The sequence below is a fragment of the Saccopteryx leptura genome, chromosome 6 (genome assembly GCF_036850995.1).
Source record: "Saccopteryx leptura isolate mSacLep1 chromosome 6, mSacLep1_pri_phased_curated, whole genome shotgun sequence".
NCBI lineage: Eukaryota > Metazoa > Chordata > Mammalia > Chiroptera > Emballonuridae > Saccopteryx > Saccopteryx leptura.
This window is the reverse complement of record NC_089508.1, coordinates 157677687-157748414: the sequence shown is the minus strand read 5'-3', so window position 1 is coordinate 157748414 and position 70728 is coordinate 157677687. Positions and strand designations below refer to the sequence as shown.

General features: G+C 48.1%; 2 protein-coding genes across 4 annotated transcripts; one reads left to right on the top strand and one right to left on the bottom strand.

The window, feature by feature from the left end:
- Window positions 1-1043: 1043 nt before the first annotated feature.
- On the top strand, window positions 1044-4332 carry IL9 (interleukin 9). The gene is made up of 5 exons (XM_066343693.1): window positions 1044-1157; window positions 1274-1309; window positions 1394-1426; window positions 2588-2719; window positions 4222-4332. The coding sequence occupies exons 1-5, from the start codon at window positions 1044-1046 to the stop codon at window positions 4330-4332; spliced, it is 426 nt and encodes a 141-aa protein (XP_066199790.1).
- Window positions 4333-15530: 11198 nt separating this feature from the next.
- SLC25A48 (solute carrier family 25 member 48) lies at window positions 15531-55666 on the bottom strand. 3 transcript variants are annotated; one of them, XM_066341860.1, is made up of 8 exons: window positions 55467-55666; window positions 50140-50183; window positions 45552-45623; window positions 42930-43182; window positions 30778-31035; window positions 28227-28360; window positions 20576-20705; window positions 15531-16189 (listed from the first exon to the last, which is right to left on the bottom strand). In XM_066341860.1, the coding sequence occupies exons 1-7, from the start codon at window positions 55543-55545 to the stop codon at window positions 20583-20585; spliced, it is 963 nt and encodes a 320-aa protein (XP_066197957.1). In that variant the 5' UTR covers window positions 55546-55666; the 3' UTR covers window positions 15531-16189; window positions 20576-20582. The 3 variants fall into 3 exon arrangements, with proteins under 3 accessions (XP_066197957.1, XP_066197956.1, XP_066197958.1); XM_066341859.1 differs by lacking the exon at window positions 55467-55666 and adding an exon at window positions 55151-55460; XM_066341861.1 differs by lacking the exons at window positions 30778-31035; window positions 55467-55666 and adding an exon at window positions 55151-55460.
- Between the last annotated feature and the right edge of the window lie 15062 nt (window positions 55667-70728).

The following is a 70728-nucleotide window of genomic DNA, read 5'->3' as shown; positions in this document are numbered from 1 at the left end:
ACAGCCCCATCAAAGGTCTGGGAAGCTAAGATAGAGACAGTGTTTTAAAAGGTAAAACAGGGGAATGACAAATTAGCACCCACCTCATTTGGGGCTGTACATATACCATGGCTTCATTCCCATACAGTGCTTAGAAGTGTGACTAGAATGTAGTAAGTGCTCAGTAATGTCAGCTACTATGCCATTTCAAGTACCGAGTTTTTACTTAGTTGCACAGCACTCTGTAAGTTCCCTGAAGGTACTAAAGAATCCTCAAGGCCAATGTTAACAGGCAGGTTAACTGCATTCTTGCACTTACAGTTGAAGAGTTTCCTCTTGAGATCCTCATTCAAAGAAATACTTGCACAAAGATGCACTTGTATGAGGTACAGGATCTGGCCTCAGGCATGAAAAGACATTGTTAAGATTTGTGAATAAATATAGTAAGACTGAGGTGGCAATGACTAGACTGAGGTTGCAAAAACCCTGACAGACAGAGCAGCTCAGGAAACGGTACTATCTCTCATCCTCCTGCCCCCAACCCGCCACGCTCTTCCCCACCCCTCCCCACCTCCTTCGTTAGAACAGCTGCGGCTGGCTATTGTATCAGCATTTCCAATGAAGTGGAAAAGGGAAAATACAGCCCTGGGCTTTCATGGAAAGTGTAAATTTCACAACCACAACCTCTGCCTTAAAATGATATATCTATTATATGTTACACACACACACACACACACACACACACACACACACACACACACACACACTCATAAATATATGTTTTAAGGTCTTTGACTTTTCCTATAGCATCTTAGTATCCAATCTTTTCAAAAGTATCTTTTCTAATGAAAGATTCCCTGAGACTATATCATATAGTCTTTGCCAAGTGACTCAGTTTTATATAATGCCTATCTTTTTTTTCAATGTCAAGTGGCCCGAACTTACAGAGAAAAAGTGGGCACTTGGTATCAGTTTGATGTCAGGGTTTTTCCACGTTTGCAAGGGAACTTAAATACGACTCGACGTGAAGGTGTGTACAGGCCGAGCTCCAGCCCTGTGTCAAGATGCTCCTGACTGTAGTCCTTGCCTCTGCCTTGCTCCTGTGCTCCGTGGCTGGCCAAGCATGTCAGACCCTGGTAGCGATTCAAAATGTCAAGAACCTCATTGACAAACTGCGGGTAAGCTGCAGAGGGGCGCATCAGTGTGAAAGGCAGCTATTGAAAATTTAAGTGAATTTTTTTAGGAGGATGAAAAACACGCCACCCTTATGGATTCTTGTCTCTGTCTACTTTAGGGAGATCCACTGTCAAAATGCAGCTGTAGCAGCAATGTGAGTAAACACTCTGTTAAGGGCTTTCCAAACTAATTTAATTTTCGCATCTGGGATCTTCACTTTGAACTTACTCTTTTGCAGGTGACCGATTGTTTGTGCCTGCCCATTCCTTCTGTAAGTATAGTAAAGGAAGATAATCTTGATCTTGTTCTTTGTGTTTAAGCAAAAGTAATTGCTTTCCTTGATGTTCTAGATAAGCAAGTGTTACTTAATTACACTTGTTACAGATTAGTATTTCCTTTTCAAAGCAGGCTTGTCTTGGCAGTCTATATTATATAATTTCTTTATAGTTGGTCAGCTCTATGTCCCTTGATCACTTTTCAATATTTAAAATAGAATCCTGATCCTCTTTTTAGGTTAGTCGCGCCATGGGCAAAATGAAGTCAAACTCGAAGGGAGATTATAACGAGTGATATAGCCCATATCACACCACTTTCTAATCCAGTCAATGATAACTCTAAGGTTGCAAAGCAATGCCAAGAGAATGACAACTCTTCCTCTTTTTTCTGGCACTATGTGTGTGCTGGACCTTTTCCCTCCCTCCTCTCTCCCTTCCTGTCTATGTAGCTGATTTAGAGTGGTCTCTGGGAGGGTCGAGTGGCTGAGGGGAAGTGGGAAGGGATTCTGGAAGTTCATTGCCACTTGGGTTGAGAGGACACATGGCAGGAAATTTCTGGCTAAGATGAGGAGGAAAAACTCATGCAGGGAGCCTGCTTGGCTCTCTCTGGATCAAGGTCTGGGAGAATCTGAGCTCCTCATCCAGCTGAGGTCAGACCTCCCACTCCCTGTGGCCCAGCCATTACATGAAAACAGGGAAGCGCAGCAGCATGCAATTATACCCTATCCCATCCCCGTGGGCTGCAGTCCCTGATTTTGGCTACTGCAGAAACACTGGCTGCATTCAGCTGGCACATCCCAGCAGGCTGAGGTGAAAAGCCTTTTTCTTCCCTGTACTTTCGAACTTGCTATTTCAAGACTTGGAACAGGGGAGCATTGTTTGAAAGGAGACTCAGAGCTCGTTATTTCTAGGGCCCGTAGGCCTCATGTTGCTTGGATGGAACATACTGAAACTCTTCAGGGACTGTCACTGTGGACAAAGGGCCTCACCTTGAAATTCTGATCATTTTCTAGACTGGCAAGGGATCTGTCAAAAAATAATGTCAGTTTAGGTTACACTGGTTAAATTAAAATAGTCTCCAAAACTACTCATTTTCTTATTTCTTCTTAAAGTGGTCCTCTGTGTGCTTCTCTTCATAAATCCTTATTAATCCCCAGGACAGCTGCACCACCCCGTGCTTCCAGGAGGGTCTGGTCCGGATGACCAACACCACAGTGAGCACAAGCTCCCCCCTGATTTTCAATCGGGTGAAGAAAACAGTCGGAAATCTGAAGCACAACAAGTGTCCAGTGAGTTTGTCTTTATCTGCGTTATCTTCCGCTTAGTTGTTTCTATGTGAATGCGATGCCAAGTCTATCTGATTGAGAACAGATGATAGTGTTGGAATTGGTAGTTCAAGGTCAGTTAGAGACATCTCAGAAAGTTAATCAGAACAATAGAATTAAAGTGGGATTTGCCTTGGATATCCCAGTGTTCCCTAGCTTTAAAAAATGCTCACACTGCCTGACCAGGTGGTGGCGCAGTGGATAGAGCATCGGATTGAGATGCGGAGGACCCAAGTTCGAGACCTCGAGGTCGCCAGCTGGAGCGCAGGCTCATCTGGTTTGAGCAAAAAGCTCACCAGCTTGGACCCAAGGTCGCTGGCTCGAGCAAGGGGTTACTTGGTCTGCTGAAGGCCTGCGGTCAAGGCACATATGAGAAAGCAATTAGTGAACAACTAAGGTGTCACAATGAAAAACTGATGATTGATGCTTCTCATCTCTCTCTGTTCCTGCCTGTCTGTCCCTATCTATTCCTCTCTCTGACTCTCTCTCTGTCCCTGTAAAAAAAAAAAAAAAAAAAAAGCTCACACCTATGTTGATACTGACTTCTCTGTACTGACTGAATACTGAATGAATTCACCTGATTGTAATCCCTGGGCACTAAATTATCCTAGAGATTCTATTTGTTAACTAAGTGGACATTGTGGCCTGCAAGTTAAAGATTTTTTTTTTTTTGGATTGGCTAAGGAGGTATTTATTTATTTATTTATTGTATTTTTCTGAAGTTGGAAACAGGGAAACAGTCAGACACTCCCACATGCTCACGACCAGAATCCACCCGGCATGCCCACCAGGGCGCAATGCTCTGCCCATCTGGGGTGTTGCTCTGTTGCAACCAGAGCCATTCTAGCGCCTGAGGCAGAGGCCACAGAGCCATCCTCAGTGCCCGGGCCAACTTTGCTCCAATGGAGCCTTGGCTGCAGGAGGGGAAGAGAGAAACAGAGAGAAAGGAGAGGGGGAGGGGTGGAGAAGCAGGTGGGCGTTCCTGTGTGCCAACCGGAAATCGAACCCAGGACTTCCACACCCGGGCCTACACTCTACCACTGAACCAACTGGCCAGACCAGGCTAAATATTTCATAAGTGGCAAAGCTTAGATTTGAATTCTGGTCTGTGTGACCCCAATCCCTGTTCTTCGCCATTGTGCTATAAAATGGCCCCGAAAGGACAGCCAGAAAGGACTTTTGGCCTCAGAAAGCCTCAAGGAAAGGTTTCCTCTAATGAGGAGATTTAGGACCATTTGATAAGTGTGCGTGTATGTGTGTGTCCCCTGCAATTCTGACACGAAGTCAGCCACTCACGTGTCTTCACAAAATGCGCCATGAGCTGGCCCATCGATTTGCTCTATGGTTTGAGCCTCCTGCTGCCTGCACCCTGCCCTCCCCCTAGCAGGCTCTTGGCAGGCGGCCCCTGGGCTGTGAGGCCCCACACTGTGTCAGTCACTCTGTCTCTGTTAACTTCACCCCCGCAGTATTTTTCCTGTGAACCGCCATGTAACCAAACCACCGCAGGCAACACACTGACATTTCTGAAGACCCTCCTGGGAGCCTTCCAGAAAACAAGGATGGCAGGCAGAGAATGAAGATGACATAGTATTTATTCTATTTATTGAATTTTAAAAGCCTCGTCCTTAAGTTGTTACAATTTAAAAATGAAGTAAGCCATGCTAAGTCAAAATCATTTGCAATATTTGTTTAAGATTTTAAGAATATGTATTTGTTTAAAATTGTATGTCTTTATTTTGGAATAAATACATGTGGAAAAAAGGAACCAACTTGGTCTCTTGGGGCTTATTCCCACCTTGCTGCTCAGAACAGAACACTATGAACCCAGCCGAGGGCTGAATGGATGGAGGGGATGCAGTTCTGAGGGTGTGGGGAGAAGCTGAGGGTTACAGCTAGGGGAAACTAGGCCTGCCTGAGGTGCCCTACCTGTGGGTGCTGGAGGGAGGCTCAGGCCACCGCCAAGAAGTTCCAGGTCCTGAGAAACTAACCGTGTATGTGAAAGGGGAGAAGGAGCAGTTTGGTCAGCCCGGAAGGTGGGAGACTACTCTACAGTGGGGGTGTGTTCATACATAAGAAAATGCTGGAAGCTGAGTCAGGATCAGGTCCTTGAGCAGACCCTCTCTGGGTCAAAGCACCAAGCAGAGAAGCCCTGGGATCCATACAGTCATCTGTTCACCAGGAAGACCTTCGACTAGTACCCGCCACAGGTCACGTGCAGTACCAGGTGGGGTGCAGAGGCTGAGGGGGGATATACCTGAGGGAACTTTGAACTCAGCTGTCTGTCTGGCATGGTGTCACTGTATCTATCTGTGATGGTTAATTGTATGTGTCAGCTTGACCAGATCACAGGGTGCCCAGATAGTTAGTTAAACATTATTTCTGGGTGTGCCTGTGAGGCTGTTTCTGGCTGAGCCAACTGAGTAAAGCAGGTGTTCTCTTAGTACGGGTGGGCCTCATCCAATCCCTGAGGGTCCTCAGGGAACAAAAAGGCAGAGGAAGAATAATTGGCTCTGCCTGACAACTTGAGCTGGGACATCGGTTTCTCCTGCACTAGAACCGGGACTTACACCATTGGTTCCCTGGCTATTGAGCTTTTGGACTGAACTAAAACTATACCGCTGGCTTTCCTGGGCCTGCTGCTTGCAGATTGCAGGTGGTAGGACTCTCAGCCTCCATGACCATGTGAGCCAACTTCTATAATCAATCTCCTTGTCTGTCTCTCTATCTGTCTATCTATCCATCCATTTGTGCTATTGGTTCTATTTCTCTGGAGAACCCTGACTAATAGATTATCCACCACACCTACCCACCAGCCCAGTTCTCCTGGTCCTGGCTTCTGGTCCACAGTACTTACCACCTTCAAAGATGCTCTCTCATTTACTAATTGACCATGTTTGTTGTTTACTGCCTGTCCTTTCTGGCTCACATGCCAGCAACCTGAGGACAAAGAACTTTGTCCTGTTACATCCCAAATACCTATCCTGAGCCTCTAGTACTGTTATTTCGGAGTAGATACTCTATAAATATTGACCAAATGGATGAAAGCCCATTGAGATGCAAAAGCAAAGTTTAAGCTGGTGTGTAGGTCAGGAGAAGGGATGGTACCTAGAACACACTACACGTGTTCAGAAAGGTGAGGTTCCTAACAACATCCCCAGGCAGGCCCCAAGTTCAGATCTGGCCGTGTGGGAGTGGGCAGCCTGTGTAGCTTGGGCTTCCTGGCTCTGTGTCATGGGTGGGACGGATGGGCAGGATAGGGTGAGGGTTAACATCTTATAGTTGGGTGGACAGACAATCAGACTGACCTGCTCCCCTGCTACCTGAAGGCTCAAAGCCTTGAGAAGAGCATAGAGGAACTGATTATGGGAACCATTTTTCTAGGCACTGTCAAAAATAGAATTGTACCCTTCTATGGGGCTAGACCATCCTTGTACATTTACTTACTTACTTACTTTATTTATTTATTAATTATTTTTATTGAATTTATTGGTGTGACATTGATTTCAGGTGTACAATTATAATAAATCATCTGTATATTGTATTATGCATTCTCTACCCCAAGTCAAGGGCCCTTCTATTCTTGCATGCTTTTGCTCACAATAATATGGAAAGTTCAGAGCATCAAGAGACAGAATTCCTCAAAGGGCTTTGCTTGGCTTTTACTTTCAATCAATTACAACATCCAGCAATAGCTCATGTGACCTGCACTGCAAATAGCCCTTGTCCAAAGGTGAGGTTTTCTGATGATCTAAGTAACCTCATCCTTGGAGTTATAAAGTTACTTTAGCAAGGGGGCTGGTACAAGTTTGCCCCCCTCACCTGCAGCCAAGCATCTCCCATGTAGGAGGGACAGAGAAGGAGTTTTAGCAAAGGAGGCCCATATCAGAGGAGTGTTTTACTAACCTTCTTGAGGTGCAGAAATTGTGGGTCCATGGTGATATTCAATCATAATTTTTTTTTTTTTTGCATTTTTCCGAAGCTGGAAACGGGGAGGCAGTCAGACAGACTCCCGCATGCACCGGACCGGGATCCACCCGGCACGCCCACCAGGGGGCGATGCTCTGCCCATCCGGGGCGTCGCTCTGTCGCGACCAGAGCCACTCTAGCGCCTGGGGCAGAGGCCAAGGAGCCATCCCCAGCGCCTGGGCCATCTTTTTGCTTCAATGGAGCCTCGGCTGCGGGAGGGGAAGAGAGAGACAGAGAGGAAGGAGGGGGGGGGGTGGAGAAGCAGATAGGCGCTTCTCCTGTGTGCCCTGGCCGGGAATCGAACCTGGGACTTCCGCACGCCAGGCCGACGCTCTACCACTGAGCAAACCGGCCAGGGCCCAATCATAATTTTTTAAATCTCAGGACTGAAAGAAAAAAAAATTCTCAATGATTTATCCATGGGGCTTGTATGTCACAGGGTAGCAGGTCGGATTTTTAAGTTAAGAGGCTTTCAGGAGGGGACCACTGTTTTGCAGGGGACACAGACCTTAAGACAAATAGACAATAGTCACAGTTTGTTGACCAATTTGCTTCTCTCAAGAAGTGAAAAACTTTGTGTGGCAGTGGTGGGTGTGGAGGGGTGGGACACAAGTTCCTTCAAGATTTTCTGAAGATGTTCCATAACAGTGAGTACGAGAATTCGTGTCCGTTATAATCTCCCAGCATCTCCTATATGATTTCTTCCCTAAGACTCGAAGTCTGAGCATCAAGTGCCCTCAGTGCCTCCCCCTCTTCATGGACAGCTACCCCCACATGGGGCACGGAACACAGTACCCAGATGAGGCTGTCCAGCTTGTCTCCCTAGCTGGTCTGTGGATCCCACGGATAAAGCACTGAGGAAAAGATCTATCAAATAACACTTATTACTATTTGTTAACATGAAGCACATAATGATTAATCACTGACTCTGTGGGTACTAAGCATGTATCATCTCATTGAATCCCCTAATAACCACAGGGAGTGGGTATTATTATTTCTCTTTTACAGATAAGGAAATCAAGGCTCAGAAAGGTTAAACGACTCTCCCAAGGCATATGGCTGGTGAGGGTTAAAGCAGGGCTCCCACTGTAGCTGTCTCTGATTCCAAACTCTTTGATTTTTCCATTCTAATTCTGTGAATGTCAAGTGCATATGTTGTGTTTCCTGACTACAGTTTGAGAGTAAAACAGATTCATAATAATATCAGCCCACACTACCATATCCAAAAACATGGGCATAGACAGTGTTCAGCACTGAAAACTTAGCCTTTTAGGAAGGTAATACACAGTTCATGCACCATATATTACATAACACCCAAGCAGGGCCTGGGGCAGGATTCCAGAATTAAACACATTAATATTCTGCAGCAGAGCACATGAGCAGTCACATGAGATGATCAGGTCTGGCAGCTCAATGAGTCTCAATAAATCTCGGGCTCTTGGAGCTGTCTGGACGACAGAACTGTGATGAGGGACAGAGGGGCTTTTCTCCAGCTCTCGCCCCAGGGCTGGGCTAGGAGTCTCTGGAGGAACCCAGGCTTCTGTAGCAACCTGGATGGCCCGCCCTGTGGGGTTCCAGGTCATGGCTGCAGGGCCTTCTCTTCTCCTGTCCTCCATCTGGGTTTTCTGAATGACTGTCTCCAGGCCCAACTGCATCGCATCACACAATGTGGTTTACAGGCTGCAGCCTCAGCACTGCCACCTCAGCCAAGCTTACCCCGCAGGGGGATCACGGCAAGGACAGATGCTAGTGATTGGTTTCAAAACACACACGGGGAACACAATTGCTGCCAGAGAAGATGGGCAGAGAGATGAACTGCAACCCAACGCCACAGATTCATCGGCAGCACAGCTTGGTGGTTTCCCTCTGCTTTTCTGCAAAAGTCATAAACCCCACAGGATACACCCCCGCAGGCAGCACAGAGCAGGCTTCTCAGCGTCCGGGTGAGCGGGTGAGGTGTGCTGTAACGACTCTCCTCCCTGTGCTTGGAGACTTATCCAGAGGCACCCTTGGAGAAAGGAGACTCACAACCTAATTTGAGATTTTCATTTCCTGTAAAAGAAATACTGTATACATTAACAGCAATTCCCTATTTTCCCTTCCTCCAGCCCAATCAACTAATAATCTACTTTATGTCTGTATAACTGCCTCTTCTGGATTTTTCCTGTAAATGAAATAATACGATATGTGTTTTTCTGTGTGACCAGTTTTTTTCACTTAGCATGGTGCTTTGAGATTGCATTCATGTTGTAGCAGGTATCAATACTTCATTTCCTTTTATTGCCAAATAATATTATTTTATGGATATACTGCATTTTATTTATCTGTTTATCTGTTGATAGACACTTGGGTTGGTTACACTTTTTGGCCATTAGGAATAATGTTGCTATGAATATTCATGCAAAGGTTTTTGTGAGGACATACGTTTTCACTTCTCTTGGGTTTATATCTAGAAGTGAAGTTTCTGAGTCACATGGTAATTCTATCTTAACCTTTTGAGGAACTGCTGAACTGTTTTCCAAAGTGGCTGTACCATTTTATATTTCTACCAGCAATGTACGAGGTTTCCAATTTCTCCACATTCTTATCAACACTTGTTATTAACTGCTTTTCTGTGTTTTTTTTTTTTTTTTTTTTTATTTTTTGAAGCTGGAAACGGGGAGAGACAGTCAGACAGACTCCAGCATTCGCCCTACTGGGATCCACCCAGCACGCCCACCAGGGGGCGACGCTCTGCCCACCAGGGGGCGACGCTCTGCCCCTCCGGGGGGTCGCTCTGCCGCGACCAGAGCCACTCTAGCGCCTGGGGCAGAGGCCAAGGAGCCATCCCCAGCGCCCGGGCCATCTTTGCTCCAATGGAGCCTTGGCTGCGGGAGGGGAAGAGAGAGACAGAGAGGAAGGGGGGGGGTATGGAGAAGCAAATGGGCCCTTCTCCTGTGTGCCCTGGCCGGGAATCGAACCCGGGTCCCCTGCACACCAGGCCGACGCTCTACCGCTGAGCCAACCGGCCAGGGCCTAACTGCTTTTCTAATGTAGCCATCCCAGTGGGTGTTTGGTGGTATCTCCCTGTGTCTTTGATTTTTCATTTCCTTAATAACTAGTGATGCATCTCTTTCTGTGCTCATTAGCTACTTGGACTTCTTCCTTGGAGAAATGTCTGCTCAATTACTTTTACAATTTTTAAATTAGGTTAGTTGTGTTTTTATAGCTAAGTTGTAAGAGTTCTTTATATATTTGGAATATAAGTTTCTTATCTGATACAAGATTTACAAATATTTTCTAGGTTGTCTTTTAATTTTCTTGATGGTATTATTGTAGCATACAAGTTTCTAATGATACTCCAATTTGTATTTTATTTTGTCACTTATGCTTTTAGTATTTTGTCTAAGAAAAATTTTGCCAAACCCAAGATCACAAAGATTTATTTTGCATTTCCTTCTATGAGTTTTATAGTTTTACTTTTTACATCTAGGTCTGTGATCTATTTGAGTTAATGTTCATATATGGTGTGAAGTACAGTTTTAACCTCATTCTTTTGGCATGTAGACATCCAGTTGTCCCAACATTATTTGCTGAAAAGTCTATTTTTTCGCTATTGAGTTATTTTGACACCCTTGTTGAAAATTAATTGACTATAAATGTAAAAATATATTTCTGGACTCTCCATTTTATCCCATTGATCTACATGTCTATTCTTATACTAGCACCACACTGTCTTGATTGCTATAGTCTTGTAGGGAAATGTGAGTCTTCCAAATTTATTCTTCTTTATTAAAATAGTTTTGACTATTCTTCTTTATTAAGATCATTTTGGCTAACCTTTGTATTTCCATATGAATTTTAGGATTAGCTTGCCAATTTCTGCCCCCCCAATCCAGCTAATATTTGAGAAGAATTTAATTAAGTCATTAGATCAATTGTGGGGGAGAATCATTGCTATTTCAACAATATTTAGTCTTTTGATCCATGACATAAAATATATTCTCATTTTTTTAGATCTTTTTTTTTTACAGAGACAGAGAGAGAGTCAGAGAGAGGGATAGATAGGGACAGACAGGAAAGGAGAGAGATGAGAAGCATCAATCATCAGTTTTTCATTGTGACACCTTAGTTGTTCATTGATTGCTTTCTCATATGTGCCTTGACCGCGGGCCTTCAGCAGACCGAGTAACCCCTTGCTCAAGCCAGCAACCTTGGGTCCAAGCTGGTGAGCTTTGCTCAAACCAGATGAGCCTGCGCTCAAGCTGGCGACCTCTGGGTCTCAAACCTGGGTCCTCTGCATCCCAGTCCAATGCTCTATCCACTGCGCCACCACCTGGTCAGGCTGTTTAGATCTTTTAAATTTTCTTTCAACAAGGTTTTTTAATTTTGTTAAAATATGCCTAATTATTTCATTTTTAAAATATATTCTGAATGGAATGATTTTCTTAATTTTGTTTTTGGAATATTTGTTGCTAGAAAATAGAAATACTACTGATTTTTATATGTTGATCTTGTATCTGAAGCCATGCTGAACTTGTTTATTGGTTATAATAATAGTTAACAATAATATTTATAATAATAATATATAATAATATTCATAATAATAGTTATAATAATATATAATAGTTTTTAAATGGATTCCTTAGACTTTTCTATGTACAAGATATCATCTGCACACAAAAGTAGTTTGGTTCTCTTTTTCCAATTTGGATGTCTTCTATTTCATTTTCTTGCCTAATTACCTTGGGTAAAAACCTCCAGTACAATGTTGAATAGGATGTGAGATCTTGTTTCTAATATTAAAGGGAAAGCATCTGGCCTTTGAGCGTTGAGTATGATGTTGGCTGCAGAGTTCTAGATGCTCTTCATCAGGTTGAGGGAGGTCCCTTCAGTTCTGAGTTTGTTGAGTGCTTTTATCCTAAATGAATAGTGTATTTTGTCAAATGTTTTTTTCTGCACTGATTGAGATGATTATCTTTTGTTTATGAACATAGAAGTTAATTCTTGGCTTTTGAGTGTCTGAAGTAGAGCTCCTAGGTCCCGTCTTTGAACTGTGGGAGAGACGTCAGGGAGGAGAGGGTGAAAGCAGCCACTGTGAGCATCCGGACCCTGGCTGAGCCTTGAGACTGTGGGGGCAGAGTTCCCAGGGAGGGCTGAGAACGTGAGAATGGGGGGCCTCCCATCACTTGTGTGTCCTGGGAGATACCAGTCTGAAAAGAGAATGCCTCCACCACCTGACACGTGGCATGGTACAGGGAACCCTGGAAGAAGTTAAGGCTTTTCCCATAGGACAGAGAGGGGCATGGAGGTGTCATGGCACTGAAGAGGACCACAGAGGCCTCGGGTTGGCAGATATGACATGTACGGACCATGAAGTCAGATGAAATGGGAATGAAGATGCTTCCACCTATGCCATGAAGGAAAGATTATGCCCTAGGATGAGAGAGGAGAATGCTAGGTGGGGTGGGGTATCTCCCAAGAGACAGAAGCCTCTTCCTAGACCCCCCTACACCCCTCAAATCTAAAGTCAACCCCAGGGCAGGGAGGAGAAAGAGAAAATCCTGAACTGACTGCATTTAACTTCTAATTTCTGAATTTTACCCTGAGATGGCAAAATCCTTTATTTTGTTATCAGATAGAATGGATGCTTTATTAAAATACTAAATTTAGTTAAAGTAGAGAAATTTCATTTACTTTGTGTATACCTGAGAATGTGGTTGAATCATTAGCAAACACCATAAAGCGCAGAGTGAGTGCCAGGTGCTGAACTCAGTACAACAGTAACTTAGAGCAGCGTCTTTGGAGTCTGCAGGTGTGGAGGAGAGACCTGGTCAATGCTGCTGGGAGGCAAAGGGGCAAGGTGCTGGGGTGGGTCTTGTGACAGGCAGGGGAGATGGAGCCCAGAGAATTCTGGCCCCTCCCATCTCAGCCAGATGAGGGAAGCAGGGATTCTCTGGATGGTTTTTCAGATTCCCAGGAACTCATAGGCTGGACTTTGCTTTAAGGTTTCCTGGAGTCGCAGAGAGGGGCCAGAACCCTGAAAGGCTCAAGTCAGTGACTCATCAGATACCCTGGCCTCAGAAAGGCCACACCAGCATCTGCAGCCATCCCAACCCTAGTATGTGTATGAGGGCTTTACCTGCAGAGACAAGGCCTCGGGAACACCGCTGCAGCCATCCTGTGTTGCCCCCTGAAAAATGCAAACAACCCAGACTCACAGAGAAGAAGGCAGGATGCAACCGGATACAAAAAAAACCACAGTAACCCCCTGCCTTCCTCTAACCCCCATTTTGCACTTTATAGCTTACAAAACAACTTTTGCACTTGATTCTTAATGAAGTCCTAGAAGGTAAGTAAGGAGACCCAGTGTGGCCATTTTGCAGATGAGGAAACTGAGGCCCAGCAGAGGGAAAAGCTTGCCAGTGTCATACAGGTAGTTGATGACAGACTGAAACTGGAACCCAAGGCATAGGTCTTGCTAGCCTGAGGTTTGTTCCACCGCGGAGAAGTTAAAGGACAACAGTGAGAGACACAGGAGACCTAGAAAACAGGAAGAGTGGTGTTCCAGGGCCCAGATGCTCTCACCACTGAAGTAGCTCACAAGCCACCAGAAGCCGACACCTGTGGAGAATTAGTTGATCTCTGCTGCCACCAACTGGTGATTCTGCAGCTTATCAGCCAAGAAAACCTTTAGTAACGAATTTTTTTGTAGATCTGCCGTTTCAAAGGCGTCTCGGGTCAAAACTATTTTCATAAAACACTGCGATGGTATCTACCCTTTTCACTCTCATTTTCTCACGAATGTACAATGGAGTTTTCTAAAGGCTACATGGCAAGTGACATCCCAACGGATTGAAAACAGAGGTGATACAGGGCTCCACTTGTCCTCTGTTTACACCAGAAGTTCAGGAGATTTGCAAAAATGTAACAGTGCAACTTTCTCGTTATTATTATTATTATTGGAAAGAATAGATATTTTCAATAAAGTGTTATGTTAGCATGTAATGAGTTACTATACTTTAAATATTTTTTAAATTGTTTTAATTTTTGGTAAATGTTATCATCTACATAAACAAAGGTTCTTTGAGGCCTTCCGTAATTTTGAAGAATGAAAGAGATGGCTGTTGAGAATCCTTGTTATAGTATGTCAACTGACAGTCTTTGGCGCCAATTCAATACCAACAGGAATCTCCCTTTAGGGATGCGGTGAAGAAACTTTATTCAGTGCAAAAGGGCTCAACTGTGATATAGCAGGCTGTGAAAATAGCATGACCGTAGCACAGCTCTGGGGCCAGGGCCCTCTCTGTCTAGAGTCAGCTTTGCTCTGCTCTGCTCAATGATCTGTTCTGCTGCTCTGCTCTGGTTTGCTTTGCAATGCACTGGTCTGCTTCATCCTGATCTGGCAAGACATCTCCAGTGGGAAATACAGTTTCATTCTTCAGTGGAAAGGGAAAGTCACTCACTCCCTGAGCCACAGGGGAACTTTTATGGACAGAAGTTCCTGCCATTGGTCCCTGATTGGTCAGTCTTCATGCAAATTAGAGCTCCAAGTCCTTGCAGTTTGATTGGCCTGAAAAGCACTCTCCTGATTGGTCAGAGTAGAGCTGCTGTGATTGGTCAGAACTGTGCAGCTCTGATTGGATGGGGTAAAGTCTCAATCTTATTAGTTGAAGTAGGATTTCAGGAAATCTTTATAAGGGCTGGCTCAGATGGCAGAAACACAGTGGAGGCAGGTGGTTCATCTGTGGCTTCTCCATGAAGTGGCCTCTCCATGTGTGAGAGGCCCCTGTGCAAAATGGCTGCTAAGCTTCCTTTCCTTCTCTTCTTTCATTTGTATTTTTCTTTTTCTTTCTTTCTTTTTCTTTCTTTCTTTCTTTCTTTCTTTCTTTCTTTCTTTCTTTCTTTCTTTCACTTTCTTTATCTCTTTCCTTTCCTTCCTTCCTTCCTTCCTTCCTTCCTTCCTTCCTTCCTTCCTTCCTTCCTTCCTTCCTCTTTCTCTTTTAATTTGAGCTCCATTAGCCACCAGGAGCCCTTCTTAGTAGGTGTCTTTTTCCCCCCTTAGGGTTTACAAGAATATTGGTAGTTGTTGTTTTTTCCAAGATAATAGTAATGTTCCCTGTTCAGGGGGGTCAGGGTGTCCAGGCAAGAGAAAAGAAGAGGCAAGAAAGCCTGGAAAGTGATGGGCAGACAGGAGCTGGTCTCGTGGGTTTGTTGGGTCACTCAGTCACTCCATCAACAAACATTTAAATACCCATTATGTGCCTGGCATTGGGTGGGATGGAAAAATTGGTTGGAGTACAAGGAACCTGGGATAGAGCAATAAGAGATGAGTCTGGAAGAGCAGCTCTGATGGGAATTACCAAAGGCCTTCAGTGGCTGTTGGGGACTCTACATTATATGTCTCAACAACTTATTTTTTCCCCAATTTTGGAATGATGTTCCTTGGGCTAGACAGCAGGGGGCAATGTAGCCTCAAGAAGATTATCAAATGGAACTGGAAGTCCAAGCTCAGCAGGAGCTCAGGTACCTTGGAGCCTCCCTTTCTCCCTCTGTATACTCAGTCAGCAATGCTTCATTCTGCTTCCCTCCTCCTATCATAGAGTGGATCATAAGATGATGTGGCTGGCTGGTCATGGCTATTCAGGGGACTCTGAGAAAGATTCTGAAGTGGCATTCAGCTCAACAAGATAGGGCTCTACGCCTGATTAAAGGTACCTGTTGTAGGCACAAAAGTGGGTGACATCATGGACACATGACATATAACAGCAGAAAAGCAACGCCCCGTCCCATGTGATTCTAGTGAAAAATACAATTTAGAATCATGACATTATTCTGGAAACCAGACTGAACAAAGTAGTTTATTTTGCTTTGCTTTGTTCTTCATGTGAAAATAAGGCCCAGAGAATGCCCACCCGACCTGTGCTCGGTGCCATCGCCTCTGGAGCCCTTGATCAGCACGTGTAGCTGGCAGGGTGGGGCCAGCGCCTGCATGGCTTCTTCTCACTCCGCTGCCCTTTCCACCACTGCACCCTCCCTGCCCACCTTAGGCAGCTGGGGAAAGGGAAATGAGACTTTTCTTCTCACCTGTGTGGAGTGGCCTCTTCTCTGGGTGACATCTACAGGGGCCTAAACAGAAAAAAGAATGAGGGTGGCCGGTGTCTCTTGGAAGCCAGGCAGAAGCATCTGATACAGAAATGACCCGAGGAGGTTTTCAGTGTTTTTATTCGCAAATTTAGAGACAACTCCAGCTCCTCTGTGCATTCCCAGTGAGTATAGAGCAGGCGTGGGGAGCCAGGTGCCAGCGCAGATCTGAAACAGACGGCGATCGATCGGTGGGCCTTCCAAGGCAGCAGCACTGCGGCTGCAGCTGGGAGGGGAAGAACAGAGTGCTTGCATCGGGGAGGAAGTTGATTCGGAGGTGAGCAGGCTCTGGAGAGGCGCCCTGCAGCAGAATGAGGTCCTGGTCAGGTGACAGCAGCCCTGGTCCTGGGAAAAATGGAGGAAAGATAAGATGTTCAACTATCTGGACTTATCAGTCAGCAAGACGTGGCAGGCAAATAACCCACTTGGAGCTGCTGTGGTGTAGCAGCACTTGGCGAGTGCCCCATGAGGCCAGCTGGTGAACAGCTACGAAGCTGTCTAGTTTATTCACAAATGTTAAAAAAAAAAAATGTTATGGTTGCGGGAGATGTCTCTTTTTTCCTTGAAAATGAAATTGAAAGAAGGCTAATGAGGATTGGAGCATGAAAGTCAAGGCAGGGGGCAGTTCAGCATTATTCTGGGAAGGTTTTGGAGGCAGGGGATCCCAGTGGACAGGTAGGATGGTGTGCTGGATTCACGGGCCTCTGACAAGCCCAAGAACTGACCAGTGACTGACCAGAGGTTGGGACCCCCTTTCTATTACCAAAGGTCATCTTCCTGGTATTGTCTGGCTTTGGTTTCTCCATGCACACCGAAAAAACTGACCTCGTCACAACCACCTCGCGCTGTGTCCACTCGATTACACATGGTCCTTGGGTCACTCACATGTTGACGTGGAGGGGAATAACTGAGCAGATGAATGAGAGGGAAGTATTCCTTCCCAGGACCCGTGGGAGCCGGGAGAGCTCTGTGTCTGGTTGTTGGAAGGGGGCTGAAGGTGCTTGCAGCTGGTCTCTGTTTCCTGCAGGCACCTGAGAACAATTCCATGTCATTCCCATCGTCTTTACTGGGCACTTGTGAGATGGTCACCATGCTATCACTTCACTTCCTTCGTTCTCTAGTCACACATCTTACTGTCCACAGTTTAGACCATGGGTTCTCAAACTCTTTGAAGTCGGGGCGCATTTAAAATCCTACAAATAATTGTAGGCGCATTATATACAAATTTCTGAGAAATATGTTATAATAATTAAGTCAAATATTAAAGAAAAAAATATAAAGTCCAAGTGTGCTTGTATGGTAATTAAACAAAATAAATATGACAAAATTAAATTTATTCTGACATTAAAAAACATTTTTATGTTACATTTTTTGAGTTATGCTTTTTAGAATTTGTAAATAAAAGGGGTTAAAAAATGACAAAAAAAGTTATCTTTTTATATATATAGATACATTCTGAGTAAGATTTAGTAAATTCAGCAGGTCCTGGTGCAAATGTGTTAAGTTTTTTCATTCTTGTGTTTATGAGAAACATGAGCCTGATGTGTCCTAGCAATTTCTTCAATGTTTAGACATATATTTGAAAGGTAAACTCTCATTTCCTCATCAATACATTGAAGAATTCCTCTCTTTTTACTCTTAATTGTGTTGAGGGTAGAAAATCCTAATTCACATAATAGGATGATGAAAATTGTAGGAAAATGTTCAAAGCTTTTTTAGATATTGCCACATACTCTTATAGAAATCCAAAAGGCTTCAGGAGACAACTCCTTGTTTAATCATCAGTCCAAAACCCCTACCATACATATCATCTTAACTTTACACCAAACAAAGGATAGAAAAAGCTTGCCTCCAGTCTTTCTGGGGAACATGGGAGGTAATGTAAACAATCCAGCACCACAGCTTAACAGCCTTTTGCAACCTAATCAGGCAAGTGAGGTGGGGGGTTGGGTAGACTGTCAGCTGACAGTCAATTCTCCACACCTCTGCCCAAAAATCTAAACTCCAAAAATCCTGTTGGTGTTTTGGTCCCAAATAGGCACATATTTCTCTGAAATATTATAGAGTGCACCTGGAAATCTTCTAGGGTGCACACTTTGAGAACCACTGGTTTAGATGATGAGGGAGGCACTGGTGTCTATGTGGTCAAAGTGTGAATAGTGCCCTGTCCTGGACCATGGCCTTTCTGAGATTTCAGAGCTATGTGGTAAGTTCAAATCCAGAACTAGTTAGAGGGCCTTGGTGTTCTTGGGTTATAGCAGGAAATCGAGCTCCTTGGGTGAGGCTTGTTCAGATGAGGCTCCAGGAAAGTCAGTGGGAACCCCCCCCCTTCCAGCTGAGAGGCACCAGCCTCCTCCCCACCTGCAGAGGAAAGGTAGACAGACCTCTGTGCCTTTGTGTATTCAAAGCACTTTCAGAAAGAAAAGCTTCCAAATAAAGTGGTCACTCTTCTGAATGCCCAAATCTAAAACAATCAGGATTTCCCTTGCTAGAAACTTCTTCCTTCTTCCTGAAGTAGCCAATCACCATGGTAGTGACAAGTGGCAGAGTGTGACAGCTCAGGCAAGTGTCCAGCCACTTGGATCTGCCAGGTCTTGGCATTAAAACCATCTTGCTGCTGGAGACTTGAGGACACGGGGAACAGTCCTGGACTGTTAACCAGGAGAGCAGGTTATAAAGCACTGTGGGAAGTATACATAAAAACACTTGGGAGAATAATAGGAAGCTCTTAGTATTTTTTAGGGTTTTGTTGTTATTGTTCTTCTTTCAATTTATTTATTTTTCCAATTTTTCTACAATAAAAATGCATTAAATTTATTATAGCATTTTTTTTTTCATTTTTCCGAAGCTGGAAATGGGGAGGCAGTCAGACAGACTCCCGCATGTGCCCGACCGGGATCCACCCAGCATGCCCACCAGGGGGCGATGCTCTGCCCATCCGGGGCGTCGCTCTGTTGCATCCAGAGCCATTCTAGCGCCTGAGGCAGAGGCCACAGAGCCATCCCCAGCGCCCGGGCCATCTTTGGAGCCTCGACTGTGGGAGGGGAAGAGAGAAACAGAGAGGAAGGAGAGGGGGAGGGGTGGAGAAGCAAATGGGTGCTTCTCCTGTGTGCCCTGGCTGGGAATCGAACCCAGGACTACTGCACGCCAGGCCGATGCTCTACCGCTGAGCCAACCGGCCAGGGCCTATAGCATTTTTTTAAGCCACTTTCACCTGTTCAAAGCGGGGAGTGGCCAATATCTGAGCACAGCTCTCAAAACTAGACTTCTCTTCCCTGCCTTGGACATAACCCAAATATACTAACTTGTCACCTAAGATGCCTAACTATGCAAAGTGCTTTGCTACCCTTCTCCTTTTGCGAGAGAGCAAAACACCAGGAAAGCTGCAAATGTGGGTGCTTCAGTAAAGAGCTAAAAGCCTCTGATTGAAAGCCAGTGTTTAGGGCTTATCCTGGGCTTACTCTCATCAGCCCGACCTGTCCGTCTGTCCCCAGTTCTGGGGTCTGGCCATCCAGGCATCCTGGCGGGGCTCGGCTGCCTCAGGGGCGACAGCAGGGTGGTGTGCTAGACCTTCTGGACGAAGACCTTTCTCTCTGAGAGAATTTGCAGTCACCACGGCCCAAGTAAAATGGTTTCTAGGTAACTAAGAAATTCAGTGTCACTCCACTTTGTCATCTGAGCTCTGCAAGTGACCGGTTTAGGGCCAGAGGAGGAGCAATGAGAATGGAAAAGAGGAAGAAGAACTGAGACGATACTGGAGGTTGATTATCCAGCCACTCGATGATGTTTCCGAGTGGCCATTTTGTGGCAAGCTCTGTGAGAGGAGGGGCCGTGCAGAGGTGAAGTGCCAGCCACAGCTCTCCTGGGACTTCTGCGCTGGCCGGGGAGTGAGGAGAATCGCCAGGCTGAGCAGGTGCTGTGGGAGGGAGCCTACAGCAGTACCCCCCTCCCCCGGCTGGGGCATCGGGGCAGGTTTCCTGATGTCCTGATGACAAAGAGGAGCTGATGAAACCAAGGACGAGGGGAAAGGCATAAAAACAAGGTGGGGACCGCATGTCAGGCAGGGACAGCACACAAAAAGACCCAGAGATGAGACCGAGGATGGTGTTCTTGGGATGGTGGTGAAGAGACATGATTAAAGACTGATTGATGCTTTACCTACAGGGCAATGGGGGGGGGGGGCACAGAAGGCATTTGAGCAAGGGAGTCTCTTGCTCAGATTTGGTTTCAGCTCTTTCTGCAATGAGAAAGGGGAAAGGGCAGGGTGTGGGAGGGAGGAAAGAGGGCAGAGGCTGTCCCCTAGAGCTTTGGAAGCCTTCTGGTGTCTCTCAAACTCAGGCTCTGAGTTCACTAGGGAGGTAGGAAGATGGTGCTCATGTGACAGGGGTGGGCACCCTGGTTTGAGTCCTCACTTCTGAGCCCGGGTCATTAAATGGTACAGTGAAACGACACTTCTCTCCCAGGGCCATCGATGCTGCTGAATAGAAAACCAGGTGAGCTTACTATGCAGAGGTAAGCTCTGTGCCAATCCCAGTCACTGGGCTCTCAGCTCGCCACTGGTCACAGGCAGGCATCTACGAAGGGGTTTTAGGTGACAAGAAGGGTGGCAGCCCTAGCCCCAGGATTAACACAGGTTAGACAGGAAACAAATTACAGAGAGACATTTTCACGGCCAAGAAGAGAGCTTCAAGCTTTGCGAGGTACAATTGGTGGTGAAGGAAGCATACTGACCTGGCACTCAGGGGCTGGTCACCGCGTAGTCCCCCCGGAAGGCCCGCAGAGAGAGCTCATACCCGAGGAACATGGCCGCACTCATGGGGAAGCCCCGCACAGCATTCACTGTGATGCCTCTGAAAAACACCTTTGACAGGAGACACTTTATCACAGGGGACTGAGCCACACCCTCTGCGGGGCCACCACTGAAGGGCAAAGGGAGGGCTGGTGGTGGTGCCCACTCAGGCCCCCTGTCTCAGGCTGGACCCCATGGAGCTCGAAGAACCTGTGCAGGCAAAGACCACCTGGGATGCCCCAGCATGCCCCTGCCCTCACCAGGTCACATCTGATGGCACTTTTCCTTCTAGTCCTGGTCCATGTGCACTAACTATGATGGGAAACTGTTGAGTCCTGTGAACACCCACGTATACTTGTTTAATGATCGCTCTCTTGTGAACATACACATACACCCTCCGCCCTCCACGTGTGCATGTACACCCAGTGCTCAGGAATCTGGATGTCAGAGGCCCCTGCTCCACCTACTTGGCAGTGGTAGACAGAGCACCCAGCCATGACCAATACTGTGACAGGTGCATCACAGGACAGCCCAAAGGGTCACGGTGCTGCAGATGGTGGGCAGAGTCAAGGCATAGCCTCGCCACTCAGCGGCTGTGCTACTCAGGCAAATGGCAGCCTCTGGAGTCTCAAATTTGCCAACTAAAATGGGGGTAAGCAGATGGTGGTCCTGATGCAGTTGTTGAGGAAGTAAATGAGATGGTGCTGTTAGGCACTCTTGCAGTGCCCGCCGCGCGGTAAGCGCTCAGCAACTGTTGACTAGCACATCACCACCCCTGTTACCAACAGCCATTGCTTTGTGCAGAGTAGCACTCAAGCTCAATCATTAGTGGATCCCTAGCGCGAGTGCCAGGGGAGGAGTGGCTCAGATGTTAGTGCAAGAAGACTGTATGTATTTGTCTTCCATCCCTAGGGAGTGTGGTAAGACGCTTCCCTTCCTCCCCAAATCTTCTTGCCTGGTGCTGGGTAGACACAAATCCATGTGATCTCATTCTAGTCCTTGGAAAGTTTAGAACCTACAGGGGAGCTAATCCCGTTCAGGGATAACTGCAACATAATGTAAAATGTTGATAAGAACAGATAAGGGCTTTCGTGAGCAATGGGGTGGAGAGGGCCTGTCCTTAAACGTTCTCTCTGTAGAAAACACCAAAGGCAAATTTCTACCCAAGCATAAATGATACAACAACTGTCAGACACAAGATGCAAATCTGTTAACTGACTCCTGTATCATATACTGAGTTTATGAAATGAAGCTGGTGTTGTGATTTAAGAAAGCAGAAACCTAGCCCTTTGCCTTTCCCGTTTTCTTGTTAGTTGGGCCCCGGAGTATCAGGCCCTGGGTAGATGCAGGCCAGTCATCTGTCAGGACATCAGGTGACCTTCCCTCAGGAGAGGAGCCTGCCCCTTACACTCGGTGGCAGCCTGGAAGGTGCAGTTTGATTGGGAAGGGGAGAGAAAGGACTTGTGGACTTGGGGAGGGAGTGGATGGACCAGGATCCCTAAAGTGACCAAGTGGCTGCTCAAATGCCTAGAGCAATTCAGGCCGGGGCAAGCAGGATCCTTGTACCAACAGCACTCCTTCCTCATATCTAACCTTTCTGGAATTCCACAGGCTCACCCAGAGTGACTGAGTAACAGCAGGGAACTAGGTCAGGTTCCTAGAGGAAAATTCCATGCTAGTGCCCTCAGAGGCTTTCCTGTGGACCTGGGTTTGGCTCTGCGAGGCAGGGCAAGCCAGGCAGAACCCAGCCGGGAGTGTGATCTGCCTGTCTTACAGCACTGGGCCCTGTAGGAGCCACTGGCCACTTCAGACAGACAGATGTGACCTCTCTCCAGCAGCTGTGGCTGTTCTACCTCTGCTCGACGAGGCTGAAAGATGGCAAAGTGCAGACCTCCTGGCTTTCACTGCAGCTTTTGGAGCACAAAGACTAGACTCAGTTGTTCCTCATGAAGCCTCAATTGCTCCCCACTGCCCAAGATCAAGTGCACACCCTTCCCTGGACTGGCAGGACCCACACTCTGTTCCTGCACGTTCTCTGGGCTGCCTCTTACACGTGTCACTTTGGGAGGGCGAATGACCTGTCATCCCTCCTAAGGGGCCAACTCTTTCCCACCACTGGGCCTCTACTGGAATGCTCCCCAGATCTGGCTGTGCTCTCCCATAGTCCCTCCAGGGCCACCGTGAGTTGGATTATGGCCCATTGTCTTCTCTGCACTTAGTATCTCTCTGCCGTCATAGTGCTTTTCACACTATATTCCAACTGCATGGCTTGCATGTCCTCTTATTAATAGTCCCAGTAAGGGTAGTGAGAGCAGGGCTGCACGTGTGGCTTCCCTCTGAATCCCCAGCCCCTGTGCTGTGCTTGGCCTAGAGGACCCTCTATAAACTTTATTAAATGAATCAATGGATGGATAAATGGCTGGTTTGCTGGATGTAAAAATGAATGAATGAATGAACTTGATACAAAAAAGAATGCTTTCTGAGCTGAAAGATCCCAGCGGTGACTAATAGTGGGGGATTCCTGCATTGGAGAGAAGGCTCCAGAACCCACAAGGTGCAGAACCAAATAGCAACCAACCCTGGTGCCACAGGAAACTTGTCTACTACAAATGTTCCTCTCTGTCACTCCTTATGCCCCAAATCCCTTCACAGCAGTCACCTCTATGGAGCTAAAGGACACGAAGTCACTCCTCCAGCATCCTTATTTCAGATGACAACTCTCCAAGTATGAACCATGGCCCCTGTAGCCCACAGGATCCTCACAGTAGGCAGAGACTGGGTCCAAAATGACCAGGCCTTTTTTTTTGTTCCACCTTGGGAATGCCCTGAAAGTCCATGGACTTCTAATCCCCCTATCATGAAGGCTGCTTCACTGGTAATCATTCAGTGAGTTACAAAAAGGGCTACTAAAATTGGGACCATCATCATTATTTTACTGCTTTCCAATTCTCTTACCATTGAATTCTTTTCTCATGGGAAAGCAGGAACAGCTTAGGGCTTTGTACCCTGCCTCAGTGAGCCACAGTAAAAGTGTTTCAGAATGGGGACTCCACAAGCCAGTGCCTAAGCCAACTGGGACTGGAGCCATCCCTCAGCCCTGGGAAAGGCATTCCTCCTATTGCTAAGAATATGACTGTGAGACATCCCAACTTTCCAGGACTGTGGGGGATTCTTTTTTGTTACTATATGTTATTTATATGCAAATACACACATACATAAATATATATATACATACATATATGTTTGCACAGGCCATGAATAGTTTTGAAATATATCACAAGAAATAACAGTGATTGCCTTTGAGAGAGGACCAGGGAACTACAGGAGGGATATTAGACATAGATATATATCCTCTTACACCTTTGAAGCTTCCTATGTTCATATATAATCTATTTTTAACTTTCTAATAAAAAATTTAAAAATTAATCTGATAGCTGAATATTGCTATCTTTACTTAAAACCTGTCTCTGCCTGACCAGGCAGTGGTGAAGTGGATGGAGTGTCAGACTGGGACACGAAGGACCCCGGTTCAAAACCCCGAGGTCACCAGCTTGAGCGTGGGCTCATCTGGTTTGAGCAGGGCTCACCAGCTTGAGCCCAAGGTCACTGGCTTGAGCAAGGGGTCTCTCAGTCTGCTGTAGCCTTCGGTCAGGACACATGTGAGAAAGCAATCAATGAATAACTAAGGTGCCATAACAAAGAACAGATGCTTCTCGTCTCTCTCCCTTCTTGTCTGTCTGTCCCTATCTGTCTCTCTCTCTCTGTCTCTGTCACAAACAAATAAAATAAAATAAAACCTGTCTCTGACTATAAACTATGGGCCAAATTTTATTAAGATTAAAAAATGATTATCTGGCCTCATTTGCCCTCTAGGACTTTAAAAAGAATTTTTTACAGAGCGTAGTAATTTTTGGAGGAAATAATATCAGCAATATATTTTGCTTCTACAGATATTTTTAGAATTATGACACATTAATATTAAAGATAGCAGACAAAAAAATCTCATATAAAAACAGAGCATCTCATTTGAATCTCTCTCATGTGTCCCTCTGTACTTGTTGGTTGTATCACAAACTGTGCTTCTGCCAAAAAAATATTAAAAAATAAAAATTAAAAAGGCAATTGAGGTGAGAATTCTAGAAAGATGGTAGAATAGGAAATACCAGGAATCTGCCTCCCCACCTGGACAACAACTATATGAACAGAATCTGTCTGATTTTGGAATTCTGGAGTCTATTGAATATTTGCAGTTTTTAGGGAAGGTCTGGACAGTAAATTGTATTAATTTCAGTCAATTCCAGCTCTTAGCATAATAAAAGCTACCCAGCCTCCACCAAGGCCTGTGGCAGAAGCTGTACATGTGATTCTGGAGTAACCTGCACATATCTATGGGAGCCAGGATAGGCAAAAAGGACCCTGTCCTGCAAATATTGAAAGTCTACTTCTGATCACTGATTGGTGTTCTGGTCACAGAAGTGCCATTGTTGTTTCACACGCACACATACATACCCTCGTTGATATAAGGCCCTCCCTTCTGGCTGAAGTGATTTCCAGGAGATTTAAAGGGCTAATGTCCCTCCCCCTTCATTTTCCCCTTTTTCCCTTTTGGGAGGCAGACATTAAAGACTAAGACATTAAAAAGCAATCTCACATTTGGGGAAAACCAGAAAGTGATTGAAGATGCCCAGGGAAAGGTACAGGCTCAGAAAAGACCTGAAAAGACCATAAGTTCACACCTGATCCTTAGCACAGAGACAGCATGCAACAATCAGAAAAGCAAAACAATAAACAAAACAAGAACAATTGGAAAAGGAAAGAATCTGATTCCCACAGCTACCACAGGATTAGATTCAAATGTTTGCTTTTCAACAACAATAAAAACACAAGTTATATGAAGAAACAGGAAAGTATGGTCCACTCAAAAAAATAAATCAATCAACAGAAACTTTCCCTGAAAAAGACTTGGTAGCAGAATTACTTGACAGACTTTAAAACAACAGTCTTATAGGTGCTTAAAGAACTAAAGGAAGATATGAAAAAGTCAAGAAAATGATATATGAACAAAACGGAAATATCAGTGAAGAAACAGAAAACCCAGAAAAAGCAAATAAACGGAAATTCTGGAACTGAAAAGTATAATAACTGAAATGAAAAATTCACTAGAAGGAAAAAGCATATTTTAACAGGCAGAAGAAAGAATCAGCAAACTTGAAGATAAGACAATGAAAATTATTGAAGATGAGCAGTAGAAAGAAAAAAGATTGGAGAAAAATGAACAGAACCTAAGGGACCTGTGGGAAACTCTCAAGCCAATCAACATATGCATTGTGGGACTCTCAGAAGAAAAGAGAAAGGGGAAGAGAGAATATTTGAAGTAATAATAGCTGAAAACTTCCCAAATTTGATGTAAGACCTGAATATAAGCAGCAAAGGAGCTCAACAAACTCCAAGTAAGAGGAACACAAAAAGACCCACATTAAGATACATAATAAACTTTTCAAAGACAAAGACAAAGAAACAAGAGAGCAACATGAGAGAAGCAACTCATTGCACAAAGGATCCTCAGTAAAGATAACTTTAGAAGCCAGAAGACACTGGAATAATACATTCAAAGTGCTAAAAGAAAAAATTGTCAGCTAGGATCCTATATCCAGCAAAATTATCCATCAAGAGTACCTGAAACTGGTATAATTTTATTAACCAATGTCACCCCAATAAATTCAATAAAAAGGAAAAAACCCCCAAAAAACTGGGAATGAAAACATTCCCAGCCTGACCTGTGGTGGCACAGTGGATAAAGCATCGACCTGGAAATGCTGAGGTCGCCGGTTCGAAACCCTGGGCTTGCCTGGTCAAGGCACATATGGGAGTTGATGCTTCCAGCTCCTCCCTCCCTTCTCTCTCTCTGTCTCTCTCTCCTCTCTAAAATGAATAAATAAAATAAAATTTAAATGTGAATTTCTTTTAAAAAAAACAAAAAAACATTCCCAGTTAAACAAAAGCTGAGGGAGTTCATTACCGTTAAACCTATTCTGCAAGAAATGCTCAAGGGAGTCCTTCAGGGTAAAATGAAATGACACAACAGTAACTTGAAGTTGTATGAAGAAATCAAGACCTCAATAAAGGAAAATTCATAGGAGTGTGATGTCATCATCCTGGCAGAACAAGACATTCCTCATTTTGTCCCCACCTCAACAACAAAAATTTGGCATCCATCCATGAACAAAATGGCTGCAGGAGTTGTGAAATCCAGCACCATACAAGGGACCCAAAAGAAGTGTCTCCTGTCTGTATGTCAGGTAATAGGCAGGCAGACCTCAGCACTGGCAGTGGAACTTGAGGTAGCCTGTGAGCTGGCACTAGCCCCTCTTGGTCGTGGTCCATGAGCACCTGGAGCACACTGACTTGGGCAGTCACCCACAAATGAGAGAGCCTTTGGGGAAGTCCAGGTTTCCAGAGAACTTCCAGCACTCCATTGGAGCAAAAACAAAACAAAAACAAGCAAACAAAAATAGTGTGGATGCACTGGAGTGGACAGTTAGTAAATACTGGAGGGCTTGGGACAAGGCAGCCACATGGGAAAAGGCTCAGAGCTCAGCAGTAACATTAAAACTAATAAAAATACTGATACTCATGATGACAATGACAAATGGATAACTTTTAAAATGTTCTCTATATGTGATGCATTAAGCTAAGCACTTTTTATGTGTGCAACTTAAATTAAACCACAAATATCCCTGTCGAACCTGGCAGGGATGGTTATCCCTGGGGAAACTGAGGCTCAGAGAGGTGAAACAATTTGTCTGGATTCCTCCAGCTCACAAATAGCCAGGCCTGGCCTTGAACTCAAATTTACTGATTCTAAGAAGCATGTCAAGAAAATCAAGGGCCTATTTGTGGAAGAGCAAACAAGATGGTATCTATGGAGGGTGCTAGGGGTGTCATGGGAGACAAGATAGGCAGTGGTGGATTTGTTCACAACCTTGGACGCAGGCATGGAAGTCTGGTCTGCATTCTGGGACAGTTTGGGGGCCAGGAAGGGGCTTGGGTTTAGGACAAGCCTTTGGATGCAAGGAGGAAAAAAGAGGAAGAGATGAGGCTCAGCTGGAGGCTGCCTCAGTAGCTGAGACCAGAAGTGATGGAGTTTGGATTCACATGGGTGGGAGAGCGGAAGAGATCAGGGAACCGAAACTTGTGAGATGTGACGACTGGGGTGGTTCTGGGACTTCCCACTGGGAGAAGAAGGAAGGGCGAGGCACTGAAAAGTGAGTGAGGAAGGACCTCCCAGCCTAGCTTGATGAGAAGGCGAGCTTGGTGACACACAGATGTGGGTCTAGGTCCCGGCTCCACCCTGCAGCAGCTGTTTGACCTCAGGTGGGTTACCAGTCCTCTCTGAACCTCTGTCAGGTGGGGCACACGCCCACCTCCTCCCAGGCCGGGGCAAGGACAGGATGAACCAGTTTCTCTCATAGTGCTTGATGAATGGTAACCACCAGCACCTCAGTGACCCTTCTCTATAATCTCACACCCTGACAGGTCTGATCGACCTTCCAGGGACTGACACTGACCCCGCGTGACTGCGGTGGGGCTTACTTTAAGACCGTCCTTCTGGTAACTCTGGGTGATACAGTCCAGGACACCTTTGTATTTATTTAAATGAACCCCATCTGCCTGGAGTCGACTTTTCACAACATCCATAGGAGTCGCTGTCCCCCAGGAAATTGCTCCTGTAAAGAGAGAGACAAACAGATGTCAGGCTGACTGGTTGGGATCTGCAGGGAACCCTGTAGATTTCCACCATTCCGAGGCTTCATTAGCTGATGAGGGAAGTGGAATCGCTCAGGGTTAGGACCTGTCAAGGCTGTTCCCAAGCTTCCCTTGCTACTTGTTGTGGGACTTTGCAGAATTATCCTACCCCCAGTAGGCCTTGGGTTTGTCACCTGTAAAACTGGGCAGCGGCATCTGTCTTCACAGGGTTGCTGTGAAGATAGATAAATGGCTGCATGTGAAGGACTTAGCACAGTGCTGAGCCCACAGCCAGGGCTCCGGAAGTGGAAGCCTTTCTTAGCAGCTTCAGTTGCAGAAACGGAAATAGGACCCCCCCACCCCGTGCTTTGCAGCATCTTTCCAGGGAGCCCGGGGAGAGCCCAAGGTGAGGCCTGAGGCTGAAGGCTTGCAGCTGCCCAGAGGCAGGATTTACCCTGTACATACAGAAGCTAAACAAACCTGTGCAGATGGGCCGCTGGCCAAGGGACCAGCCTGAGGATGGCAAAGCACAGGAACAGGTCTTTAAAAATCTCTTATCTTTTCCAGATATATGGAATAGAAGCCTTAGGACTAGTGCCCCTGGGTAATCCTCATTGGATCAACTCAGGTGCCCTGGTTCCAGCGCTTTTGTGACTTTAAGGGACTCTGGAAAAACAACACAGCTGGGTTATTGTGTAAACACAAAAGCTGGCACATTCTTGGATGGGGAGAGAAAAACAAACTCATGCCAAAGTTCAAGGCAGCTGGTTTGCAAGGTTTTATAATTGCTTCCCAGAGGCTTCCCACAGAGACCTTTGCCTGCCCCAAGCCCTCGGCTGGCCCATCCCAGCCTCCAACCCCAGTGGCCCTTGTCCATGGCCCTCAGGGAGCCCTCTGGACCTCCTGCCTCCTGTTAGAGTAACAGGCTGCTGCCCCTGGCACTGCCCATCGTGAGTGTAGTACAAATGGAGGTTTGCCTGCCCTCTCTCACCAGAAATGAGAGAGCCACGGGGCCTTGTCTGTCCTCCCAGACAGGCCTCAAGCAGCGACTGAACACTGGCTAGGAGGCAGGTGGGCCAGGCTTAAGGCCGGTGGAGGTGACAGAAACACTGGAGTTTGGTAGTGAAGACGTGGGCTTTGTTACATATTGGCTGAGTTTCAAGCATAGCTAATTATGATGAAGAGGAGGAGGAGGAAAGACAATTTTCTTCTCTCAGCATCAAACACACCATGTTATTAGCCTTTTTTTTTTTTTTTTTTAGATTTTATTTATTGATTTTTGGATAGAAGAGGGAGAGAGAGAGAGAAAGAGTGGGAGAGTGAGCAAGATGGGGGAGAAGCAGGAAGCATCTACAAGTAATAGTTTCTTCCTGTATGTGCCTTGACCAGGCAAGCCCAGGGATTTGAACCAGCGACCTCAGTGTTCCATGTCAACGCTCCATCCACTGAGCCACCACAGGTCAGCATTATCAGCCTTCTTAAGAAGCAGTCCTCTCGGACTAACGTGCCCCCTCTGGCTGCAGCTACATTTCTCTCTGTCCCGGTCCTGCACAGCCAGGCCCCTCCCAAGTGCTGTAGGACTTGGGTTCTCCGATTTCTTCTATTCTGCTCTTTCTCAGTCTCACTTCAATCAGGTTTTTACACCCTTCTCTTGACCAAAATGGGTCTCATCAAAGTCCCTGACGACCTACATGGTGGTGAGGGGCAGCCTGTGGCAGAGACTGGTGGGGCTGGGGCCCAGCAAGTCAGGCGCAGGAGCAGAGAATGAGTGCCAGGGGGCCCCAGGCAGCCAGGCATGGAGAAGGGCATTGCCTTTCATCCTGCATGACGTGGGGATGCAGTGTGGAGGATAAGGGATTGGTCCATGGTCACAAAATGAGTAAGTGTGGATGTGAACTTGGATCTTTCTGACTGCACCGTCCCTGCTACACTGTCTGCACTAGCTGGGTGACCTTGGATTGGTCAATTAATCTCTCTGGATCTGAGCTTTGTTATCTGAAAAATGGGGAGACTGATTCCTACCTCCTGGAGGTAACAAAATCCTCACATGAGAAAGGTTTACAATGTGCCAATATTCAAAAAAGGTGAACCCTAATAACCACTTCCTTTGCAAAGCTCAGGAACACCTGACACAGAGTAAGTGCTCAGAATGCGTCATCTGACTGGGAGCTGAATAAGCCCAAATAGGGACTTATCCCCACAGGTCAAGCAGAGAGGGGATAGGAGAAAGGGAGGACCAGTCCCTACTCCTAGCCCTTGCTCTGGCACATACTAGGTACTTAACATGGAACTGTTGGATGAATCTTGCCCTTCCCCATGACTGAGAAGGGCATGGTGGGCTTCCCAGCTGTCCCATGCAGTGGCCAGCCAGGGACAGGGATCACTGCCGCTGCCTTACCTGCCATGCCTCCTGCCAGCCACACAGCACAAGGGCTGGGGTCTGCACAGGCCTTGGGTGTGATCCAGTCACTCAGGAACACATAGGGGATAAAGTAGAGGCAATAGCCCGGGACATCCCTCAGCAGCATGGCGCCGGCGCCCCGGTACAGCCCCACCAGGCCCTCAGTCCGGACGATGGTTGCAATGCAATGCACAGGCCCCTGGTAGGTTGGCCGCTCCCCAAGAGCCACTGCCCTGGGCTTCAGACTGAGGTTGGCTGCAAAGACAGGGGCAGAAGATGACAAATGACCCTGGGCACAAAGAACTGGCCATTCTTTGGACAGGAAGCCAGTCCAGCCCATTGACAGTTCCCACTCATGTGGCCCATTAGTTTTTACCAAACTTGATCTTGGCATGTCACACCAGGATTGTGGAGACCCTACAGACAGCCCCTGCCAACACATGCAGCCAGACTGGAGATGATCCCACCCAGGAAATAAAGCACCAAGTTGCCTTAGAACGCCCAGGGTTTCTGGTCAACCATCACTATGTCTTTCTAAGCAGATAGGACTGTAGAATGCTAGGATCAAAGCGGAAAAGCCAAACCAAGCTCTTTCTTGAAGCAGAGACTGGGAAATCTAGCCCACTCTGTGTGTGTGTGTGTGTGTGTGTGTGTGTGTGTGTGTGTGTGTATTTGTGTGGATGTGTACTTGTGTACAGTGTGGTAAAAAAGTACTTGAGATTTGGACCCAGTTCCGAATCCTGGCCCCACCACTTACAAATATTTTGTCTTTGGAAGGACACCTTTTCAGCCTTTGTTTCCTCATTGTTTTAAAGGAGACAGGTCAATACTATAGCATATGGTTAAAAGCGCTGAGAGAGTGGCTTTTTAAAGTTCTCACCACATACATAATGGTACCTGTGTGAAGTGATGGACATGTTTACTAACTAGAACTTGGTGATCATTTTTGCAATAGACACATATAATCAAATTATCACTTTAAGCTTACACACTGTTATATGTCAATTATATCTCAATAAAGTTGAAAAAATATATTTGTTCAAAAAAAATAAAAGGAGAACAAGCTTTTGTAAATATAAATAAGGCAATACCCTATGAAGTGTTCAGCATGGTTCTAGGAACATTGTAGAGTGCAATAAATTATCCATAGATCATTACTCATACCGAGGTTAACGGGCACAAAGCAGGTGCAGCATGCACTGGCCAGAGGCTGGACATGTTCTCACTGACTCACTCCAACTCTGGTGCCGTTGGCCCCTCAAAGTCCAGGGGCACAAGGCTGTTGTCTCCTTGTCTGACCTCAAGGGTCTCTGCCAGAAGATCACAGGCTGTCTGTAGCTCCTTCTAGGGGCACGTGTAGCCAGCAAACTGACTGTCTCTCAGATTTAATCCTTTCATCACGTCCCCACTCCATTTCCATCTCTGATGCTCCTCTCTTCTGCTATGAACCCTTCAGCACAATTTGACATATGGGCAGAGAGACCTCCCAGTACCTGTGCAGATAAAGCAGTTCTCAACTTTTCCCTTCTTGAAGAACTAACACAACACGCCCAGGAAAGAAGTCTGCTGTGACAACACACCTATCTGCCCCAGGGGTTTATTTCCCAGTATGCGCCCTCTATCGTTGGTTTTACGCATGCTGGCAAAGAGGCAGAGCAGTTTCATTATATAGTTGTACTTCCAAGTCTCCCACGCAGTTCCACCTTTATCAGAGGAAAGGGTAGGACAAAATATTCAGTTTCATGATGCCACAGTCCAAACTGGAGATTAGGGTGTGAAGTGCAACCTGTCCTTTCATGCATTCCAGAAGTAAATCAGGTTGAAGAGGAGGTTTCTATTTCCATAGGAAATGTACTTGAACAAACTAACCCTATATTTTCCTTTGGTGGGGCGGGCTGGTGGGGGCAGGGTGTGATCACAGCCATGTGTGTTAAGACAACGTCAGTGTGGGCAGGACACTGAGTCCCACTGACTTCTACAGCAGATCCCAGAGGAAGTGAACCACTCGGCTGGCTGCTTTTGGCGGAGGCACAGGGCCCTATGAGTTCAGAGCAAGATCGGACACTGTGGTCTCTGAAAGCCCACTGAGGGGTCATTGGATACCCCTTCCTCTCCCAAATCTACTATGACACTGCCAAGGTCATCTTGGGAAATTTTGGCACTAAACAAAAATAGATGTAATTGTCCCAACATACAAATTGCCTGGGTTATGCTCATGTCTAGGTGCAGGGATCTGACCCAGGAGTCAAAGTTTTCATGAATCAGCTAAGAGAATGATGTGGCTTCAGAAATCCCTGATGGAAGGAGGGGGTCTGATAACATTCTGTTTGTTGGAAGGTACAGATGTTGAAAGAAGTACTGGCCCAATCTCCAACTGCTCCTGTCAACAAAGAACCTGAACTGTTTCCTTTTCTTTCCAGAGTGAGCCATAAGGAAATTCTATCGCATTCTCCCACGTTTGTTACGTAAGCGATCTAGCTTTAATTGCTTGATTATCCATTTATGACTATTAACCCTTTGAGTAGTATGAACGTTCATTTATGTCCTCGTGCCTCCTGACCATTCAGAGGTCAATCGTATAAAACTTTTTATTTTAAAAATGTAAGGCAACATTTAAAAAAGGCAAATGTATGTTCTTCTTGTTTCCATAAATTGCTTATCAAACAAACATGATTTTAAGGTAATAAAACTGGAACTGGAACTAATTTCATTTTTTGAAAAAAAACTCACTCCCAGGAGTCAGCAAGCATGAAAAAAACCTCACTACTCAAAAGGTTAAAGCAATACAGTTATCATGGTGACGTCTATCGCCTGGAACACTGACTCGAATCTGAACTGGCAGCCAGCACCTCCTGGACACAAGGTGACACTGCAAAGCCCTTGGAGCTCCATCCAACTCCCTCATCTTCAATATTTATAAAAATACAAACAAAACAAAACAAAAAAAACTTTCACTTGGAAATAATTTCAAATTTGAAAAAAAGGGCAAAAAAAGATAAGATTGTACAAAGAATACCCTTATATACTCTTTACCCAGAGTCACCTACTGTTAACACATCATCTCACTTGTTTTCTGATTAGCGAGCGTTCCCCTCCCACCCACCCCCACTCAAGCATGCACACACAGTTACACTGAGCAGATGCCAATGTCCCCATGCACAAACCTGCCTGGGCTGTGTTCCTCTCCAGGTAACAGTGACCTGACCTGTAGTCAAGGTTTTCACAAGCCAGCTATGGGTATGATGTGGGCTTCAGGGGGTTACAGATTGAAGGACAGTAACTGATGGGGTCCCCCCTGTCTGCAGGTGTCAATGTTGGAAAAGCACTTGCCAACCCTTGAACCAGCCTCGTGAACAAGACCCAAACCTGTTCCTTTTTCTCCCCAAGATAAGCAGTAAGACAATTCTTTTGCATACACATAGATATATAATTTTATTTCCTGAACCATTGCAGGGTGAATGGTACAGGCACAATGGCCCTTCACCCCTAGTTCAGAGCATGTGTCTGCTAAGAATATGGTGTCTTACATACACCACAGTGCAGAGACCGATTTCATAACCAACACTGGCCATACTGTCATCTAATGGACGGTCTATACTCAAATTCTCATTTGATCTCCTAATGACCTTCATAACCTCCTCCCCCAGCCCCCACCCCAGGGCAGAATCCAGTCTAGTAAGGTCCTGCCTTTAGCTGGCATGCCTCTTTAGCTTCCTTTAATCTGGAAACTTTCCACAATCTTTCTTTGTTTTTTATGACACTAACTTTTTTTTTAAGAGTACACTGCCGCCCTTCTTGTAAACAGAACTTTCCTTCTTTGGGGTTTGTTTGATGTTTCCTTGCTATTATATTGAGGTTATGCTTTCTTGGTCCAACCTTCTCCCTGTTCTGACCTTTTTTTCCCTTCTCTGGCCTTCTATACTTGCTTTTTATTTTTAACTGGAGTATAATTTACATTTAATAAAAGGTATAGTTGATAGGCACCTAATAAGTAAGATCTGACATTGTCACTGTACCCTACTGAGAAAATGGCATCTGATACTTGAAACAAACTGTTATGGTCACAGCCCACTGAGGCAGAGCAAAGATTCCAAGTCCACCTCCTACTTTCTCCTGCTTTTCAAGGTAAAAAACACAACTGTGACATCAATGTGTCCCTCAGTGAGAAACAAATCTTGTAGGTGATGGCCGATGGCCGTGACGGGCCCATCTGCATCAGCAAGAGTGGTATGACCTATCCCTGTGGGACCCCAAAACAGAAAACAGCAGGAGCTGCTGCCCATTGCTCAGACCACAAGATGCTCTGTGGCTCAGCCAGGAAGGTGTGGCCTTGAGAGGTGTGGGCTGGGAACCTGGACAGCTAGTCAGACAAGCCCTGAACCAGAGTTCTCAGTAACTAGGAGACGACCATTGTCGTTTGTGAAAAACAAACCACCGATCCCTGAAAACTGACTTGGGAGGTTGCTGGCAAGCAGCGCTTGGAAATGTGCACAGCTGAAATCATGGATTTGCACGTTGTTCATGCAAGGGCCCTGAGGAAGGAGGCCAGGTGCTGGGTCGGTACCGTGAGTCCTCACCTAACGTCATGGACAGGCTCCTGTGGGCCGCGACTTTGAGCAAAATAACATATAATGAGACCACTTTTACCACACGCTAATAGATATATACAAGAGTTAATTAAGTTCCTACGGCATATTTTGATCACTAAAACAGCGCCAAACTTCTAAATAAAGAACCAGAGCACTTCTAACATGAAACATGAACAGAAATGTGAGCTATACATACATTTAAGATCAGTGAAAAACAAGAAAGAGAATTCTTTTCCAGCCTGCTTCTTACAGTTCAGGGTCACGGTGGCCTGAGGCTGTTCCGGCAGCTCAGGGTGTGGCAGGACCCACCCTGGACACACACACTCTCACTCAGACCCGAACAAATTAGACATGCCGATTCACCTAGCATTGGGGTGTGGGAGGAAACCTGAGGGCTCAGAGAAAACCCACTCAGGCTCAGGAAGAACAGGCCAACTCCACACAGTGGCCCCAAGCCAGGAATCGATATTTTTTACCATCATTATTATGAAGTGACGTTGAATGAACGACGTTACTCGAGGCCCCGCGGTTCTCCACTCACACTGAACACTGACTCTCAGCCTGTTGTTCCTGACCCTTCAGGAGATGTGGGCTTGAGGGTGTACACATGCATGTGATGGGATTCACGTTAGGGTTATTGTCTTTTAGGGTGAAATGCATTTAGTTTCTCTAATTAGAATGTTTGTTCTAAAATGAGGGTAAGATTCTGAATCAAATTTTGCTCATGTCTTATTGTGAAGGTTTTGCCATTGAGACTGTTTTTTTGCTGTGCTCCCTAAATCAAGAGTCTGTTACCGGTCACAGTGAGAGGTAAGGATTCTGTATCTCAAACACTCAGATACCTGTGGTTTCTTTGTTTTTCTAAGTTCACTTCCGATCTACTCAAGGCCCTATACCAAGACTGGCAAGATGTTGAAAGTCAGTGAAATGGGCCCCCACCCTACTCCTAATTTCCCACTTGGAGTGGAAGAGGGCCTACAAAATTCCGAAAAGACCCTCTCCTCCAGACCCCGTTACTTTGTCTAGAGAGGTCCCACTCCTTAGACCACATGCTGTGGCTCTGAGCCCACTGCTCAGCATCAGTGGCCGGAGCCTGACTTGCCTCCTTCCTGGGCCAGGAGGTCCCTTTGAAGAAGGCTCTGTGGGTGGCAGGGGCTGCCAGGTCTGGCCAGTCGTAAAAGGTACCCATGCAGCTGCCTTTTACCGCAGAGGTGCTGAACCAGCTCAGACACAGGTCAGAGTCCCCACAGCTATGCCATTATAGCCTTTCTTCTGAGAACCCAGGACCAGGTGACAGCATGCCACCGGGCCCTTCTTAGGTACAAGCATGAGCAAGCTTCATTTCTTTCCCTTTCTCAGATGAGGCTGTTCAGTTTCTTCAATGGGCCATGACTCTGAAAATAGGAAAGCTCACTGTAGGAAGAGCCATGAATCAGGAGCTTCTCGGTGTTATTTACTGTACAACTCGGTGCAAGGAACTCACCCACATTGGGCCTCAGTTTCCCCATCATCTACAAAGCGGAAGAATAAGTGGCCTATCCACCTCATTTGGCTTTTGTGAAAAGTATGTGAAAATGATAGCAAAGGTACTTTACTAAAATGCATGTTGTCCAAATGTTCTTTCCTCGAGGCAACTAGTTATCATTCCTAATTTTATTACCCTGTCCGGCTTTGACCCCAAATTCTGCACATGCTCGACCTGCCAACCTGAAGCAGCTGGGGCCTGCTGCCAAGTCTACTGTGGGAGATTGTGAATTCCTGCATGGGGTCAAAACCAACGAACACTGTGGCAAGTCCAGAAATCAGGTCAATACTTGTTCTTGTTAACTGATTCAAAGGACAAATGGACGTGTCACCAATTACGTAAGTTCACAGCGATGTGTTCTGTTACGTGCACCTTTACTTATCTTTGGTAGCTCTATGGGGCCACAGTTTGAAAAAGATTCAAACTGTCCAGAATTCAAAGACTCCTTCAGTACTACATGGCTAAAGCCTGGCTCTCCACAAACTTCCTCCCTCCACTTTTGGGCTGCCATTGCTCCAGCCCTCACTTCCTATTAGCAGCCCAGAGCCTACTTGAGAAAAATGCCCAGGCTGTGCGGTGCTGGCTTGTCTCCTGTTTTCTGTGCTCCTTGTCATGCTCCAAGGCTTCCCTTCAGGGAGGTTATCATCGGTCATTCCAGCCCTGCACTAGAAGAGTCTTGAAAAATCCATTGTATCCAAAGACTGCCCCTCCCCAAGACCAGCCTGCCTGGGGAGTGTTTTTCTTGGCAGTCACATACCTTTATGGTAGCGATAAAACTATGTTGCCAAAGAGACCAACTAATGTATTAAGGGCCTCTGACGCCCAGTTGGGTGACCTGCCCAGACAGACACTGCTGAAGATTCCAGGAAACTGGAGAAATGGTTTGGCCCCATTTGTCAGCATGCGACTTCTGGGGTTTAAATAGGCCTTGTGTCCTGGTGCATAGCTGGTGACCGTGCCTGCCCAGACCCACCTCTCAGCTGACTTCTCTGCTATGACTGTCCAGACCAACATGCCTCTACCTGACATGGCCAGAGAGGAGCATCTTCTCCTCCTGAAATCTGGACCCCACTCTGTCCTCTTTATTCTCTTCAGATGACCTTGAACAGGGTAGAGCCCGGCCTTCTGAGTCAAGCCCCCCTCACTCCCTTCCTCTTGCCCTCAAAATTCTCTCTCAATGTCTCTTCCTTCCCTCTCCCAACTTGGAAAAGAAAGCCTCTCTCTTCCACCCCTTGGTCTCTGTCCCCAGTGTCTCCCCTCTTCACTCTCCAGCCCATATGTTGGCGACAGCAGGCTCAGGACCCTGTTTCCAGGGGTTGCAGAGTGGGATGTCTTGGGCAATGCCCTGCCCTACCGTGAAACAGCTGAGTGAGCACTGACAAGTCACATAACCCGAGCCTCAGTTTCCCCACCTATAAAATAAAGAGAATGACAGTGCCTATACAGTTAGGATGGCTTATTTATGGCAAGTGCATTAGTGCAGTGCACGTTGTATGGGCTCAGAATTTGTTAACTAGAGCTGTTAGTGTCCTATAGCTCTCTGCTCCTTCCCGAGCTTTTCTACTGTTTGTTTGTTGATATCCACCCTTTTCTCCTCTACAGCTCACTTTGGCATTGGAACCTAGTGTGTCATAACTTCAACTCTCACTTCTACATCTGACATTCCAGCTGCGGTCTCAGACACCTCACACAGGTGAGCCAAGTCAGACTCGCCCCGTCCTCACTGCAGCCTGCCCTGCCAGCCAGGCTCCTGAGCACAGCTGGGAGCATGGACAGATCACCTCTTCCATGCCAACCATTGTCCCACACATGTCATTTGCCATATAATTCCCTGTGTGGGAGGTTCACCCAAGAGTCACCCAACTTTGAAATCCCAGGTCATTTTTAACATTTCTTTCCTGCTTGGCCTGTTGGTTCTACGTCACCAATGCCTCCTCAGTCTGCCACTTTCCTCCCTTCCCAAGTCCACAGCCCTGTGTCAGGCATTCCTGGCCTCTCACCTGGTCTGTGGCAGCAGCCTCCCAGTCCACTGACTCACCTCTGCTATTCCTGCCCCTACTGAAGACGAGCCCCACCTTCCTGCCACATGGCTCTGCTCTGGTCATTCTGGTGCCCAAGCTGCTTTACTGCCTGCTGAATAGCACCCAAGCCCATCCTCAGCCAGAGGCAGGGGCTGTGGTCTGAATAATCTGATTTACCTGCTGTGCTTGGCTTAGAGCAGGGATTTGGAAATGTTTGTGAATGAGTCAAAGAGTGAATTTGAACAAGTGTGACTGTCAGCCCTCTGGGCCTGGCGAAATCACTAGGAGGGTCAGCCCAGAGTTAATGCCAAGTTCTCCTCTGAGCCCCCAAACTCTGTGCCACTCGAGTGGCATTGAGGGCTTTCTGATCTGATCTGCACATTAATTAGGCTCTTAATAAAAACACAGATCTGAAAGCTACCCGATTGGGGAGGAGTGAGTGTCATCAGCCATTGGCTATTGGCCTCCAGGATGTGAACTGGTCCAGCCAGTGGAGGGACCACAGCCCGACTCCCAGCTCAGGCCCAGCAGGGCACCCAGTGGGGCTCACGCCTCTGCAAAGTGTAATGATGACTTTAAAGAAGGGTTTCTGTACAGGTGCCTTCCCATCAGGCCAATCAGACAGAGCTCAGGCCAGCTCTCCCTTGTTTGCAAAGTGGCAGAGGCCCCAGGAGAAAACCTCATCAAGGAGGAAGAGTTTTATATGAGGAATAACTGTCTGGACACAGTGGTAGTCAGTGCCAGTTGGAAATTCCCTCCAAACCCCAGCAACTCTGAATGTAATTTGGTAAAACCCTTCTGTAACAATTTCACGTATGTACCAAAAATCTTAAAAATGACCACAGACTTTGACCCACTCATGAATCAGAGAACTCACACATTTAGGGAAATAATCCTAAATGAAAGCAATGCTTTATGTACAAATTTGCTGACCACAGCACTATTTTTTAAAAGAGGAAAAACTGTAAACAACTTAAGTGTTCATTACTAAGATGTTTATTAAATAATGAGTTTGCTAAATTATGGCTAACACCAATTTTGTGTTTTCAATGTGGCAGGCATTGCTCTACCTTCATGTGTAATACAGTATCCCATTCCATCCCAGGTATGAAATAACTACTATTGTGCCTTCTTTGCAGATGAGTAAACTGAGGTTTGGTCATGTTAGGTAAGTTATCCAAAGTTTCTTGACCCTGGGAAAGGATGAGAAGCAGGTGGTCTAACTCTAGAAACTGAATTCTGACCATACAACATCATCCCTCTCAGTGTATGTGTGTGTCCGTATTGCACATCTTTTAAAAATATTATCCATTTATTTTAAATAATTTGATATGCTATTTTAATAACATTAAAATGTTTCTGTTATAATGTTGAGCTAAAAACAGATTACAAAAGTGTCTATATGAGTACAACCTCCTAAAATACTTCATCTATGTATACAGAAAAGGAAACACATTTATGTGTCAACAGTGATAGTATTTGGGTGGATGGGCATTTTCTCCCTCTATAGTCAATGTTCTGTACTTTGTACTTTTTCAACCAGCAGTCATCACTAATAGACAATCAGGCTTTAGTCGAACTCATTGGCTTTTATATTTGCAAATCTGCCAACCAGATGACCTGAGCTCTTATCTCGACCTGACCGTCCACCTGTCAATGTCCCAAAGCAGAGGAACCAGAGAAGCATTTGGTACTTGGCTTTAGGACATGGGTGTAGTCTCTCGTGGCTCACTGTCACCACCCAGGAAGTGGACTGGCAATTCTGGGGTAAAACCACAAGCCATGAGCAATCTCACAGGCCTTGCTCAAGGCTGCTGGAAGTTTGTGCTCAGTCACCATGCAGAGCAGGCCCGGCCCAAAGCAGAGACCAGAGCATGCAGCCAGCCTCAGCCCCGCACTGTGTACTCCACATGGTGCTTTGGTTGTGTTTAACTTTGTTTTTAATTGAATTATCTAATAATTTGCCATTGAAAGACCCCACAGAAAAAAAATCTAGCCTTCTGCTTTTTCTTAAAGATCAGAAGACCCAGGCCATGTGGTTACAGTCAGCAGGGGCGAGGTCCTAGCCACCCCCTCAGCCCACTCCCCACAGCCGCCCCCCCAGACGCCAAAGCTGACACAGGTGCTTGAACTGCTGCTTTTCTAAGAGTGATGTGGACAGTAACATATGCTCTGTGTCCATGTTTCAATGCAAAGGGAAAAATGAAACAGGCTAGGAGGGCTGTGGGTGTCAAAAGTGGAAGGGTCATTTTCCAGTCACCTCTACTCACTTCTGTCACCTCTCTGGTTCTGATGAGTCTGAGGTTTCTACCTCAGGCCCAGAGGGTTCCTGAGGGACAAGTACAAGGAAACCACAGCCTCCCTGCTCCATCCCCAGTGGTGATTCTGCTCAGCGCCTGTCATCACCAAGCCTCTCCCAGCAGCTGGGTGGCAGCCAAGGAGAGCAGACTGTGCAGAGGATGGAGCCAAACTCACCAGTTATTAGAGGCCTTGCCCATAAGAGATGATCAGAGATGATCCGTCACCAGGGCAGGGCAAACTTGTATTTACTAAAGGTCTGCTCTTCTTATCCTGCAACGACCTTCTGAAGCCTCCGAGGCACCTTCCCCCATCCCTAGCTCAGGATGTCTTATATACCCATGTTTCTTCTCTGTCTCTGAACCTCTCCTGCATGTGGGGTCTCTGGCTCTCTCACGAATGGGGCGCTCCCATATGTATCTGTGTATTAAATTTGATTATTTTTCTCTTGCTAAAAAAAAAGGCAAGAAAGCTCGCCAATTAATTTTCTTCCAAATATGCCAGGCTTTCTGAAGGAAGACATTACTTGAGAAACATCTTCCCTGGTGTCCAGGCTGGGTGTCTGGGTGTGCGCCCTACACACACACACACACACACACACACACACACACACACACACACACGTGCGTGCACACACACACACACATGCCAAAAACAAGGTGTGCAAGCTGTGAAGGAGGCTAGGATGCCCCCAGGAGCTGAGGAGCCTCATCGCTGAGATTCTTCCAACATCTGGCCCCCAAAGAGTTTTAAGATGTACGGAGAAATTTGCTCTGCACCCGAGACTAACACAAGCCTTTCTGAAGTCGACAGGACAGGGCAGAAGGCCAGCCTGGGGATGGGACGCCTGGCTTCTAAGCCTGCTCACATGGCCCTTTGTTGCCTTACATCTCAGCTTCCACCTCTGGGGTGGGGCCAGCGAGGCCAGCCTCAAACCTGCCTTGGAGGTACAATCCTTTGATCAAACGAACAGTATCAAGACCCGCTCAGTGTGTCGAGTGGATGGAGGCAAGGATCCTCCTGCTCTGTGTCTCCCTGGGTGACCCCAGGGCTGTGCTCTGTGACTCTCTGGATGAGCCGGCACAGTTGTTGCCCTGCATGGACCCTGGGGCACTGAGCATCCAGCAGTTGCGACCCACCCCCTCAGGGCAACCAGGTCCCAGGCCCTCCATGTGCCCCCGTGGGGAGCATCGGCATCCCACTCAGAGGTGCGCAGGCCAGCCCTGGACACCCTTCCGGCTGGGCAGGGAGAGCAAGCTGAATCAGGTGCCTGGGGGCCCGAGCCAGCTCCTGGAGCTCCGTCCACTGGGCACAGCTGAGCCCCAGCCTTTGCAGAAACAGGGGTCACACCCAGAAGGCTGTCAGAGAGGGTGTCTTATCCATGTGACAGCCACAATGGGATACCTGAGGTGACAGGAAGGATCATGGATCTTGACCTTCCATTATGGAAGAAGAGTGAGAGCATGTGCCTCACAGAATGGTTATAAAGATGGATTAAGAGAATGCAAGCAGAGCTCTTAGCAGGTGCCTGGCATGTAGTAAATACTGAACCAAGAGAGTTACCCCCTAGATAAAGTAACGATAATTACACACTGTTACATGACCATGTTGATGCCCTGCTCTATAAAAAGGATGTTAACAACCGCACCCCAGATCTGGCGAATCAGGAGGGGGGTCACAGGTGCCCAGACGCCAGTCCCCTCCCGGGCCTCTTACTTTCCCGAAATGGCTGTGTTTGCATCTGCAGGCGGATCTTGATGAGGTCCACGGGGGTGCCCAGTCCGATGGACACCACACCGGCCACCATGCTGGCCAGGAGCAGGTCCGAGAGGGGTGGGCCAGCCTCGGGCTCCCTGCCCTGGTGCCAGCTGAGGAACCTCTGCGTGTTACTGAAGACCCCAAACACCACCGAGTTGTAGACGGCGACGCTGGCCAGGGGGAAGGACATGCCCTTGAAGAAGCCGAACACCTGTGGGGAATCCCAGGGGGAGGAAGTGTGAGAAGTGTAGGCAGGTGCCAAGCTCCCAACACTGTCCTGGGCACAGCCCCTGCCCTCCCGCAGCCCGCAGGCTGGTGGGGAGACGGCACAAGAATAAACTGAAGTGCCAGTGAAGAGGACAAAAGAGGACGCTGACATGGAAGCAGGCTGGGCACTGAGAGTGTGCCTGCCCTGGGGAAGGACTGCTTCTGTGCAGCCTTGCTGGTGAGAGGGGTGTCCGGGCCCGGGACCCATATTGGACTCTGGAATGCAGGGCTCTCAGGCTGGGCCGAAGGGAGCCTGTGGAGCCCAGGTGGCTAATGGGCTAGCCAAGCATCACATACACCCTTCTCCTCTGCCACTCCAACCAAAGCGTTCCCCAGCACTTGCCATGTGCCAGGCCCTGGGGAACAGCAATAAGAAAGAAAAGCCTTCCCTGATTTTAGTCTGGAGGCGGGAGAGGGGAGGGGTGAGCCTGGATGGTCAAATTAAAATATAATGTGCTAAGCTTACGGTGAGGGGCAAAGAGAAGGGTCCTACAGCTCCCCTAAGGACAACCGGGCCAGCCTGTGGATGGGTGCCCCCGAACATGGGTGTTTTTTGGAAGTATAGCTTGAGGAAGGAGCCCCCGGGGAAACAGCATGAGGCGGCTTCTGCATACACACCAGACGCAAGAGGCTGAGGAGAGGGTGCTGAGGCTGAGGGCAGGTCCTTTCCACACTCAGTGAGCACCACAGAGGCTCTGCTGAGACCGGACCACTTCTCAGGGCTGCACGCTTGAGCCCCACGCTGGAGGTGAACCAGCTGCTGTACCAACCCCGGGCTACACGCAAACCCTGCTCCTCTGGAATTGCTCGCATGCACCGTATTTGCTAGAGATAGACACCTCACATGTGCATGTTCACACACATGTGCAACACACACACACACACACACACACACACACACACACACACACACACACACCCTGCTTCAGCCTCTTCCTCGGGTGACCTGGAACATGCCTGAGCCCTGAGCTGCTGTGTCCCCACAGAAACCCCAGAGCTGGGACACTGGCTGGCAGACACTGTGGGGAACGTGTGCCAGCAAGGGAGAATCACCAGCTGTCTTTCAGGGCACCGAGGAATCGCACACTCCTGGAACAGCGAGTACCAGGTTGGCAGCACTCGTCCGGTTTTAAAGAAGCCAATCAGACCCGGGTTCGATTCCCGGCCAGGGCACACAGGAGAAGCGCCCATTTGCTTCTCCACCCCTCCGCCGCGCTTTCCCTCTCTGTCTCTCTCTTCCCCTCCCGCAGCCAAGGCTCCATTGGAGCAAAGATGGCCCGGGCGCTGGGGATGGCTCTGTGGCCTCTGCCCCAGGCGCTAGAGTGGCTCTGGTCGCAACATGGCGACACCCAGGATGGGCAGAGCATCGCCCCCTGGTGGGCAGAGCGTCGCCCCTGGTGGGCGTGCCGGGTGGATCCCGGTCGGGCGCATGCGGGAGTCTGTCTGACTGTCTCTCCCTGTTTCTAGCTTCAGAAAAATGAAAAAAAAAAAAAAAAAAAAAAAAAAAGAAGCCAATCAGAGAGAACAGCACCCTGACACAAGACACGCTGGGTCTGAGGAGGAACTCCAGGTGTAGGCGGAGGCCCTCAAGCTCCGGGGCGCCGCCCATACGGACAGTGCAGAAATGGGACCACATTTCCCGTGACTCAAGGAAAAGCCTTGGATTGCCATGGGGCTAACACCTGACCATTGCTTTAAATCAACAGGTCACGTCAACCTAAATGTTAAAATCTACTTTAAATTCCCCAAAAGAGGCCTTAGAAAGTCTCCCTAAAGCACACGGTAATTCTCAAGAAGGGTACCTGATGCATCATCTATAAAATATTTATATTATTCAGGTTTTCCTGTTTGCAAAGAAAAACCTTGGGTCCTGTGGTCACAAGTGACCTGTGGTACAGTCAGCTGTGGGCGAGTGGCATCAGAGTGCCTGGCCCCAGCTGCTGCACCCAGATACAGGGAGCCTGTGGGCACACGGTCCTGGCCACTCACTCGGTTTTAAAAACATGACAGGTTAGCCTGTTTTTTGCAGGAATTTTCCACACTGTGGTTCTAAATTCCTCAGAATTTCTCCAGAGAGGTTACCTAAGATCATCTCTTTTCCTCCAATAACAACACTCTAGGTGGCAGGGTTAGGGCTAGGAAATGCGAGATACTTAAGGTGTGATGTGAGATGATCAGGGACAACTGAGCCAGATGGGATGAGCAGGACAAACGGACCTCCCACTCGCATGCTGGCGGGGTGCAGTGGCTGCAGACCCCAGACCCACATGGGCTTTGCCTATGGCTCTGTCCGCCCGCCCAAGGGGTACTTACACTCTCCTTCCTGTACACCATGCGGATGCAGCTGAGGGTGTTCCCATAGCCGACGCCGGCCTGCAGGCGAGTCTGTGGAGAGAGGTGAGGGTGTGAGGCCCAGACAGAGTTGTCCCGCACCCTCACTGCCCCCAAGATGCTGAGGCTCTAGCACTGAGGCCTTGCCCAAAGTGACCCAGGCAGGAAGGAGGTCTGGGTTTCAGTCCTGGGCAGGCTGGCCCTCTGTCTTCTACTGCAATGCCTCCCTCAATGTCCCAGTCAGACCTTCCTGGAGGCAGTAGGAGTCTGATCCCTGCCTCTTGAGTACAAAATGGCAATGGGTGGCATGCCTCTGTCCCATCTTCTGTCTGTCACTCTGCCTTCCTAAATATTCCCGGTGTAGCCTGCTCATCGCACGTGGCCTGGTCTCCTTGAGGGCCTCCTGCTTCCCCCTCTCTTTGATACATCACACTCATCTTTGACAGTCTGATGAACTGCATCACTGCTGCTTAAAGCTCTCCAGTGGCCTCCTATCAACTTAGAATACATTCCACAGTCCTACTAGCATCCAGGAGGCCTCGGGAGAGGCCCGGACCCTCCTCTCACCAGACCCTGGCCCCACCCCCACCCCGGCCTCCACCTCGCTGCCTCACATGCATGTTCCCTGGAGCATCGGTTCTTCCTGCCTCCAGAACTTTCTACCTCTGTTCTTTCCCCCCAGACACTTCTCCAGCACCTGCTTATCTTTTTGGTCTGAGCTTAGAGGCTGCAATGGTGTCATCTATTTGCCTATTTACTTAGGGCTTCTCTGGATGCCCCCTCTGGGGTAGGGCCCCTTCTACTTCCCTCTCATCTCTGAAGCCAAGTGGGGACCTCGCACATGACCCCTTTGTACTGTCTGGATGGTGAAGATATGGTGTCCTCTCATGGAGGCTGGCTGTGGTTGCTGGGGCATCGTGAGGGCACAGAGGGTCTGAGGAAGCCCACAGGAGTGCCCAGGGTACCTTTTACCCTGGTCTCAGAGGGTTCTGCTTCTTTTAAGATGTGTGGCCTATAGTTCTCCATCAAAACACTTCCTTAGCACCCAAACATGCTGTGCCTGGTAGGAGGGAACCGTGAGAACCACCAAGGAGAAGACCCAGGCTCTGCCCCGAACCTGAACCTGGGTCCTGTAGGGCTCTGAGGCCCAGGTGCAGACTAACACTTCGCACCAGCAGCCTGAGCTCAGCCTGTAGACGAGTGAAGGGACCCTGGAAGAATGTAAGTCATAGACGTAAAGGGCTCTTAGGTGGGAATCATGCATCATGTTTTGCTACATTAAGCTTTTCTTCATTTTCCAACTTTCCTACAATAAGCATTGGTTACTTGGATTATTTTTAGCTTACATAATTTTTTAAAAATTTAAGTACAAAACTAATATAGGAATACAGTCTTTTAATAAAATATATTTTTAAAAACATTATACATAAAGCTAAATTTTCCTTTGGCTCACCTCCCTCTCTCTCCCACCTGTGAGTGAATAACCACAGCTAACAGCGTGCCGAAGAGTGCAGGGCATTCATCTCAGTGGTTTTATACAGCCAGCCAGCCAGAGGAAACACGTAGCGCTCCTACAGGTATGGTGCATAAATGACACTATTCATAAATATGACTTTCATAATCAGAAAAATGTGTTTATTGATCCACTCAACCAATATTTATCGAGTGCCTGTTTCGGAACAGTCACTGTTTCAGTCTCAGGGAATTTAGCAATAGAGAAAACAAACCCCCTGCCCTCATGAAACTTAAAGCAGCTGGGATTGGAAAAGACAGTCAATAAAAAGTAATTCCCAGGTAAATATATACATCAGATGGCAAGCGCCACAGGGAAAAATGAACCAGGCTCAGAAGGGCCGGTGGGGAAGAGGCCCTGGAGCTTGAGCAAGGTGAGGCCTGGGCCACCACGGTCTTCTGGTTATGCAGAACCACAGAGGTCTAGCTTGTGCTGGGGCACACCTGACCAGGGCATGCCAGGGGCCAGGGCAGGCCAGAAAGCAGGCCTCACTCTGCTCCCTTTAAGGCTGGCCCGAGGCTGACTGCTCTACCCACTGGCCCCAGCCTTCAGGGCTGGCCCTGGTTACTGAATCTACAAAATGTCTGAGCCCCAGGAGGGATCAAGTTCTCACTAAGAAGGCTGAGTGGTCAAGTCACTCAAGCAAACAGTACATGAGGGCATATAACCCAACAGACAAACCCAGGTCACAGCCACAGAGCAAAGGTCTGCCAGCCGGTGGAGTCCTTGGGAGGCTACCACTGAGGCCAGCAGCACAGCTCAAGCCTCAGGGTCTCCAATTACAACAGGAGCATTTAATGTGCACCAACGGCATACTTGGGGGAGTTACTGAGCATCTTACAGAGCTCATCTCACTGAATCCCGCAAATGCTATGCGGCCTGGATATTATTTCAGTTTTACAGATGAAGAAAGCTGATCTCCCCGTTGCTGCTGTAACAAGTGACCTAGTGGCTTAAAATAACAGTTTTTTTCTCTTATACTTTACTTGCTGGTCTAAAGGCAACCAAGCCCTGATTAGAAATCCTGCATCAGGCATGAACCCTAATGCACCTGCTGTGCCAGGATCCAGGCCAGATAAGAGTCCTGCTTCTGCCCCACTGTCACTAAGCAGCCAGTGGCTGGGTCTTCCACCTGTGACAGGCAGCTACAGACCGGGAAAGGAAACTCTGGCCCAACCCAGCAGCCCAGGCAGGTCCTGCTAGCTTGGCTCTCCCATGGGCCAGCTCCGGGACCACAGACACATCCCAGCCAGTGTACATGTTCATCGGGACAAGAAAGGCCCACACATTGCTCTGTCCTTGATGTCATAGTGATAATCCTCATGACAGCCCCACTGGGGAGGTGCTCTTTGACGATTTTACAAATGAGGACTCCAAGGCTCAGGGAGAGTAAATGCTGGGCCCTGGAGAGTGGGTGGGGGTGGGTGGGTGGCGGGCTGGGCTTCAGGTTATTCTCACTCTTGACATTCTTGCCCGGAACTTTCCTTTTTTATTTTTCTTAAAAATATATTTTTAGACTTTACTTATGCATTTGAGAGAGAGAGAGAGAGAGAGAGAAGGGGGAAGAAACAGGAAGCATTAACTCCATGTGTGCCTTGGGTTGCCTGGACCTTTCTTAGTAGACAGGGACTCTATAGAAAAGGGACAGAGGGAGGGAAAGAGGAAAAAGAGGAAAGGGAGGGAAGGAGGGAGGGAGGGAAGGAGGGAGGAGATTCCCTTCAGAAGGAACAGAATGGAGATGAGGAGGAGACCTCCAGTCTTTTCAGGTGACACGTGGCCAGGCCCAGGGTGGCCAGACGCACCTGTGCAAAGGGGTAGTGGTGGCTCCAGCAAGGTACACAGCCCTGGCCACTGGGGGAGAGGGAAGGACGCTGTCCCAGAGAGACACGCTCACCCGCAGGGCAGGATTTGCACTTGCTCTGTCCTCTGAGGCCTTGCCATCCCTGTGGTGCCTGCCGTGTCCAATATGCAGTTGATGTGTGAGCAAAATGTAAGGCCCGTATGGGAGACACAAGGAGCCAGGAAATATCTTCAACTCTTTAAGACAACTATTCTGACCTCCCTATCAGAAGGGAGCAGGCCTGGGCTCTGCCCCGGGGGCGGGGGGCACTGTCACGCGAGGAGGATGGGGAGAAAGGAGATGGCAGCAGCCGTGTGAGAAGAGCCTGCAAGGTTCCTCCTCGTGCCATCCAGGCAGAGCTTTTTATCAAATCTAGATGTCACTCTGTGACTGTGCTCTCAGGGCAAGGCTCTGAGTCCTGGTCACCACTGGGGACAGGTGGCAGGGGTGGGAGTAGAGTCAAAGAATACTCCTTTATAGTGTCTCACTCCTTGATGCCTTAACTTGTGTGACCTGAGGTGAGGCCCTTCCCCTTTCGGAGCCAGCTTCTACAGCTGTAGACCGAGGGGCTTGAACCCCATGCCAGATGGCCCTGCTGGCTCATAGTCCTCACACCACAAGAGCGCCCTCAACTTATAATGGCTTCTCATTCCCCACCCAGGTCCAGAGGCCTGTCTGACCCCCAGGGCTTCCGAGGATTGAGTGCTGACCCCCTCCCTGCCCCCGGACTCAGACCTGCAGCTGCTGTCAGAAGCCTGGTGTGTCATGCCGGTCTTTCCCAAGTAGGTCCACGAAGTGCTCCATCTCAGTGCCTTTGCCCATGCTGTTCTGTGCCTAACATATTTTTCCCAATCTCTTGAAACCCAACCTTACATTTTGGGCTCAGATGCCAAGTCGCACCTGGAGCCTTTCCTGCTCTTTAGTTCAGCAAGGCCTTATAGGACACTCCCCAGTGCCTTCCTCACCCCTCCTCCCGCCACTGCCCCACAGTTCACGGGAACCTGCAGGCAGAAATGAGACATTCGCCAAAACAAAATCAGTGCCAAGTAAGGAGGGCAGAGCCATTCCAAACCAGACCTCCTGGCACCACATCCCATGGTGCACAGAGAACCTTCCTGGGCTGGAGACTCTGGAGACCAGATACAGTGGGCACAGAACTGCAGGCTGACTCACTGCAGTCCCCTTCCCAAGAAGTCGTGACAAACGAGGCTACATACCTTGACCGTGTCCAGAGGGTATCCAACAATGACACTGGCTGCACCTGTGGATTGAAGAAGAACACCTGGTCATTCAGTCCCTGGACTCCTAGCTTGCACTTGCGGGCCCCTGGAACAAGATGGAAGGCTCAGGCACTTACTTACATTCGCTTCTTCAGTCAATACCTGGTCACCAGAGAGGACCTGTAATGTGCTAGGTAGGCACTGGTTGTGGCTTGGAGGAAGGCAGAGACAGTGGACTAAAACCTGGGCTCTGTGTCAAGAAACAAGCACCCCCTCAAAAAATTGTGGTGAAGGTGTTGGGACAACTGGGTATTTACATGTGAAAGAATAAAGTTAGATCCCTTTCCTCATACCATATTAAAAGATTAACTCAAGCCTGACCAGGCAGTGATGCAGTGGATAGAGCATCACACTGGGATGCAGAGGACCTAGGTTCGAAACCCCAAGATCGCTGGCTTGAGCACAGGCTCACCAGCTTGAATGCGGGGTCACTGGCTTGAGTGTGGGATCATAGACATGACCCCATGGTCACTGGCTTGAGCCCCAAGATTGCTGGCTTGAAGACCAAGGTCGCTGGCTAGAGCAAGGGGCCATTTGCTCTGCTGCAGCCCCCCCTCCTCGGTCAAGGCACATATGAGAAAGCAATCAAGGAACAACTAAGGAGCTGCAATAAGAATTGATGCTTGTCATGTCTCCCCTTCCTGTCTGTTTGTCCCTATCTGTCCCTCTCTCTGTCTCTCTTTCTGTCTCTGTCACCCACACACACAAAAAATCAATTCAAAATACAACAAAGACCGAAGTAGAAACACTAAAACTATAAAAACCATATACTAAAACACAGGGGAAAATCTTTATGACTTTAGATTTGCAATAGATTCTTAGCTAGGACATCAAAAGCATAAGTAACAAAGAAAAAATAGATAAATTGAACATCATAAAAATGTTAAACTTTTATGTATACAAGGATACTATCAAGAAAGTGAAGTCAACCTACAGAATGGGGGGAAATATTTCCAAATCATATATTTGGTAAGAACCTAGTATCCAGAATATATAAAGAACTCTTACACCCTAAAAAAAGATTTTTTTTAATATAAGCAAAGGATTTGAATAGACACATCTCCAAAGAAGATATGCAAATGGCTAACAAGTACATGAAAGATGCTCAACATCACTAGTCATTAGGGAAATGCAGATCAGAACTACAGTGAAACTCCCCTTCACACCCTCCAGGACAGCTATAATATAAGAGAGGAAAATAAGGATTGACGATGATATGGAGAAACTGGAACCCTCATGCATTGCTGATGAAAAGATAAAATGGTGCAGCCTGTGGAAAACACTTTGGCAGTTCCTCAAAAAGTTGAGCATTGAATTACTATACAACCCAGAAACTTCACTCCTAGGTAAGTGTCCAAAAGAAATGAAAACAGGTACTCTCACAAGTATCTGCACATGCATGCTCATAGCAGCGCTATCCACAATGGCTGGAAGGTGGAAACAGCCCAACTAATTGCCCTTCACTGGAGGAATGGATAAACAAAATGTGTTCTATCCATACAATGGAACATCATTCGACACAACCAGGAATGAAGTGCTGATACAGGCTACAGTGTAGACCAGGGGTAGTCAACCTTTTTATACCTTCAGCCCACTTTTGTATCTCTGTTAGTAGTAAAATTTTCTAACTGCCCACCGGTTCCACAGTAATGGTAATTTATAAAGTAGGGAAGTAACTTTACCTTATAAAATTTATAAAGCAGAGTTACAGCAAGTTAAAGCATATAATAATAATTACTTACCAAGTACTTTATGTCGGATTTTTGCTAAATTTGGCAGAATAAATCTTTATAAAACAACTTAGTATAGTTAAATCTATCTTTTTATTATACTTTGGTTGCTCCGCTACTGCCCACCATGAAAGCTGGAATGCCCACTAGTGGGCAGTAGAGACCAGGTTGACTACCACTGGTGTAGATGAATGTTGAAAACAATATGTCAATGAAATGGGCCAGAATAAAGGTCACATATTGTATGATTCCACTCAAATTTTTTCCAGAATAGGTAAATCCACAGAGACAGAAGCAGATTAGTGACTGCCAGGCCTTGGGGGGAGAGAAAATGGGAGTGACTGCATGGGTCCAGGAACTTCTTTGGGAATGAGGAAAATATTTTGGAACTAGATAGAGGTGATAGTTGCACAACACTGTGACGTACTAAATGCCACTGAATTGCACACTTTAAAATGGTTAATTTTGTGTTATATGAATTTCGTCTCAGAAAAAAAGGGGGAGGTGTGGAGAGAAAACCTAGAAACTTTACAGTTACCTGCAGGTTACTTAACTTTCCTATACCTCACATTTAGAATAATATTAGCACCCACCTCACAGCTCCATTGGAAGAGTAAAATGAGGTAATGAAGGAAAAGTAGTACCAGCAGAGAGCCTGGCATTTATAGGACATTTAAAAATAGATGCTATTGATTTTTTTTCCTTCTTTTTTTTGGTGAAAGAAAAGGGAGATAGTGAGGCAGACTCCTACTTACACCCTGGCTGGGATCCACCCAGAAACCCCCATCTAGGGCTGATGCTCGAATCAACTGAGCTAGTTTTAACACCTGAGGCTGAAATGCTCATACTAACCAAGCTATCCTCAGGGCCCAGGGCCGATGCTCGAACCACTTGAGCCAGTGGCTTCAGGAGAGGAAGAGGGAGAGAAGGAGAAGAGGGAGAGAAGCAGATGGTCACTTCTCATGTGTGCCTTAACCAGGAATTGAACCCAGGACGTCCATATGCTGGGCTGACACTACTCTATCCATTGAGCCACCAGCCAGGACCAACTTTTTTTTTTTTTTTTTTTTTAGAAAGCCCCTTTGAAAAGGTGATGTATACTCTGGGTTTTTTCACAGAGAAATGGCTATCCACACAGAGTCACAAGACCTGAACCATTTTGCAGGGGAGAAAGCCACCCAGAAGCCACATAGGTTAATAAGCCCTTGTTGCAGAAGTCAGTGACTATAAGATTGAAACAGGAGACATTCTTATAAGACAAATTCGCCAAGACTGTATTGAGGAAGAAAGTGTCACTGCTAGCAAATGTCTCTGCTCACCAGGTAAGGCAGGTAAGGGGTCTTGAAATAATAGATATTTACAGGGGAAGAGAAACCAGCTAATCCCAGAGCGAACGGTTCCCTGGTCTGGCAACTCCATACCCCTCTCAGCCTCTCCTTCCCAGAGAATGGGACAGAGGCAGAAAGGTGACAGGCAGCAGGGAGCTGGCCTATTCATTCCACATGAACAAGGAGCCTGGCCCTCAGACTCCAGCTGCTTCCCCCCAGGAGTGTACCTTTCACTGTGGGCATCCCTCAGCCTGGGCAGCAGCCCAGATCCAGCCTTGGGCCAGTCTCTCCCCACTCACTTAGACCACCCATCTGAAAGCAGGGGATGCGAGGTGGGAAATCAGAGTATCGGGACACTGGTTTCTAGACCCTAGGGACTTCACAGACCAGTAAAATTTCAAACAAAACATGAGGGATGTAATGGTAAAATTTTATCATGCAAGGTCATTATGAAAAACAAAACAAAACAGCTATAGAGGACTACAGGGGTTAACGTGGCCCTGGTACCAGACTACTTGCGTCGGAACCCCAGTGCTCATGCCACCTGCATGGCCTTAGACAAGTTACTCAGTTTCTCTGTGTGTTCATTTCCTCATCTGTCAAATGGGGATGTAATAATAGTAGCTACCTCATTGGGACTATAAAGAAATATACATAAACAGACACAAGAGACCACACATTTTATGGTTCCATTTATAGAAAATGTCCAGAAAGTAGATTAGTGGCTGCCCAGAGGGAGAAGGAGGGAGTGGGATTTAACTGTAAATGGGCATAAGGATCTTACTGGGGGATGAAAATGTTCCAGAACTAATTTATGGTAATGATTTCACAATTCGGTAAAGTTACCAAAAATCATTGAATTGTACACTTGAAATGGGTGAATTTTATGATACATTAAGTAACCTTAATAAATTTGTTTTTAAAATATACTCAGATCACTTAAACAGCACTTGGTACCTACTAAGTAATCACTGTTACTACACTCATCACCATTTCATATAAGGAAAAAAAACATGTTAACATCAACAAAGTACAGACAATCACAGAATAAAGGGCAACCCACTACTTGCTGTGTGCACTAGGGAGGGGCTCAGTGTCATCAGAAACTTTGAGCTCCTCTGACAGGCTTAACCTCCAGGGGGGGTCTCAAAACAAGCCACCCACAGCTTTACTGGAGTTCATCTGGCTGCTTAAGGAATCAGCAGAGGGAAAGCTCCCCCTTGGAATGGCGGAAGGGTAGTCCAAAGAGGGCCTGGATAGGCACGGCGGGCCTCCAGGTGCAGCCCCCTGAATGGGAAAGTTAGGAGAGGCAGGTCTCAGCCAAACGCAACAGAGCCTGTGTCAACAGAATCCCTCCCCACCCCCACCCCACCGCGTGAAAGGAACCACCTAGGCTCAGGACAGTGAGAAGCAGGTGCCCTACAGCCCTCTGTAGGGGACAAAAGTACACTCCTGCTAGGTGTACTCCCATCTGTATCTGAGAAGAAGAGGGAGAGACCTATCAGGAATTCCCGAGAAGAAGGGAGAGAAGGAAATGGATGACACTCCTGATAAAGCAAACCCATCTCAGACCCAGCAGAGAGAGGCTCTTGAAGTGTACGAAGGGACCATAGGGCCGGAAGGAGGGTCCTGACCGTTGACAGCGGCTGAAAATGGAAAAGGGTCCTACTATCCGCTCTGTCCAGTCGGGGCGCTTCCAAGAACCAGCCTGATCACGATGTCGGGCTTCCCATCCCGCGCCCAGGGCCAGCGGCCAAGCGCCACCTCACCCATGAGTTCCTGCGAGCCGTGTCTCCAAATTCAGGTGCGCACTCGGTCACCAAAGGGTGTGTACGCGTCCAGAAGCTCAATTGGCGGCTGGCTTGGACCAGCGGCTGAATAAGTCCTTACCAGACCAAGCTCCATGGATCTTAACTTGCAGGCAAATCGGGAGCTCAGGTGAACCTCTGCGAGGCTCGCGGAGTTTACGAGAGCAGAAGAAGGGGAACCGCAAGACCCCAGGCGCCCGGTGCTCGGATCTCCCCGCAGCAGGTGGTGCGCGGGGCTCGGGTGGGAAGCGCGGGCCCAGAGTGCCCAGCCCTGAGCTCGGGGTGTAAATGCGGCCCACGCGGTGCCCAGCCCGCCTTTCTTTCTGTCTCTCGGACCCAAGGGATTTCCTGAAAACATACCCACTTCTGGGGGTCCCTCCCATCCAAGGTGGGTTTACCTCCAATCCAGCCTGCCGCAAAGTCTTCCAGCTGGAAGCTGCCCATGGCGCGCCCGCCGGGGGCCGGGTCGGTGCCCATTCAGCCTGTGCGGGGCGTGGTCCGCGGGAGGGGCGCGCGAGGGTGGACCGCCGGAATCCCGGAGGGCACGCAGGTCCGACGCCCAGCCCAGTCTCCAGGCCCGCGCCGCGCTGACAGCACGCCCCCAGCGGACCTTAAAGGGGCAGCAGGCAGGCGCGACGGTGCGTCGGGCGCCACCGCACACCCCAGACTGAGAGATGCCAGGGCCACCGGGGAAGTTCCCTGAGCCCAACCTGCCGTCCACCACTCCCTTGTCAACCGCAGAACATCTATCGCCTTGAGGCGAGAGTGCCCGCCAGGGCCTGTAATTATTCACATTGCGTCCCACTCTGGAAATGATTTCAGGGACATTTTTGCGAAGTTCATTACAAGAGGGAGGGAAAGATGTTTTATCTAAGGTCAGGAAGTAGATTCTCTACCTGTGATGACACATCCTCTTTAAGCTAAAACAGTGCTGAAATAATTCTAACTCAGGGGTCCCCAAACTTTTTACACAGGGGGCCAGTTCACTGTCCCTCAGACCCTTGGAGGGCCAGACTATAAAAAAAACTATGAACAAATCCCTATGCACACTGCACATATCTTATTTTAAAGTAAAAAAAACCAAAATGGGAACAAATACAATATTTAAAATAAATAACAAGTAAATTTAAAGCAACAAACTGACCAATATTTCAATGGGAACTATGGGCCTGCTTTTGGCTAATGAGATGGTCAATGTGCTCCTCTCACTGACCACCAATGAAAGAGGTGCCCCTTCCAGAAGTGCGGTGGGGGCCAGATAAATGGCCTCAGGGGGCCGCATGCGGCCCGCGGGCCGTAGTTTGGGGACCCCTGTTCTAACTAAATGGCCAACTAAACCAGTTCTTCCTTCTCTGAGAAGCGGATTGGAAGCCACGGGCAGTTTCTCTATAAAATATACAGGATACACAATTTTCTATGCCATTTTAGAGGTTAGGGACTCTACTCACCACAGATCCCCATAGCCCCCAAGTTTTAGAATCCTTTCTATCCATGAAAAACTGAAATAATGTGTGGAAAGCACCTTGTTCAGGGTAGGCTCCAAGTCAGCTCTAAACAAATAGATGTTTAATAACACTGGGGAACAATTGTTTTTTCATTTTCTGTTGCATGAGGTTTTAGAACTTTTTCTATATATTTCTGCATCGCGGATTCCAAATCTGAAATCTGTTTTTTGGTGCATGCTCTAATTTTTACGCAATTTTAATTTCTTTTTGTTACAGTTAATGGCATGCATTGGTTTTTAAATTGGAGTTAAAGGGCAATGACTCTTGGATTGAACATAACCACAAGGCAATTAATGTTTTACAAACATCACTTTTACATAATTGTAGTTGTTTTTAAATGTAAAAAATTATTATCTGATAAAAACACCCTCTTATTTTGTTTTAAGATTGAGTCATGGCTTCTTTGAATAGATGTAAAAGGTAAGAATAGTCCTGACACCTTCTGTTATATATGTGGCTGTTACACACTTCAACATCAAAGGCGCAATATTTCATCATTTGTGACACATGCGTATATTGCCTATTTTCAAGTTCCCCTTGGCGATCAAGACAAGAATTGAGCTCCTCATATTGTGTATCATAATTGTGAGGAAATGCTTCGTGACTGGACAAAAGGAAAACTCAAAGGAATGCCTTTTGGTATTCCCATGGTTTGGCATGAACCTAAGGACCACAGCAGTGACTATTATTTCTGTCTGATCCATACAAAGGGCATTGGCAAGAAAAAAACGGCATATGATCGCATATCCTTCAACAATATTCCTTCAGCAATATGACCTATCTCACACTCTGAGACACTCCTGGTTCCAATTTTCAATGGTTTTATTTCTTCTAAGAATGAAGAAAGTGAACATGGTGATCAAGTGTATTTTGATAAGATGCATGAGGAAATGGTTGTAGAGTCTGAAGGGTCTTCTTCTGATGCCAAGCAGTCATTAACCCCTCAGCAGTTTAGCCAACCCGAATTGAATGACTTAGTAAGAGATTTGTGCCTATCAAAGAAAGCAGCTGAGTTATTAGCCTCCAGGCTTCAAGAAAAGAATGTACTTCACGGGTCAGCTAAGTATCCCATTTCAGGAAGTGTGAACAAATTTTTGTGAACTTTTTTTCCGAAGACAAACACTTTGTTTACTGTCATGATATCAGTAGTCATCTCAGCCAGCTAGGTGTCCACCACTTACAGTCCAACAGAATAGCAGCAATTTCTTGACAGCTTTAAATGGAGTCTGAAATGTGTTCTCCTACACAACAGTAATGTTTATGCAGTGGTTCCAATTGGTTATTCAACTGATCTGCGAGAAGATTAAAATGACAAAAAAACTGTCCTTGACTTTCTAAGTATGAGGAGTATAACTGGATCATTTGTGTGGATCTTAAAATGGTAAATTTCCTGCTAGGACAACAGAGAGGTTTCACAAAGTATCCTTGCTTTCTGTGTTTGTGGGACAGCTGAGCTCGGGAGAAACACTGGGCACAGAAGGAGTGGCTGAAACGAGAAGCTCTGGAAGTAGGGATGCAAAATATTGTGAATGAACCTGTAGTTAATTGAGACAGGATCATTTTCCCCCCACTTCACATCACACTTGGCTTAATGAAGCAGTTTGTTCAGGCTTTGAATAGAGAAAGTGAATGCTTTCAACATATTCCTTCTGCTTTTCCTGCCTTGTTTTTCAAGAAGATAAAAGCAGGTGTATTCGATGGACCTCAAATTCTAACCCTCATACGTGACAAAGAATTTGCCAGAAAGATGAATAAGGAGGAGAAAACAACATGGCAGTCTTTAGTGGCATTTACAAAGAACTTCCTTGGCAACAAAAAAGCAGAAAACTGTGAATTTCTGGTTCAAAGGATGCTGTTGGCTTTCCATGATATTGGATGTAACATGAGCGTTAAGATTCACTTCCTGAACGGTCACCTTGATAAGTTTCCTGAAAATCTTGGAGCTGTTAGTGATGAGCAGACTACTACTGGAGCATCAAACGAGATTGTCCTCAACAAGTACACAAACGCAAGAGCTACAAATGCAAATTTTTGCCTGAATAGAATTTAAATAAGTTTTGTGAAAATTTTATGATTAAAATAAGTGTTTTAATATGTTCTATTTCAAAATTGTAGACAAATTCTGATGCAATCATATTTTTAGTGTATTAGTGTATTTACTGCATTATATAAATTATTATATTTTCACAAAGATGATGCCCAAGAAGACATTCTACTTCATTATGTTAAACTAAATGTTGAAAATTTTACAATAAGATGAAAACCTAAAATCTTGAATTGCAAAAAAACTGTAGCTTCCAGAGAAAAACTAATGTCAGATTTGAGATCAGCACACTCAAATTAAGTAAGAACAAATGTTTTTGTGGATACAACAAAAATTTTGTTCGCCAGTGTAATGTTCCATAGTTCCTGAGCACTTAAATCATGCTCCACTCACGTATCTGGGCTTACTCCTCATAGCAATCCTGTGAGGCGAGTGCTATTCTGATCCCTACTCCTAGGAGAGGGGTTTGCCTATCTGTTTAGTGTATGTGTTGTGTGTGTGTGTGTGTGTGTGTGTGTGACATAGATTTAAATCTTTTAGAAAACTGGCTCAAATTAAGAGATGAGAGTTGTCACACCTGAGTTGTAGGCGTAGCTGTAGAAGAACAGCTTTGAGCTTCTTCCCAAAGGTCTGGCTGTCACAGTAGAGAGTCCAGGCAAGACCACACCTGGAGTGGAAGGTCCAACAGCTGAGGGCACACAGCCCCCTGCTGAGAGCACCCTGGCCAGGTGGGAATTTCCAGAGCCCTGAAAACTCTCAGCCTGTCCTTGGCCAGGCGTTCAGAAGGGGTGAGTCTAGGCTGGAAATTTCCTTTGATAGCTGTCTGGGTGTGAGGTTTGGGTGGCCAGATAGTACACTGTGCCTCTGGCTTCCTTGCAGGTCCCAGAATCTGTGGCTGCCCCACCCCCGGGGCTCTCTGGGCCAGTTCCTACCCCCTGCAGACAAGCAGGCCCAAGCCCTAATATGTCACCCTGCCTGATACACTTTCTACCACCCCCAAACACACACACTTCTGCCTTTCTACCTACATACTCCACATAAGCATTGGACACTGCAGCCGCCTTGCCCTGAGGATGTCTTCAAGCCAAAGTCTGTACACATGTCCCACTCCCTCCTCATAGCAGCTGTGACTGAGCACCAGGAGCACCCCACTGATGGTCAGTTTGAGGTGCCAACTTGGCTGGGTGACCTTCCCAGTGATTCAGTCAAACACTAATCTAGGTGCTGCTGTGAAGGTGTTTTGTAGATCTGATTCACATCTACAACCAGTTGACTTTAATAAGGGAGCTTATCCTTGATGGTGTGGGTGGGCCTCATCCAATCAGTTGAAGGGCCTTAAGAGCAAAATGGAGCTTTCCCTGAGGAAGAAAAAATTCCCCCCATGGAATGCATTGACGTGCCCAGCCAGTCCCCACGACACAACACACACGCGTGTGCGCGCACACACACCTTGGAGATACTGCAGGTCTGGTTCCAGATCACAGCAATAAATTTATAGTCGTTTCACTGGTAGAAGGTGTTGCCCTCAGTTTGTAAAAACGCAACAGCTGTGAAGTGCAGTAAAACGAGGGCCACCTATGCCTCTCACAGGCTTTCTCCGGTAGAACCCTAGCTGTGTTCACTTGTAAAATAGAGATGAGGAGACCAGGCTCAGTGAGGTTAATGAGACCCTATCAGGGAGAATCAGCCCGCAGCTGTGAGGTGAGGGAGGGGTTCTAGGGACAGCCTAGAGCTTGCTTGTTCCCTCTGACCTCCCACACACACCTCTCATCCTCCCCTACTGTCCTGTCCAGCTCCCCCCCCCCCACCCCGCTAAAATGGCACCTGCTGGGTTCCTCACATGTCCCTGGGCCTAGGCTGATGGTGCTGGTCTCAGTCAGCATGGGCTCTCTTTCTCGTCCCAACCTTGGGTGGTGATGCTTAGTGCCATCCCAGCCATGTCCCACTCCGGGCCCTGGGTCCAGAGCAAGTGGCTGTAGGTCCAGGGTCACATCTAACTTTCAGGTACAGTTTTCCAGGGCCCCTGCTTCCTCCAGGCCCAGACTCAGCCTACATTGTTCACCCTCGGCCAGCCTGAAGGAGGGGTGGTCCTCTCTCCCCTCAAACTTCCTCTCTGTAGGCAGGCACTGGACCCAGCCAGACCCCCGCTTGGAGGTCCAGGCTCACTGCGGGGACATGGCCAGCTAAGGGAGGGTACTTAGGGCCCCGTGGGAACTCTTTCGACTCCCTCTGAGAATGAAGATGACTTGACAGAGACGTCCGGTGTCCTGCAGGTCTTCAGCAGGGACCCGCTTGGCGCCCAGGATTGTGGAGAATGGTGAGGTTGGTCTGGAGGACAGGGCCTCTGCTGAGCCTGCTCTTCTCCACCGCCCTGCATGTCACATCCGCCAGGCCATCGTGCAGCCACAGCCAGCCTGCAGGACAGGGTCTGACCACTGAGGCTTGATCCTAAAAGGGCTGAGAGGCCTGCTGGGAAGGTGATTATATCACCAATGCCCAGGCTCTGCCCTGCCATGCTGGGATATGTGCTGGGACAGTTATGAGAAATGAAAGGTCTCCAAAGAGTGGCCCTTTTGTGAGTTCACTGTTGGAGCAAGTCCATAGGTGGAAAGCCTGCCAGTTCTCCAAAGCCAACTCTTTTGAAGGACCACCGAATGGGTGCCAGGAAGATTGTCATTCCCTGAGCCTCATGTCAGCATGAGACCAATTGGGAAGGTCCTGAGTTGGCAGTCAGTGGCCCTGGCAACACGGGATGAAATCCTGAGCCCAAAAAGCTGCTGCTTGTATTGCTAATGAGCTGAAGCTGAGAGGAAAGTGCGGGCTCCTTTCCAGAATGAACCTCTGCGCTCCATGAATCTGCTCACGAGGCACATCACCCGAGAGGGGTGCAGCTCCCTATTCTTGCCTCTCTCAGAGTCAGTGTCTACTTCCTTCAGGCCTAAGTTGAAACATCTTTTGCAAAGAGGCTTCTCCAGGCCCCTTGGTCAAGGTCAAGACCTCATTGCCCATCTCAAGGTGTCCCTGCTTGTCCTTCCAGCCATCACCACGTGGGTCAGCCCTTGTGCAATACCCAGAAGGCCTGGCAGGGTAGGCCCTGTCTGATTTGTCCACCACCGAGGCATTCTCACCCTCATCCGCAGAGCGGATGAAAGGTAGTTAATTACTCATGATCGAGTGGAAACGACCAGTTGAAGTGGGAACACAAGCACGTGTTCTCTTTCTTCTTGGGCCTTGCACCTGCTGCATCACTCCTGTGCTGACCTCAGACAGTGGGAGCTCTGAGGCCCCTTCTCTGAGCCCACGGGGAGGAAAGCATATGGTGATTTTTTCAAGGTGCTATTTGAGCTTCTTGCGTTGGACAGGATTCCTTCCTTTATGGGCAATTCTCTGAGAGGTGTATTCAGAGCACATTCAGACTATCTGTGCTGGCACCCATTCAGTTGGGTACTCCAAGTCGAGAAACAGAAGCAAGTTGAAGTGAAGGGGCAAAGCAGCTGCTCGGAGGCTGGGCTGCCTGGGCTCTGCTTCTGGTGGTGCTGCTGACCCACTGGGCACCTTGGGAAGGCCCATGCCTCAATTTCCTTCTCTGTCATTTGCCTCTCTTAGGCAATGTCAAAGAAGTCTGAAATTCTGGGCCTAAGAGACACCAGCTATGCGTGTCTTGTCAAGACATTCCAGCAGAGGGTGCTGCTGCACAGCTCTTGGGGCTCTCAGGAGAAAAGACCCGCTTGCTTGGCTGCCCCAGAGGGAGAGTTTCCCATCGCTGGGCCGGCACAGTCAGACCCAGTATATACAGTACCTGGGCTATGAAAGAGGTGCTGACGTGGAGGCTTAGAAGGATCCTGAAGGTGCCAGAGTGGACCTCTGAGAGCTTGATGAGGACCCACCTGAGACTTCTTGGGAGCTGTGTATTTAGAGGGAGAGCACCCAGTAAAGAAAGGTAACACACCCAATCTCTTTACTTGCCTTGATCCATTGAGGCCTTGAATATACCAGGCTCTTTCCCACCACAGGGCGCCAAGCTGGCCCAGTGCTACATGCTCTACCCACACCATCTCATTGAATTCTGTGAGGCAATTTCTCGTTTTACGGATGAGAAGAATGAGGGTCAGGGAGGTTAAGCAATTTCTTCAAGGCCACACAGCAAGTCAGTGGAGGATGATAGGTTTACACCTGCTGTTTGACTCTTAACCAAGATGCTGCCTCCAGGCCGAGACTCAGAAAGCGAAATGACTTTCCTAAAAATCCTTGCCCTCACCCCAGCCCTCTGCATAGATGTCCAAACTTCTTTGCCTCAGTTTCTCCACTAGCAGTAAGATGGTGTTAACATTTGCCAACTACACTCATGTCCTTAGGCCTCTGGGAACAGATGCCTCAGTAGTCAGTAGCAGTGTCCATCCTAGGATGGTTTCTGTCCCTTCTTTTCTGACCAATTCCCATGGGCCAGGATGGCTCCATGCACATCTGCCACCAATGGAACCTGGCCTTCCTTGGCCTTTTCTTCTCATTTGACAGATATGAGTAGCTGCTGCTGAGGACAGGTAGAGGCATGGGGTCCGGACACCAGGAAACCTGGCTGGAGATCTGGATAGAATTGAGGGGTTTCTGTAGAAGAGGGTTGTGGGTGTGGGTGAGGGTGCCACTGCTGCTGTTGAGGTCACTGCCAGAAGTCCCACTGAATGCCTGCTGTGTGCTAACCTGCCCTGGGTGCAGAGAGCCTGCAGTGCTGATAGTGAGAGGGGATGTGTGTTAGGGAACGGCTGCCTGGCTCTGCCATGTGGCGTGTGGTGGGTCTCCTCCATCGTGTGCTCATCAAACACCTGGCGCAGGGCTCTGGTGGGACACAGGAAACCTCACACCTTCCTGGCCCAGAAAGATTAGAGGCCAGAAGGCACCGCAGAGAGAAAGTCTGGAGGGCAGCCTGGGGAAGGAGGCAGCACTCGGACTGTCCTCAAAAGACAAGCTGGATTTTGACCTGTGGAGGTAATGAGGGCAAGGGGGACAGAGAGGGGACACCCTGACTGATGCCAGGCGTGAGGAACAAGGGAGCGTGAGTGAGGAGCGCTGCTTGCCCAGAGCCCAGTCTGGGGTCGAGGGTGCTGGGGGCATGGGGTCTGACGTCACAGGACCCTGACCGGCACGGGGAGGGCTAGGATGTGACTCTGGACGTGGTGTCTGCTGGTTGTTGGCAGTTCTCAGTCCTCTTGCCACTCCCTGTGAGTGGATAGGGCAGTCATCTCAAAGTCAGCTGCATCTCATCTGGACACCCCTTCCTGGACCACGCTGAGGTGGGTTCAGGCTCCTTGCAAACCAGCCTTTGCTCTCTGTGGGGACCTCATGAAGGTGGGGCCTGTGCTGGTCCAGCGTCTCAGAAGGGCTGTGATCTCCCTCCCCATACCTGCCCAGGATGGGTGGTCTGCTCCCCCCCCCCCTCAGTGGTCTCTGAATGCCCCATAGGTGAGGCTGGGGGGTGAGACTGGGACATGGGGGAGGGGAGTTGGGGAGTTGGTAACTAGAATTATACATTCTGTGCTAAAGGACAGACCAGCTCTTTCCACTTGCCATGATCTTTGGATACACTGTTTCTTCTGGGCCCCAGTTTCTCCATCTATTGAAAAAAAAAAGACCAGACTTTAGACCCAACACCTTGAGAAGAGACAGGGTGTGACAAAATCCTCAGTTTTGCACCCCTTGAACCCTGCTGTTCTGCTCCAGGGTCAGTGTGAACACGGCAAAGAGCAGACATCATCCTGCCTTTAAGAGACGGGAGATTTTAAAGGACTTCAAAGATATCTCACTTTTGATGCAAGTACAAACAAAAAAAAATTAAAAAACAAAATTCCTAAACTGTATGAATTAGCTTTTCTCCAAAACAGAGATTTTCTAAGTGACAAAAGCTGTGCCCAGGGAGGAGGCTCAGGGGACCCATCCTAACATGAGGAATAGGTCTGCTGGGGGCAGTGGGCAGAGGGAAGTCACCCACTGTCCCAGCCTTGCCTGGCTCTGCTGCAGCCAGGGCTCCTGGCAGAGCCGCTGGGCTCCCGCTCTGCTCCTGCTGTCCCTTCATGCAGTCACCTCTCCCCAACAGGGACCCAGCCTGAGGGAGTCCCACCTCTCCCTCCTGCATGCCAGCTTTACCCCTTCCATCCAGGCTCTCCTACGTGACCAAGGTGACCTTACTGTCTTCCCATTCTCCTTTGCTAACTTTAGGCTTCATATAACCAGTATGTGCACCTTTTTCTGCCTTTATTGATGCCTCGTACATTCACCCAAAAGTTAACACATGAGTCCCTACTATGGGCTAGGCATAGCCCTGGGCGCTGGGGCACAGCCCTCCCCAGTGTATTGTTAATCTGCCTCCCCACCCCAACCCCAGGGCCTGCCTTGGTGAGTGAGCGCTCTCTGTGCACGAATCACCAGAACTTGGCACTCTATCTTCTGTTAGAGCATTATGATAACCAGTCCCCATGGTGGCCCCCAATGCGTATCACCACCCATGCCCTTGTGAGGTCTCTTTCCACATTGAATTGCAGCTAATCTGTATGACCGACAGATATTGTGGCCAACAGGTAATCTGCGTGACTTTTGAGGCTTGGCTGTAATAATCATTACAGCTTCTATCTTGGTCTCTGGGATCAGTCGCTCTGGGGGAAGCCAGTCACCACACTGTGACTCAGGCAGCCTCGTGGAGAGGCCCACGCTGAGCAACTGAGTCCTCCTTCCAGCACCGGCACGTTTGCCGCCTTGGGAGTGAAAAAGCAGATCCTCCAGCCCCAGGTGAGCCTTTAGATGACCGCAGCCCTGGCCAGCACTTTGACAGCAATTTCATGGGAGACCTCACACCAGAACCACCCAGCTAAGCTGCTCCCAAAATTATAAGAAAAGTGTTGGTTATTTTAAGTCAGTAAATTCTGAGATAATTTATTACCCAGAAACAGAAATCTAATAAAAGCTAATGTAGCCTGACCAGGCGGTGGTGCAGTGGATAAAGCATCAGACTGGGACGCAGAGGACCCAGGTTTGAGACCCCAAGGTTGCCAGCTTGAGCACGGACTCATCTGGCTTGAGCGCGGGTTCACCAGCTTGAACGTGGGGTGGCTGGCTTGAGCACGGGATCATAGACATGACCCCATGGTCGCTGGCTTGAGCCCAAAGGTCGCTGGCTTGAAGTCCAAGGTCACTGGCTCGAGCAAGGGGTTATTCGGTCTGCTGTAACACCCCCCCCACCCCCGGTCAAGGCACACATGAGAAAGCAATCAATGAGCAACTAAGGAGCCACAATGAAGAATTGATGCTTCTCATCTTTCTTTCTTCCTGTCTGTCTGTCCCTATCTGTCCCTCTCTCTGTCTGTCACACAAAAAAAGGTAAAGTAAGCATAATGTTTATTAATGTTTATTATAACCTAGGCCTAGTGGTTAAGAACATGAGGAGTTCTTAATGGTTAAGCTCTAGATGAGTTAGATGATGTTCAAATCCCTCCTCTGGGCTCAGGACAGGCTACAGCAAGGCCTATGGGCAGGTGAGTGCTGGACCAGGCAGAATCCCCTCTGTGGAGCCACTTTGGAAAGTTGCTCTGCATGTCTCATCAAGCAGGTTTCTAGCTAGAAGAGCCAGGTAGGAGCAGTCCAGGGTAGGGTTCACTTCCTGGAGGCTGAACATGGCACAGGCTGGCTGCTCCCTTCTGTTTCTTGAGTAGAAAGGCCAACCTAGGCTTGCAAGCCAGGCACCAGCATGGAGCCACACACTGGGGTCTTCTCACCTGTCCTTACAGTGGACTGAGAGGGGCGAAGAGCCCGCCAGCTCAGCAGGTTAGGCACTGAGGCAGGGGGTAAAGGCCGAGGGCTCTGGTTCCAGGGCAACGGAGCCCTGGGAGCCTTACCCCCAGCCACCTCCACCCCAACTGATGGGCGGGTGCTGGGGCCCGTACTCTGGTGGTTCTTGCTGCTGCCAGCCTCCGCTTCCTCACAGTGTGGCTGCGCCAGGCCTGGAAGCGCTCCTGTGGGCTCCTGACCCCTCAGCGGAGAGACAGGAGGCCCTGGGCTAGTGTGTAGCCCTTCCTCGGGGGTTCTGTAGTAAGGCACAAATCCTAAGCCATACAGGGCATGGCCACTGAAGGCAGCATTGCTGGAGAGAGGGGGGTCCAGGACGCTGTCATGGGAGCACCCTGTTGAGACCAGCAAGATGGGGCGGCAGGTCAGTGAGGACCCAGAGACGAGGTCCAGGCCTGCTGAGGCAGCCTGGGTCGGGAGGAGACAGAGGGTTAGCCAGCCTCCCGGATCAGTCCAGACACCCATCATTGGCTGGTGCCTGTACCACCAGTGGCGGTAGGGGAAGCAGGCAGGGCCTGTGCCCACTCCACACAGTGGCAAGTACTCCTTGGCATCACTCACCCCCCGCCCCCAGGCTCCCAGCTGGGACGGATGTGTCTGGGGTTGGAACCCACTCACCCCCCTCCTCCATCTTTGCAGCCATGGGGCATGGTGCCCAGCATCAAGGTGCTGGAGGTGGCTGTTAGTAACATAGGGTGTGGGCTTTGGTTTGCTCTTGCTAGCAATTGTGCCCTTGGCCAAGTCACTTAGTTTTTCTGAGACTCATTTTTCTTACCCATAAAATGGAAATAATAATTAGAATTATCTCATCAGACTATTAGGATAAATGAGATGGTACTTATAAATATTTGGGTGCCTAGCAAGTCATACGGACTACACAGATGCTTCTGCAGGGGAACACCAGGCTTCAGCTGGTTTAACAGTCACATTGTTGTATGTAATTTGCACAATGGCTCTATGACTAGCTACCACTATTATCTCTCTTTGATAAGAAAACTGAGGCTCATGGGGCTTAAGTACATTCCCCAGGCCACTGTTGAATTGGGACTGAGAGTCTGCCTCCAGCCTCTGTGCTCTTGACCAAGGACACACTGCTCCAGGAGCCCCAGCAGACCCCAGAGTATGGGGACTGGCCTGGCCTACTGGGGTCTGGGGCCCTGGGACAGAGATTGGAAGGATTGGAAGGAAGCCAGGGGGCCCAGGCCTGTTCCCCATACCCTTCTGTGGCCTCTCCACATGGCCTTCCCCACTCACGGAGCTCCTGTTGCAGAAGCAGCCAGCCCACGTGTCCCTCCAGCTGGGTGGGTCTTGGGAGCCCCCAGAAGAAAGGCCAGGAAAAGTCTCCTCCTTGGAGCGGTAGTAAGGAAAGAACCTGCCAGGCGGTTCTGAGTTGTCCCAGAATGGCACCTCCCTGATACTCCAGTTGCTTTCTTGGTCCCTGCAGACCTCTGGCTGCAGGGCCAACTCCCCAGTCAGGAGCTGGCCATAGGTGCGGAAGAAAGGCAGGTACTCCAAGTTCACCAGCGACCCATGGGAGAAGTCGAGGTTGCTGAAGGGCTCGCTGCCCCTTGACCTTACGGCCTGTAGTTGCTGGGACAGGGGCCATGGGTCCTCCTCCTCCAGGAAGCTCTCCTCCTGAGAGGTTGAGACCCCAGACTCATACTCGCAGATCTTCTGGGATATCTGAGAAGAGAAGGGCATTCCATCAGTTACTGCACCTCAACTTCTTCAGCCACTTTGGCTCTGTCCCCCAATTCCTGCCTACACTGGAGGCCAGAGGACTCTTTCCAAAGGGCAACCCTGAGTGTGGCTCTCCTGTTAAGACTCAGCCAATGGCTCCCAGCCAGGGTTAGGGTACATACGAGCCTGCCAGCACCTGCAGCCTCATCTGATGTCCTTCTCCCCTGCTCGTGCCCTCTGTTCACACTGGCCTCCTTACCAGCCTTCAGCCACACCAGGCTGGTCCTGCTTTAAAGCCTGTGCCCAGATCTGCTCTCCTGCTCTCAGCCCAGGGGAGCCTTCCCACTTCCCGCCTCAGCCCTTGTGACTTGTCACTTGGCCCGTCACTTCTCCCATACTGAAAGTTAATTGGTCTGCGCTTCCTATTCCATGTGTGCAGTGGTCTTGTCTATTTAGTCCTTCTGGCTCATCGTAGGCACTCAGTTGATAGTCTTCCAACAAATGATTGATCTAATCTGCTGACCCCCAGCCTATCTCCTATTCCCTTTATTCTGTTCAGTCTGGCCTCACAGACTTTCTCTCAGTCCTTCAACTTGCCAAGCAGACTCCTGCTACAGGGCCTTTGTATGTGCTAATGTTCCTCCCTGAAATCTCTCCCCTCTCCTTTTTCCTGTTGACAACTTCTTCAGCTCTTGGCCAAGCTCATTTCCCTTACTTCCCTGGTGTAAAGCATCACTCCGTTGTTGACCCCCACGGCTCTCAGTCACAGCACCCATTCCTCTCCTGTGGAACATTCATCTGCATGACTTGATTAATGTCTCTCATCCTACTAGGTATAAATTCTACCAAGGCCAGGCCTATCTGTCTTCTATATCCTCAGGGCATAGCACAGCCCTGGCATGCCACAGACACCAAATACTGGAAGAAAGAAAAGAGGTGGGAGGGAGGGGAGGAAGAAGACAGAAAATATCAGAGTGGGCTTGACTAGGAGGGAGAAGCCATGTCCTGGGGACAAGGGTATGTAAAAGAGGAATTACTTCCCAGGCCCCAGAGAGGACATAGACGCCCGGGGCACCTGTTGTGGAAAAGCCAACCCATCCTCCATGTTTGCCTGTCCGGGCCAAACCCAGAGCCCATGGGTGCATAGTGAACTCTGCTTCCCATAGGAAGGAACCATTGTGGCCTGGCCCCTTTCTTCTTGATCCCTGCAGGGGCCTCTGGACCTTAAGTCCCCCTCCTCCACGTGTCCTGTGTGGTCCATGCTTGTCCTAATCCCTTGAGATCACCTCTCACCCATTCTTAAGTCTGAACTTGTGGTGGGTCCCTGCTCTCCCACAGACTGAACTCCTGGAGCGCAGGGACTGGGCCCCCACCTTAAGTCCCCGGGCCCAGCTCAGGGCCAACTTTGCTGAGTTTCTGCCACTCCCCAGACACTCCATGGGTGCCCTGCGGTCCTCTCAGGTACTCCTCAGGTGGCCTGTGAAGAGAGACTAGCCTTCCCAACTTTGCTGTGCAGAGGACAGGACACAGGACAAGATGGTGGCAGTGCTAGGGTTTGATCCCAAGTCCGCCCTGCTCCAAGGCCTGTGCTCTTCTCACAGCAATTTACATACTATTGTGGGTGGAACTGTGTCCTCCATAACATTAGTTAAAGTCCTAACCTCTGGTACCTGTGCATGTGACGTTATTTAGAAACAGTCTTTGCAGATGTAATCAAGTTAAGATGAAGTCAGACTGGATTTGCGTGAACCTTAAATCCAGCAACTGCTTGCACTTATAAGGCCTAGCAAATCTAGACAAAGACACAGGGACAATGTTACGTGACAACAGAGGCAAGGATTAGAGTGATGCTGCCACAAGCCAAGTGACGCCAGGACTGCCAGCACCCACCACAAGCTGGGAACAACGCAAAGGAACGATTCTCCCTCTAGGTCCCAGGGAGGAACCCTGCCTACACCTTCAGAGATGCATGAGAATAAATGTATAAAGCCACCCCGTTTGTGGTGACATGCTGGCAGCCCTTGCACACTAATTCGTCCAGGTTGGCTGGCTGGCTGTGTGGATGAAGGGATTCAGCTCAGGCAGGGCATGGTCGGCTCTCCCAGCCCTACCTGGTGAGCAGCGTGTGGGGAGAGGTCCATCGCCATGACTGCAGTTCCTGGCGTGGGCTGGGCACACCTAGGCCTGACTCCCCTGCCCTCCAGTGGTGCTGGCCCAGGATAGATGCCTGTGGTAGGTTAGTGGCTCTCCCATGCCTCAGCCTTTCCTGCCTGGGCCTGGCCTCCACCAGCCGGCTCCCTGCATGCTTAGTGCCAGCCTCCATTCTGGAGCCAGAAATAGCCTCGAGGTGACATGATCAAGCCCAATCTTCCAGTTCTGGCTGAAAGGACAGAGCCTCCCTTGGCAGTTCCCACCCTCCTGGCCCCCCTCTCCCCTGGCAAATCCCCCTCTGTGTGTCAGAGAACATTCTGATGTGAAGTCACAAGACCTGGTCAGGCAAGAAAGCCAGATGGCTCTGTTACCATGGAGACTCCTGCCCAAGCACCCAATACCTGTGATCATCACCTGCCTTTTAATTCAGCTTAATACAGATCTGCCCAG

Bases quoted from the DNA above. Each gene is read 5' to 3' on its own strand.
- SLC25A48 (XM_066341859.1), bottom strand. From the start codon at position 55,451: ATGGGAGGGACCCCCAGAAGTGGGTATGTTTTCAGGAAATCCCTTGGG. The intron at 50,184-55,150 runs GTAAGGACTTAT...TTCAATCCACAG, and splicing joins GATCCATGGAGCTTGGTCTG to GTGCAGCCAGTGTCATTGTT. The intron at 43,183-45,551 runs GTAAGTACCCCT...GATTCCCCACAG, and splicing joins TGGTGTACAGGAAGGAGAGT to GTGTTCGGCTTCTTCAAGGG.
- IL9 (XM_066343693.1), top strand. From the start codon at position 1,044: ATGCTCCTGACTGTAGTCCTTGCCTCTGCCTTGCTCCTGTGCTCCGTG. The intron at 1,310-1,393 runs GTGAGTAAACAC...ACTCTTTTGCAG, and splicing joins AATGCAGCTGTAGCAGCAAT to GTGACCGATTGTTTGTGCCT. The intron at 1,427-2,587 runs GTAAGTATAGTA...ATTAATCCCCAG, and splicing joins TGTGCCTGCCCATTCCTTCT to GACAGCTGCACCACCCCGTG.